This window comes from Peromyscus maniculatus, chromosome 1, assembly GCF_049852395.1.
Source record: "Peromyscus maniculatus bairdii isolate BWxNUB_F1_BW_parent chromosome 1, HU_Pman_BW_mat_3.1, whole genome shotgun sequence".
Lineage (NCBI taxonomy): Eukaryota > Metazoa > Chordata > Mammalia > Rodentia > Cricetidae > Peromyscus > Peromyscus maniculatus.
The window spans coordinates 110778605-110849429 of record NC_134852.1 but is presented as its reverse complement, the minus strand read 5'-3'; the positions used below and the strand labels follow the sequence as shown (position 1 = coordinate 110849429).

At 45.1% G+C, this 70825-nt stretch overlaps 1 protein-coding gene, 1 long non-coding RNA gene and 1 pseudogene across 6 annotated transcripts in view; all 3 read left to right on the top strand.

The window, feature by feature from the left end:
• Nucleotides 1-7830, top strand: part of LOC143267872 (uncharacterized) — a 12336-nt gene extending 4506 nt beyond the window's left edge. For 2 of the 4 annotated variants that reach the window (XR_013043521.1, XR_013043522.1), the window contains exons 2-3: nt 274-4051; nt 4942-7830. This is a non-coding gene — a long non-coding RNA (uncharacterized LOC143267872). The remainder of the gene's footprint in view (nt 1-273; nt 4052-4941) is intronic. The other 2 variants (XR_013043523.1, XR_013043525.1) reach the window with 2 other exon arrangements.
• Nucleotides 7831-20599: 12769 nt separating this feature from the next.
• On the top strand, nt 20600-60891 carry Pold3 (DNA polymerase delta 3, accessory subunit). Of its 2 annotated transcripts, none has more exons than XM_006982152.4 (12): nt 20600-20801; nt 22225-22280; nt 29835-29937; nt 33043-33082; nt 34806-34938; nt 39376-39637; nt 41079-41151; nt 44148-44313; nt 47286-47392; nt 52605-52729; nt 53767-53845; nt 58933-60891. In XM_006982152.4, exons 1-12 carry the CDS (start codon nt 20742-20744, stop codon nt 59133-59135), a joined length of 1407 nt encoding a protein of 468 aa, XP_006982214.1. In that variant the 5' UTR covers nt 20600-20741; the 3' UTR covers nt 59136-60891. The 2 variants fall into 2 exon arrangements, with proteins under 2 accessions (XP_006982214.1, XP_042135692.1); XM_042279758.2 differs by lacking the exon at nt 20600-20801 and adding an exon at nt 20863-21275.
• A 930-nt stretch (nt 60892-61821) lies between these two features.
• Nucleotides 61822-61943, top strand: LOC121827061 (U2 spliceosomal RNA; annotated as a pseudogene).
• Nucleotides 61944-70825: the final 8882 nt, after the last annotated feature.

The following is a 70825-nucleotide window of genomic DNA, read 5'->3' as shown; positions in this document are numbered from 1 at the left end:
TACAAATGTAAGTCCTTTGGTTCCTGAGCTTAAGGACTGCCATGCCATAACACCTTCTCACTTTTCTATTTTCTTCATTTGTGTGTGTGGTAAACACGTTTGTGTGGGTAAGAGCATGTGTGTGTGTCCAAGTGTGGGTGCACATTTGTAGGGTCAGAGTTCCCCACCTGGCTTTTACATGGATACTGGGCCACATGCCTGCTTAGCAAGCCTGTGACTAACTGAGCTGTCTCTGCAGTCCTGAATTCTCATCTTAATCTTTCTTCATTCTAGTCCATCCAGGGTGTTATCACCATCTTCACATCACTTCACTATCAAGCTCGATTCTTTACTGCAAGCCACGGAAACGGAAACTGGCTAGTTGAAGACAAGAAGAAGAGGCCTTCTCAGCTCAGCATCTCCTGGAACCATGGGATCAGCTCCTGAATTTACCGTCTAGAACCGGCCCAGCGCCCACATGACAGCCACAGCTCTGGTATATATTACCATATGTACTGTGGCGGTGGTGATACAAGGCCCCAGATTTGGCTGCCAGCCACCCCCACATTAATTCTGCAACCTGACCTGCCCCTCAGTTTCCATTCTGACTCCACCCGGCACAGCTGTGTGTGGTTTGCGGCTCTCAGTACTGTAGCCTGGCACATGTCATGCCTCACTTGCATGGGGGAATGACGTCAACACTTATCCCCAAAGGGGACAAGTGACTATTTTAGAGCCAAATATGAGTGACCATGGCCCAGGAAGACGGATGTAAGTCGCCCCAAATCCCAAGTTTCAAAATAGTAACAGTTTAAGAAACTTTTGTAGCAACGGACCACAGAAAGTTATCAATCCAGACATTTTGAACACATCAGTAGAAATATCAGGAGGGCAGGTTCCCGCAGAGTGGAGAAACCGCTGCTAAGGGCCTCAGACACTGTCTGATGACATTCTTAAGCTGTGGGTGGAAGCCCATGGTCGGCTAAGTTAATACCTTCCGAAAGGTTTCATCTGTCAGTCACAAGGATGTTAGGCCACGCATAGCGGTGGAGCAAGAAATGGCTATTGAGGGGACTGAAGAGAGCCCAGGATACACTGTAATCAAAGCTCTGGACTGGCAACATTCCTACCTCCCCACAGTCCTTAATCCTCTGGCAGAAGGTGTGACTTCTTTCTAAGAACTTCCTTCCCACTTTGCCATATAGTTCTCCCCAACACACTTGACTCTTTCATGCGTAGCAAAACACCAGTCCTGTTTTCAAAGACTCTCTTCAATATCATCTCTGTAAAAAACTTTCTAACCCACCCCCCAAGCAAAGCTGACAGGCCGACCTCTGTGATCTTCCTACTTTTGCCTGGGCCCGCAATGCGGCTTTGACTCCTCAGCCGCCTCTCTGTAAGCGAGGGAGTGTCTGCAGAGAAGGCTTCACAGAGTGGGTTTTGTTTCGGATTCCATGGGGCTTTGCGGTGGGCCTGGAGTTTGTAGGCGCTTAATAAATTCTTACAGCATCTGTAGGCGAACATGGCTGGATGAGCATCTAAATGACAGGTTAAATATTTACATTTGAACTGGAGTTTTATGGATGTGGACTGCAGGGTTTAACAGTCAGTTGTGGTTGTGGCGTGGTTGTTACTTCAAATCCCTTTCTTATATGAAGAAGTCTCTACCATATGATTATTGGAAGGTGCTAGATCTTGTCTGTCTTGGTAGAAGTGAAAAAAGCCAGGTATTTGGTTTCCCCAACCCCCCTCACAGCTATTATTATGCATACACATATGAGCATACGTCTAGACATACGATCTAGGCACAATCAAACAACTGCGTTTTCCCGGAAATTTAAGAAACACGAGCCGCATAAAAGCAAAAGAAAAGCCAGGTCTGGTGATGAAGTTCAGTAATCCCAGCACTCGAGAGGTCAAGGCCGGAGGATCTTAAGTTCAAGGCCATCCTCAGATATACAGTGAGTTCCCGGCCAGCCTGGGAATATGAAAACACCTGTCTCAATAAAAATCAAAATTCAAAAAAAGTCTCCCCAAATTGTCCTTCTTGGACCTGTTACAGTTACAAAGACTAAACTGAAATGAAGTTTTTTCTTTACTGAGCCTTTTTAAAAAAACCCTGTCTGTCAACTGGCCTGGCATTCAGGAAGTACCTTAACCGTCGGCACCCTCCTTATCTAACCTAACCGTTAGCTAGAATCAAGGGCGCACGACCTTTACCTTTTGGAACTTGGCCCCTGATACTAAATAATGGCTTGAATTTTTTGTTGTTTATTTTTTTGAGATTGGGTTTTATGCATTCCAGGCTGGCCTCAAACTCACTCCCTCTGTAGCTAAGGCTGGCCTTGAACTAACTCCTGTAGCTGAGGCTGGTCTTGAACTCCTGGTGTTCCTGCTTCTATCCCCCAAGTGCTGGAATTCCATCTGGCTTTGTTTTTTTTTCTTTTTGAGTCAAGGTCTCCCTGCCTGGCCTGGAACTCAGCACGTAGTTCCAAAGCTTGTGGCAATTCTCCTGCCTCTGCAGGCTTGTGCCCCAATATACACAACCTAATTACTTCGATTCTTATGCGTGATTTGCCAGGAATATTCCAACAGAGTTTCAAAATTGCCATGTGTCATTGTAAAGCCTTAGTTTGTGCATGGTTTTAGCATAACAACATCTTATTGCCTCTGGGATTCGGTAGAGTTTGTATTTTGTTTAATATCTTCTTTTAAGAAGGAAAAATCTGGGTTGGGGATTTAGCTCAGTGGTAGAGCGCTTGCCTAGCAAGCACAAGGCCCTGGGTTCGGTCCTCAGCTCTGAAAAAAAAAAAAAAAAAGAACAAATCTCAAGAAGGAAAAATCTAATGGGCCAGGCAGGGTAGTGCACTTCTTCAATCCCAGCACTTGGGAGGCAGAGGCAGGTGTGAGTTTGAGACCAGCCTGGTCTACAGAGTGAGTTCCAGAACAGCCAGGGCTATATACGGAGACCCTGTCTCAAACAAACAAACAAACAAACAAACAACAACACACACAAAGACGCAGCAGCTGTGGCTTATGTACTTAGATCAATCCTTTAGGTTGAAAACGTGGACTTTCAGGAACAGAGCTATAAGGCTGTGAACATGAGGTCCTGGAAGGAGCTGTGTCTGCAAAGGTTGATGACTGATTAAAGCTTCAGCCACGTGGGGAGGTCCAGAGCCCAATGATAATGTATCTTGGTTCAGCTTCCTAAGGAGCCTTTCCTGCCCACCGCTGTGTTAGACCTAACGTCCTGTGACCTGCAGATCCGATGCACCCACCAGTGTATTTGAAAAGTGTCTTGATTTACGGTTTCTTTGTTCTGTTCCTATAAAAACTTCATGAAACCACTTGCGCATTGGAACACGGAATTCACAGAGACCTAAGTCTGTATTGCCAGGCCATGGCCACTCATATTTGGCTATAGAATGAACTATCTTTTATCCCCCTTGAGGTAAGAGCTGTGTTTTTGCTTCAAAAAAAAAAAAGCATGCTATCTTTTGGAGAAAACAACCTCATTTTTAGCTGCCAGAGTTGTGTTTTTATGTTGCTAATGTTCAATGACTTTTTTCTTTTTCCAAGACAGGGTTTCTCTGTGTGGCTTTGTGCCTTTCCTGGAACTCACTCTGTAGCCCAGGCTGGCCTCAAACTCACAGAGATCCACCTGCCTCTGCCTCCCGAGTGCTGGGATTAAAGGCCTGCGCCACCACCGCCGGGCCAATGACTTCTTTTGAATGAATTTCCCTATTTTCTGATGTGCTCTGCAAGGGCCAAGCTGGTTTCCTCTACCTTCCCCCTATCAGGTTGGCATACTCATGGTCTGGAGGGAAGAAAGCAAGGAACTGGATTCCCAAGCTTGGGAACTAAAAAACCTGACTCCTCATGGAAGAGTTAGGAGGAACCTGACTCCTGGTGGAAGAGTTAGGGGGAACCTGTTAGGGTCTTTCCAAGATCCTGTTGGTCATGGTAATTGCTCATCAAAAGCTCCAAGCTCCTTTCCCAGAAAGTTATTGGGATCAATGCCACCACTGTGGCCGTGGAAGGGCTGGAAGGAATATGATCTTGTAAATAGGTGAGTTGACATTGAAGTGGAGTGGTGGTGGTGGTGGTGGTGGTGGTGGGTGGTGGTGGTGGAGGAGGTGGTGGTGGTGGTGGTGGTGGTGGTGGTGGTGAGTGGTGGTGGTGGTGGTGGTGGTGGTGGTGGGTGGTGGTGGTGGTGGTGGTGGTGGTGGTGGTGGTGGGTGGTGGTGGTGGTGGTGGTGGTGGTGGGTGGTGGTGGTGGTGGTGGTGGTGGGTGGTGGTGGTGGTGGTGGTAGTGGTGGTGGGTGGTAGTGGTAGTGGGTGGTAGTGGTGTGGGGTGGTGGTGGTGGTGGTGGGTGGTGGTGGTGGTAGTGGTGTTGTGGGGTGGTGGTGGTGGTGGGTGGTCGTGGTGGGGGGTGGTGGTGGTGGTGGTGGTGGTGGTGGTGTATATGATGCTAGCCAGTACTGCTTAGTGTGTTTTGAAGATGTGCCTCAGTGGTTCCAGGCTGTGTGTGTTGTTTATCAATAGTGCCGTTCATTAATTATTGTACAACTAAAATGAGAAGGGGGGTAGGTGGTCTGTGAGTAAGCCGGAGGCCGGGGTGTGGCTCAGCGACAGCGAGCTTGTTAACATTTGTGAGGCTCAGGTCCAGAGGTTCAGTCTCCAGCACTAAATCAAAACAAAACGATAACAAGACATGATGAAATTAAAATAAAAACCAAGGTGAAAGAGGAAGAGTGGGGTTCTTTTTATTAGAAGCGGGAGTAATTTCTAGTTTGGGGTACAGTAAGACCAGCAGATTAGAGGTGGCCTCTATGACCGGTATTCTAGACCAGGCTAGGAGTGGCAGTGGTTGCCCTCCTGAGTTGGTTTTTGATGGTCCGGGCTACCTTCGCACCTGCTTTGGCTTCCTTTGTTTGTACTTCTGTTGCTGTTGTTAGGATCTCATTGTGCTGTCTAGACCAGCTGCAAACTTGTGAAGAACCTCCCTCCTCTCACACAGACCGGCTGCAAACTTGTGAAGAACCTCCTGCCTCTCACATAGACCGGCTGCAAACTTGTGAAGAACCTCCTGCCTCTCACACAGACCGACTGCAAACTTGTGAGGAACCTCCTGCCTCTCACATAGACCGGCTGCAAACTTGTGAAGAACCTCCAGCCTCTCTCATAGACCCGGCTGCAAACTTGTGAAGAACCTCCGGCCTCGCAAAGGCTGGGAATACAGGTGTGCACCACCACAGGCTGCCATGTTTGCGTGTGCAATTTTTAGAAAAGTTCCACTGAACCACAATTTTACATGCTGTATAATTTGCCCGTTTAAAGTGTCCATTTCAACAATTTAATTTAGTCACAGGCATTTAAAACACTTGTCATAGTCAGTTTTCAAACATTTTGGTCATTTTAGAAACCCCATCCACACCCTTGAAATAGCGTTTCCCACACCTCCCCACTGTGTCCTCAGCCCTGGGCAGCCATTGAATGTTGAGCTACTTCTGTTTGCATTATTTCCCTATTCCGGATTTTTATTAATGGAATCATGTAGTACAAAGTCATTACAGCTAGCTGATTTCATTTAGCTTGTTTATAAGGTCCATATATATTGTAACGTGTATCTGTATTTCATTTTTCTTCTAGTATATTGAATAATATTTCACTGTGTACCTTATATTGTTCATCTAGCCATTCATCAGGTGATAGCCACTTGGGTGTTCCTACATGTTTCCCTGTGATGAAAAACTGCCACTATAAACACTCATGCACAATTGTTGTGGAATTTAGTTTAAGATGTGCTATATTCATTTATGCTGTGGAATAATTGTTTACTGATGAAAAGATGTGTGCTATGAGATGGTCCTTCTGTACACTGTGAATATGTATTTCTCTCATTGGTTGATAATTAAGTTGTTTTGGCCTATGGCATGACAGGATAAGGTTAGATGGAAGAATCAAACTAGGACTCAGAGGAAGAGGGGTGGGGTCAATACAGATGCAGTGAGCCACCCAAGAAGCAGGATGTTGGAAGACTGGTAAGCCATGGACCACATGGCAATAAATAGATTAATAGGAATGGGTTCATTTAAGTGTAAGAGCTAGTTAGTAATAATCCTGAGCTACCAGCCAAGCATTTATAATTAATACAAGCCTCTGAGTGACTATTTGGAAGAAGAGACAGGGTGGGACAGAGAAAAGCCTCCATTTACAGATGTGTTGTATTCTTTTATGTTACAATTGTTTAACTCTGTAAAGCTGTGTTACTGTGCCTGCCTAAAACACCTGATTGGTCTAATAAAGAACTGAATGGCCAATAACTAGGCAGGAGAGGGATAGGCAGGGCTATGAGGCAGAGAGAAGAAAAAGAGAGGAGGAGAAAAAGGGGGGGGAGGAAGAGGATACCAGGGGCCAGCCACCCAGCTACACAAACAGCCACAGAGTAAGGAGGAAAGAAAGGAATATAGAATAGAGAAAGGTAAAAGCCTAGAGGCAAAAGGTAGATGGGGTAATTTAAGATAGGAAAAGCTGGCTAGAAACAAGCCAAGCCAAGGCCAGGCATTCATAAGTAAGAATAAGTCTCTGTGTATTTAGTTGGGAGCTGGTGGCGGGCCCCCAAAGAGTAAAGAGTAAAAGAACCAGCGACACACAAGTTCCTGTGTAGACATTTTGTATTCTGTCCACTTAGAAATCTTTTTTAAAATGTATTTTCTTTTACTTTAGGTGTAGGGGTTTTCATCTGCATGTATGTATGTTCACCCCTTGTATACCCAGTGCCCATGGAGGACAGTAGAGGGTGTCAGATCCCCTGTGAATGTTCCTACAGATGATTATGAGCCATCATGTTGGCAACTGAACCCTGGTCCTCTGTGAGATCAGCCAGAGCTCTTAACTGAGCCATCTCTCCAATGCCTAAAATACTATTTTAATGTGAAATCCCCTGTTCTTTCAACCGAGGCATTCCATCCAATTAAAGTTTGTTACGCAGCATTTTCTGATTGGCTAATGAAGTCCTTTCTTTCTTGAGAAAGGAGGACAGAACCTTCTCTCTGGAGATTTCAAAAGACAGCTGCCTCTGCCATCCGCTGCTCAGTGTCGTATGTACCTGCCAGCTCTTTATGAGGGACCAGGCTCCACCCTAATAGTCACATCTGCAAGGTCTTGTTGTGAGACATCTACTCAGTACCCTCATTTCATAGTTGGGGTATGTGAAGTACCTAAAGCTCTTACATTCTGACACCCAGAAACCACATGGCCAGTACCTGTGTACAACCCAAGAGCAAAGTCCATGCTCTGCTGAGCATCAGGGGCATGCCTAGCACTGGGCCCAAGAGTGGCTGAGGACGCAGGAGAGGAGAAATCATGCGACAGAAGAGTTCTGAGGCACTACAGGTTGCTAGGAAAGGGACACCAGCTGAGAGAAGCAAATGAAAAGAGGCCCAGCATGGTGAGCAATGACTGGACTCAATACTTGGTGGGGGGCTGGGGGGGTGCTGAGGTAGAAAGATTGCTAGTTCTAGGCCAGCCTGGGCCACACAGTGAGAGTGAGACCTTGTCTCAACACACACACACACACACACACACACACACACACACACACACACACACACACACACACACGGGGGTGGGGGGTGAGTATTAAACTAGGAGAGGAAGAAAACCAGACTCAGATAAAATCTGGGGAATGGGTTGAGACTGCCAGTGCCAGGCAGACTTGTGCTTTGTGCTGCTGATCGCTTGTATAAAAGTTTAGTTTGATCGCTCATTAACTCCAGCCTAAGAAACAAAGATTAAAGAAACCAAAGCCAAAATAACAATAACAAAAATAAATTTTATTTGAAAACCAACTCTGACCTGCTTTGGCTTCCTGGGGAAATCATAACAGAAGACAATCTGTCACTAGATGGAGATTAATTGTTCTTCCCTAACCCCACCAGTCACCCCCCCCACTCCCCACCCCCCACCCCTGCTCTCTATCAGAAATCCTATAACGGTGAAGATCAAGAGGCCTGAGTATGGCTCCCCAGTGCACCACTTTATGGCTGTGTACTTTGGGGAAAGTCACCAAACACTTCAGAATTTAGTTTTCTCATCTGAGTAATGGGCCATGATAACCATGGCTCCTTTGATCCTGAGTGAAGCTCTGTAGAAGCTAACATCAACATCATCTACATCTGGGGGCTGGCGAGATGGCTCAGAGGTTAAGAGCACCGACTGCTCTTCCAGAGGTCCTGAGTTCAATTCCCAGCACCCACATGGTGGCTCACAACCATCTGTAATGAGATCTGGCGCCCTCTTCTGTATAATAAATAAATAAATAAATAAATAAATAAATAAATAAATAAATAAATAAATAAATAAATAAATAAATAAATCTTTAAAAAAAAAAACCCATCATCTACATCTGACTGAGTCCCCACAACCATGGAGAATGGACACTACCATCCTCTCATTGTTTACCTGGGGATACTGACGCTCCAAGAGCTATGGAGCCGCTTGCTGAGGACCTCTTCCTAGAAGGTGCCAGAACTGTAATTCACACCTAGCTAGCTTAGTGCCAAGGTTTTGTCTCCTAAATCTGCATCAGCCTTTGCTGCTAAATGACTTACTGAAACTTAATGACTTAAAGAACATTGTTCTCTCTATAGTCCACAACATGGGAGTATAGATTTACATAGCCTACAATTATGGTCTCGGCTAGCTTGGCTGATCTATGCTGAGCTCCCAAGTGTATCTGTGGTCAGCTGGTGAGTTGGGTGAAGCTGGGTCATCTAGCATGCCCTCATTCACATATCTGGTGATTGGCAGTTGCTGGCACACCTTGCTTTGTCCTCCATGTAGCCTCCCATTCTCCACTAGGCTATCGCAGGCTTGTTGACATGGTGGTTCCAGGATTCTAAGTGTAACAAGAGAAATCAAGCCTCTATAGTCAAGCATTTTCTAGTTATAAAGAAATCACTAAGCCACTGGGCAGTGTGGAGCACACCTTTAATCCCAACACTTGGAAGGCAGAGGCAGGTGGATCTCAGTGAGTTCAAGGCCAGCCTGGTCTACAAAGCAAGTTCTAGGACAGCCAGGAATGTTACACTGAGAAACCCTGTCTCAAAAATCAATCAATCAATCAATCAATGAATCAATCAATCAATCAATCACTAAGCCAAATCAGGAAGTGTGGAAGAGCATTTTCAAAAGGTCTAGCTAGGGCTGGGGATGTAGCTCAGTTGGTAGAGTGCTTGCCTAGGATGTGAAAAGTCCTGGGTTTGTCCATTTAAAAAACTTTTTAAATTTTATTTCCTTTTACTTTCTGTGTATGGATATTTGCCTGCATGTATGTCTGTGCACCATGTGCATGCAGTTCCCTCAGAGGCCAGAAGAGGGCATCAGATCCCTCGGAACTGGAGTTACGGAAGGTTGTGAGCCACCACGTGGGTGCTTGGAACCAAACCCCAGTCCTCTGGAAGGACAGCAAGTGTCTTTAACCCTTGAACCATCTCTCCAGCCTCAGCAACTTCATTCTTTATTGCCTTGTTCTCTAATCAGTTTTTCTCAGCACGCCTTGTTTCCTCAGTTAACTGGAAGTCCTGAAGGACTTAGGACTCCCTGCTCCTTACATGAACATGTTATGGTGTCTATGTGTGTGGCCTCTGAGGACAACGAGCAGTGTTAGGCGTTCAGTGAACACTTACCAAATGACTGAATGATGTGTCCATCCACCTGGATGGATATATTTCTAAGCAAACCTTTACTGAGCACCAGTTCACACAGGTCCTGGGCAGTGACAGTACCCAAGTGGACAGCATACCTTTTCATAAGGAACTTGCCAGGTAGAAGAAACTACTGACATTGTCGTGTGCTGGAGAGAAACTCAAAGGATTATGAGAACACAGAAGAGCCTTGAGCTAGTGGTGGAAGGAGGCACCAGGAAAGGGGGCTCGGAAGAGGGGGAGCCTCTGAACAAGACCCAGCAATGCAAAAACTCATGATAAACAACTCAAAATACAGGTTTGGGAGTGGCTCAGTGATAGAGTCCTCTTACACCATGCACAAGGCACTTGGTTTGATCTCCAACACTGCAGTAAAAAAAATGAGTAAAGTAAATCAACTAATCAGCTAAATGTTCAAGGATTTAACATCAGTTTGTGTTGGTGGAGCCCAGGTCGGACACAAGGGCTTAGAGGTGGGGTAAGAAGATTTCATCTTAAGAACTAGTTCTCAAGATCCACCCAACCGAACTGAAAACAACAGCACACAAACACCGGGATGGAAACTTTCTAGCATCCAAACTGGAAACAACCCAAAAGTCCATTGTCTGTAGAGTAAGTAAACAAAACACGTTACACTCACACAATGGACTACTACATGGCAATAAAGATTAATGAAATACTAATGACATGGTTTGGATGTTAAGTGTGCCCCAAGGCCCATGCGTTGAAGATGAGGTCTCCCCAACACAGCAATGTTCAGAAGTAGGACTTCGGGATATGATTGGATTGTGAAGGTTCTAACCTCATGATTGAATTAATCCATGCATAGATTCATGACTTAATGGGCTGTTGGGAGGTAGTGGGACCTTGAGGGATGAGGTGTTACTGTAGAAGGTAGGTTGCTGGGAGAGTCTCCAGACCCTTCCTCTCTCTGATGCCTGGTCACCATAAGGCGAACAGCTGTGCTCCGTGCATTGGAACTAAGCGACTGGGAAGTGACACTCGGGAAATGATGAGCCAAGTTAGTCTTTCCCCCTGTTCATGCACAGGTGTTTGTCACCGTGATGGGCAGCTGACTACATAACCGTCGAGTTCACCGAAAGGATCTGTACTCACTTGCCTGGGCTGCAGAAATGAAGGCCCACAGATTAGGTGACTTAAACAATAGGGATTTATTTTCTTGAGAGAGATCCAAGATCAAGGATTAGTAGAGTTGATTTCTGAGCCCTTCTTCTTGGAATGTAGACATTACCTCCCTGCCTCCCTGTGGCCTTCCTTTGTGGGTAGAAATGGCCTCTTCTTCCTTCTTGCATCTTATTAGATTACCCCCACCCCAACACACACACACACACCTGTAACCTCGTTTATAACTCAGATGGTCTCCTAATGCAGTCACATTCTGGGGAACTCAGGGTTCAGATTTCAACATATTTGGTAGCATAGGGGTATGTGTGCAGTAAATAATTCAATCCATAACAGCAATCACACACACACACACACACACACACACACACACACACACACACACAGCCTCTACAATGTCTTGTAGTATAGGAAATTTCTAGAAAGGGCAAAATTCTAAGACAGAAAAGAGCTGAGTGGTTGCCTGGGTCTGGGAGTTGGGAGCAGGAATTGACAACATAAGCAGGAAAGGAGGCCACAAGAGAATTGGTGTGTGTGTGTGTGTGTGTGTGTGTGTGTGTGTGTGTGTGTGTGGTGTAATAGAACTCTTCTAAATTGGATTTTGATGATGTTTCTACAACTGTATAAATTTTCTGACACCCATCCAACTCCTACTAAAATGGGTGGGTTTTATACCTGATTCCCCCTCCCAGTTAAAAATAAAGCAGTGAGTGCCCTGAAGCATCTTCATGTGAGGGTGGTCCAGGTCTGCTTGGTCTGAGAACTGTGGCTGTGAATGTGGAGGTGGAACTACAGAGGCTGGATTGGCCATGGAGAGGCTGAGGTAATCCTTGCTCAGGGCCACCTGGTGCCTGCCATTAAGACAGGTGATCTATGGGAAATGTGGCCCCTGTGGACTGGCAGGTGTGAGAAGCCTAGCTTCTCAGAGGAAGAAATGCCTCATCAAAGTGCCGAGAAGATGGATGGTTCCTTTTTCTAGCTTAGCAGGATCCTAAGAAATTGTGGCAGAGGCTGACCGCTATGTCTGGGAATGGATCAGTTCTAAGAACAGTGGAGATGGTAGGCAGTCAGAAGCTTAGCACTCCAGGCTGGGAACATTCCTCCCTGGCCTCCTGTCTCTCACTAGCCACACCACATCTGGTGACTTACTTGTAGCCTAGCCACAGCAATTGTAGGCCCAGACACAGACAGGAGCTCACAGCAAACTCAGGGACAGAAATGTGTAAGGTGTGGATACTTCAATTAGTGAAAAGCAAGAAAGAAAGGAAGAAAGAAAGGAAGGAAGGAAGGAAGGAAGGGAGGGAGGGAGGGAGGGAGGGAGGAAGGAAGGAAGGAAGGAAGGAAGGAAGGAAGGAAGGAAGGAAGGAAGGAAGGAAGGAGAGAAAGAGGGAAGGAGGAAAGGAAGGAAGAGAAAGAAAATCTCCTGAGAAGTGATTAGGACAATCTATGATAATATGATATAGACATAAACAAAGACTATGGCAGTCTTACATTGGGAAGATGGAGAGAGAGCAAGATCTAGAGAATCCGAAACCCTCTCTTCTTTACTAAGAAATTGAAACTTTATCCGGAGAACGACTAGGAACCAGTGAGGGACAAGCAGGGAGCAAGAAGATCACCCTGAAACTGGTGTTAAAGATGAATCAGGACAGGGCAGGACAGATGAGGATAGAGATGAAGATAGAGAAGAGGACAGAGAGCATGGATTGTTTTCTTAAGAAGAAAACAGCTTGAAAGAAAAGACTGGTGATAAAACAGCCATGCGGGGGGCGGGGGGGGGGGGGGCGCGGGCGGGCACAGCGGAAGGGGAAGCCAGGAGGGTTAGTATAGGGAAGGCTTTCATCTGATTTTGCTTCTTTTACTTCAGTCTTAGAAGAAACTATGGAAAGGTAAGACATTATTTTCAATTAGTCAGCCCAAAGTACACGGTGTACTTCTTTAAAAAAAAATTAATTGCATGTTTATGTATGTGCCTATGTGTGGGAATGTGCATGTGAGTGCAGATTTCCATGGAGGCCAGAAGAGGGCATTGGATCCCCTGGAGCCGGAATTCCAGGTGGTTGTGAGCCATCTGATGTGGGTCCTGTGAAACAAACCCAGGTCCTTTGCAAGAGCAGTGTGTGCTGTTAATCTCTGAGCCATCTCCAGCCACCATGTGTGCTTCATAAAGCTGCAGTGTGCAAAGGCTGTGTGTGTAAGGGACTTTGGAAACCATCCTCTGGGGGCTCTAGTGGAACTGCACCTGGTGGCACTCCGGCCAGGTCAGGACCTGAACTTGGTCCCAACTGTTGTTTTCAGCCATCCACCTCTCTGCATTTCTGATCACCAGGCCTTTGAAGGAAGCTGGATTTCCCCGGTTAGCTTATCAAGAATGCTTACTCTGATAACAGACCATAAAAGAATTTCAGTGGTAGAAGGAAAAGGAAACAACGCCTTCCACAAACAATATTCTATAGTTCAACAAAAGGGATTATAGAGGAAAACAATATGCAATTCAATTCCATCCTTCCATCCATTCAGTTATCTGTCAATCAATATTTGCTAAGGGCCTATCCCATACCATCCACGGCCAAGTAGGGGGCTGGGGATTGGAGTGAAAAGGCCTTTTGAGGCTGTCTCATTCTGTGGGAACTGAAGCCCTACTGCATGCCACCCTCTTGCCCATCCAGGTCTTTAGTTCCTGCAGCTAGAGTCTCTGATTGAGACCCCTCCATCAGGCGTCTCACCTGATAGCCCTGAAGGTGGCCCACCACAAAATCATGAACTGACTTAAAAGAGTATGAGGGTTTTTGTTTTTGTTTTGGGGGTGTGTGTTGTAACTAGATAATGCAGGTTCTCAAGCATGGACTTTGTACATGAAAATGCATCACGATGTCAAATAGTTGGGTACCCCAACCTCACATGGAGGTGCCCCAGAGTGCTCACCCTGTTTCTAATACAGACACCTACTGCGTCTCCCCTGGGGGAGGAGCAAATGTTAGCTCTTCATTTCCAGCTTGCTAACTCGACAGAGCTGTCTCCACCCTGTCTTCAGGTCTTCCCACCTCTTTTTACCTTCTCACCTCATTGGGCCCTAGCTGTGGAGGCCCCAGTCCCTGGCTGGTACCCCCAGAGGTCTTCTAATCAGCAAACTCAGGGCCTTCCTTTCAGACCCTCCTGGTGATATGGAGAGGGGCACTGGCACTTTCGGTGACTATTTCAAACTCATTTCTTTTGTCTCCATTCAAGCCTCCGGGGGCTCCTTCTCCCTTCCAGTTCCCTTTTTAGACCTCTTCGCCACTGTCCCTTAGCTGAGGTGTTCCCTGAGGTTCAGTCTTCAGCTCCATTGGTGATCTAACCTTCCTCATTGCCCGTTACCCTGCATAACTGTTAGGTTACTAATCAAGCCTGTATCTAAGGACAAGCATAGTCAGCAGTCTATTAGACATCTTCCAAATGGGGATTCCTGCTCATTTCCGAAGCACTCTCCAATTCCCCCAGTGACAGGAGCAGGGGAAAACAATATTCAAAGCAGATACAAGACAGGGATGGGGGCCACTGGCCTTTTATTTTTTTCTTCATAAGTGTCTCAGTTATTAAAAATAGACATGTGGCCGGGTAGTGGTGGCACATGCCTTTAATCCCAGCACTTGGGAGGGAGAGGCAGTGGATCTCTGTGAGTTCGAGGCCAGCCTGGTCCACAGAGTGAGTTCCAGGACAGGCTCCAAAGCTACACACAGAAACCCTGTCTTGAAAAACAAAACAAAACAAACAAAAAAAGGTATGTGAGGGGTCGGAGAGATGTCTCAGAGGACTGAGTCAGTTCTGAGAACCCATTGTCTGTAACTCATCTTCAGGGGATTCAGTGCCCTCTTTTGGCTTCTGTGGGTACCTGCACACATGTGCATGCACACATATATACATACAATTAAAGATAAGAAAAGGATTGGGTGTAGGGGCACACACCTTTAACCCCTGCCCTTGAGGCAGAGGCAGATGGAGCTCTGTGAGTTCGAGGGCAGCCTGGTCTACATTGGGAGTTCCAGTCTAGCCAAGACTATATAATGAGACACTGTCTCAAAACAGAAAGAAAATAACAAAAAAGGATACAGTAAGATATTTTAAAGAACTGATAGGTGGGCTTATGGAGACTGAACTAAGAAAGAAGCTGAGTGTGTGAGCAAAATCAGAGGCTGGATGGGTGGTGCAGGTGTGACAGAACCAGCGACCATGTGTCCTCTTGGTTCCCACACTTATTTTCATTAACAGAGAGATGTATACATTGATACACTGATGCAGTGTATTAGAACGAGTACCTGGAGCTTACTTCACTGCCTCTTGGGCTCCTGTTCAGAAGTTGATGTGTCCTGGCCTTGGTGGCTTTACATGCCCTAACAGTCCTTATACAAGATGTTACTTTTTAATTTTATGTGTATGGGTGCTTTGCCTGCATGTATGTCTGTGCACCACTTGTATGCAGTGCCCATAGGGACCAGAAGAGGGCATCAGATTACCTGGACATAGACAGTTATGAACCACCATGTGGATGCTGCAAATCCAAACCAGGTCCTCTGGAAGAGCAATCAGTGTTCTTAACTGCTGATACTTCTCTTTAGGCCCTGGAAGAATCTTTTTTTAAAAAAGAAGAAATGTGGGCTTATTATGTGTTGTTAAGACGCATATAAAGACAACATTATGAGTTTATTTCTTACATTTTAAATAATATTTACTTATTTACTATGCATACATTTACTATGTATGCCTGCAGACCAGAAGAGGGCACCTGATCACATTACAGATAGTTTTGTACCACCATGTGGTTGCTGGGAATTGAACTCAGGATCTGTGGAAGAGCAGCCAGTGCTCTTAACCCCTGAGCCATCTCTCCAGTCCCTATTTCTTACATATTTTGTCTTAAGTGAAAAGACATGGTATCTAGCCTCAGATACCCAAGTTCAAAGTTGTCTCCTCCTTTCTCTCTCTCTCTCTCTTTCTCTCTTTCTTTCGTTTGTTTTTTTGTTTGGTTTTATTTTTGTTTTTTTGAGACAGGATTTCTCTGTGCAACAGCCCTAGCTGTCCTGGAACTAGTTCTGTAGACCAGGCTGGCCTCAAACTCACAGAGATCCGCCTGCCTCTGCCTCCTGAGTGTTGGTATGAAAGCTGTGTGCCACTTTCTTGTTTAAGCCTGTACAGTCACTTCTTTGGCTTCCCATGGCACCATGTGATGCTCTGACATCACATCCAGTTGTTACTCCCAACTGTAAGCTCTCTAAGACGAAGACCACATTGTGTCCCTATTAGTTATATAAGGCCTGATATACAAGCAACAGGTGTTTAAAGCATTAATATCTACCTGACACTTTTGTGTCAAGAAGGACTATGTCCTTGGCCCTCTGGAATGCCCCTTGGGTAAACTATGTAGCCTTTGAATCATAGATATTAATCTTGAACTTACTGATTTTGGCTTGTCACCCTGCAATCTCCAGACCTGTGGCAGTTCTGGAGCTCAGGGTGGGGTCCCTGAGTCCTTTCCTCCTGGTTTCTCCTTTCAATCAAAGGCCTGCCTGGTCCCCAAAACTGGGTCTTGGGATCCTGACTGCACGTAGGTAGAGTGCTCTCACCGTGCTGAACTGTCTGTATTCCCACTCAGGGCCCTGACCAGTCACAACACTCACTGCTGCCAATCATTCGGAAAATGAAAAGGAAAGAGAAGGATGGTCAGTCAGCCTTCTATAGTCTATGTCAACTTTAGACTGAGTCTTGAGCCTCTGGCTCCCACTGCTGGTATCACCTGACACTCACATCCTAAGCTTTGGCGTCCTTGGCTCCTAGGCTGACTGCTGGTCCCGGTTTCCAGGAACTGTTGAATTCCCAGCAGGACACACTGACATTAAGCTTTATCCTTAAGACAGAGGGAGTAAGAGTTCTGTTTGTTTTAAAGGTGTAGAAGGTACAGCAGAATGGTAGCTCCATTCCTTTTTGAAGAGTTGCATTTTGTGTCTCAAATACCGAAAAACACTGCAGGTATCTGGAAGAAGACAATGAATTGGTTTTACATTGCTAAGTGTTTCACACACACACACACACACACACACACACACACACACACCCGCCCCCACCCCACCCATTTTCTCTGATCATAAAAATTATATAGGTCTGTAAAAAGTCAAACAGTTACAAGAAAAAAATAAAATAAAAATAACAAGGAATTAATCAAAAGGCAGCTCAATGTTACCACTAAGGCAAGTAGAGTGTGGGAAGGTGGGCGTGAGGCATCCCTGGGATAGAAACACATCTCTGTCACTTACTACCTATATGGTTTGGAGTAAACTACTTAACTGTGAACAATTTCTATGAAATTGAGACAACGATTTCGGTTATACAACATCTGTACAACAAGTATACTGGTACACAGGTAACATTTACATCCCCGATGACTGAAGAGATTTCATGAGAAGATTGAAGTACAAAGTCTATCGTGGCACCTGCCCATCAATGAACGGTAAGTCATAGTGAATGTACCTCAGCTCTCCTTCTTTCTCAACTGTATTTTCCTCTTTGTCTTCATTGGAACGAAACCTAAATCAAAATACAGTTATTGAGAGTCTATCATATGCTAGTGTTGTGCCATTATGAAGACAGTAATTTTAAACTGGTATTTATTAATTATTGTGTGCATGTGTGGGGTCCGGCATGGACCACGGTGTGTGGGGGTCGGAGGGCAACTCTGAGGAGTCAGTTCTCTCCTTCCATGTCTACGTGGCTTCCGGGGATGGAACTCGGGTCCTCAGGCTTGCACTGGGAGCACTGTACCTGCTGAGCCATGTCACCGGTCCCAAGAGCATATTTAAATCGTTTGTGTTGAAGCAAACCCTGTCTCAAAGTCCGTACAGCTTGTTCTGCAGCTACTCTTTCCATTAACAGCATAAAGCTGATTGCAAACAGGACCTCATCTTTTGTATGTGTATATGTGAAGGGATGCTAAAATCTAACAAGGCTACTTGAGGATTGGGGTCACTCCTTGGGACACCCACCACACATAGACACTAAATAAATAATTAGTATCTGAGGAATATACACAAACTAAATGACTTTCTTCATCTTTCATTTGTGGGAGGGAAAATCCCAAGGGATACCCTTCTCTGGTTTATTTTTGACCCTAAAACCTTTCAGTGAATTTGTAAACAAAACACTAATGGCCTTGACATGGCCCTCGGTTTATTTACTGGCATCTGCTGGCTACAGTTCTCTATGAAACCCATGCAGTCCAGTTGCTGGGTTTCTACGAGGCTAAATGCAATACCATTTTAAAAGCATTGCTCGGTATGTTTGTAATGTGATAGCGGAGTTACCGACTATTATTAGTGTGACTGTGGCGGGCACAGTGTGAAGACTCCATTATCTCATTTATAACTCCCGCCAAAGAGAATGATTTGATTTCTCATCTGCTCTTCTCCCAGTCTTTTCACATCTTCCAAGAAACTCCTGGCTGACCTAAAGCTTAGGTCCCCAGTCTCGTCACTCTCCAAGTTTCGCCCCTCCTCTAATTAGCAGCTTTCCCCTGCCCCGCGCCACCCCCCCCCCCTCCTAAAAGGAAACCTAAGTCATGCAGTCTTTTCAGTTTTCACTATTCCTACCATATTTTGTTTCTTTGTTTGTGTTTTGAGAAAGGTTTTACTATGTAGCTCTGGCTAGGTTGGAGCTTGCTAGGTAGACCAGGCTAGTCTCCAGATCACAGAGATCAGCTTGCCCTTGCTGGGATTAAAGGCATGCACCACCGTGCTGATACCACTGTTGAAGTCGCTCCTCCTCCCCATTTACATCTCTCTGGAGAATGTAAGCTTCATGTTGGGGAGGCCCCAACACAGCTTGACCACACAGCTGCCATGACAGACTTAGAGGCCCAGACACTGCTTCTGGCAGGCAACACTTGGACCCAGGAAAAGCCATAAGCTGATCCCATCCAGTGGGGCCTGCATCTAAGAGGAAATACCTGACATTCCAAACATTCCCTATACCCCTAGACAAATGTCAGCCGACCAGGGTCCTGAACCCTGGAAATCTCCTCACCCCATCCTCTGTTATGATAAAAACCCCGCCCCACCTGAGTTCAGAGCTCTCTGCTCTCATGGCTGCATTGGAAGGACCGAGAGACCAAGCCCCAGAGCTTGAAGAATAAAGGCTCTTCGCTTTTACATACAGGATTCGGTCTCCGTGGTGGTCATTTGGGAGTCCCCGAGATCTGGGCGTAACAATGTGTACTCTTGACCACAGCTCTGCTCCACCACTTCAGCACCAAGAACAGTACGTGCCCTTTGTAGGCTTTTGCACATTATGTCTTCTATGAATTCATATTGCAGCTAACCTTTGAAGTTATGATTCCTATCTTACAGATGAAAACGAGATTCCTAGTACTTAAAATAACTTACCTAAGGGCACACAATTAGCAGAACCAGGATTCAAACCCAGTCAGGTTACCTCCACAGCCTGTTTCTTGTCCTCTATGCTATAGGATTGACCTACGGTGGCCGGAGGCGATTATTAAGGATTTTTTGTGTGTGGTGTGTACTGTTGACAAAAGCGTAAGTAGAAATTCTCCAATCTAATGATGTTTTTCCCAGTTTTCCTAGGAATAAGGTTTGTGCCTCATTACACAGCTTGGCGGGCCCAGCAGGACCTGGCTCCTCCCAAGTCCTTTCTCCCTTTGGCCTCTTCTCCCAACGTGTCAGTAGCTAGAACAACCTGAGACAGTCTTCCTCCCCATCCTCCTCCGGGAACCTTCACCATTCTCTTATTTTGGAAGGATTTTAACAGCATGAAAATCCTTAGAACAACCTGAGACAGTCTTCCTCCCCATCCTCCTCTGGGAACCTTCACCTCTCTCTTATTTTGGAAGGATTTTAACAGCATGAAAATTCTTCATCTGCCTCTGCCACTATTGCCCGCTGCTGTGCCCCAGTGCTGGAACAGCACTTAGAAAACCTGCTTATCTTTTGTTGTTGAATAAAGGTGTCCAATGGCAAGGATGGGCACCCCACTTGACCCCATAGTCCATGCAAAAGCCATAGCTCTCATCTTAAAGGGAATGAGAGACACTTTATTCTGGAGCGATTTTGAGTGGCCATAGCCTGGTTACCCCAAACTTCATGTTCCAATGCGGAAGGAGTTCCATGAAGTTCTATAGTTGTACCGCGCAATGAAAGTCACAAATCAAGTTTAAAATATATTCAGAGAGGTGGGTATATCAATGTGGGGGAAGCTTCCCTATAGGATCAAGATGCTATCTGATGGCATTCTTAGCTTTGGGGTTGGTGGAAGCTAGTGGTCTGCTAAATTAATAGATTCCAAAGGTTCCTATCCATTAAGTCACAGGGTGATAATTCCGATACAGAAATGGGTAAGGAAGGCTAGAACTGGCCAAAGATAGGCCCTTAGCCTCTGGACCTGCAACATTTCAATCTCGCCACAGTATTGAAATGCTGATCAGCCAAGCCGTCTCTGCAGACAAGGCTTCTTTTCGAGTTTAGTTCACACCACCACCCTAGGCATTGGGAATGAAACCCTGGCTAGGAAAGTGAGCTACCATTGAGTTCCAGTGCTAAACGGCAAGAGGTATTTTTCTCACTTTACAAGTGGAAAAACTTGCTCAGAGCGGAGAACTATATGGTTCTGAGTCAGTAGACCAGCGACAGAGAGATTGGAAAGCTCCCAGGTGCACACAGTCAACCAAGCTTGCACTCCTCACTTCCGGTCTAAATCAAGTTTCCTCTTATGGCAGCCCCGGCTGGACGCTCAGCGGTTTGGCCCTCCTCCGCCGCCGTAGCGCGTCGCCTCGGTTGCCGTGGGAGACGACCCGCGACCCGGGAGTGAGCGAATCCGTTTCCCGCCGGCGGGAGTTGAGCAAAGGGCTCGGGGGCTGCACTACCATGGCGGAACAGCTCTATCTGGAAAACATAGACGAGTTCGTCACGGACCAGAACAAGATAGTGAGGAGCCGGGGCGGGGGCGCGCGCGGGCCAGGCGAACGTGAGGGGTCCTGGGCCTGCCAGGGCTCGGGGGTCTCGAGCCGGGCGCTTGTGGCTTCGTGGGGGCCGGCCGGGGCGGGGCGGGGGGGCACAGATCACCGCGACGCCCCCTTTGCTGGAGACAGTCCCTGCGGGAGAGCCCCCCGCGTGCTCCGCAGTCCGCGGGCTTTGGGCGTGGGGGGCGCTGGGGCACGGAGCCCGGGAAGCAGGCAGGGTTCCAGAGGCCTCCTCCCCCATGCCCGGTCCAACCATGCCGGGTTGGTGGCCCCTCAAGCCCCGAGTGTGCGGTTGAGGAGCTGGGCTACTGACGGGTGGTTTGTCCTCCGGAGACAGTTTCCTCTTCCTGGAAATTGAAATATTGAAAGCAGCTTGACCCGCCTCTCTGGGCTGGTGTGAAGATCCAGAGAGACCTGGATGTGAAGGAACTTGGCCATTGTGAGCCCATGGGCACAGTTTGGTTACCGTGACTTCCGTCTCCCACTCCCTCAGGCAGGCTGCTGGAGTTATCTCTGGAAGTGGAATTTGAAGCCAAGGGCCGAATAGCTTGTTTATGGGCCATTAGTAAGCGAGGGGTAATTCTTGAGTCTAAGGTCTGGCTCTACCTCTCAAGCCACCCTGCCTCTACCCAGCCGCTCTCAGTCTCCTTATTGGGAATGCAACGTTTAGAATGGGAAGAAACAGAAGAGACATGACGACTAGGTCACGGAAGGGTGGAGGCTTGATGCCTCTATTTCCCCAAATAACCTGTCATACCACATTTAACCATTAACTCATTTTCTGGTCCCCACACCGCCTGTTCGCCTTAACGTCTGTATAGCTGCAAGTTTGCTGAGAAGTTCCTGGGTTATATACTTTCAGATAATCTAGCTTTTAGATCATTTTAGGACAGTTGTAGGTGGCGGCTTCTCAAAGACAGAAAACATAAGTAAAACAAGGAGTGTGAGTGAAATGAGTCCTTGCTTATATTTGGCTTGACTTTGTAGATTCTTAAAACATTTGTTACATTTTGTGTGTTAGTATGTGAGAGCATGCTTGCTATGGCACACATGTGGATATCAAGGACCAGTCCTCCCATTCCACTGTGTGAATTCAGGGGATCAAACTCAGGTTCTAAAGGGTATGGTAGCAAGTCCCCTTACCCACTGACCCATCTCTCTGACCCACCTTCGTAGATTCTTTTGCATTGGTCAATCTGTGAACCATCTTAGTATTTGTAAGATAAGTATCTTGGTCTTGTCGCGTAGATGGTTTTTCTAACGGACATCTATTGTAGTTTACAGGACATAATCATCCAAGAGTAAGAGTGTTTAGGAGCAGGCTCTTGGCATTTATCTGTACTCTGGGATCATCTAATAAAACCTTAAAAATTGTTTTTTTCTTTCAGGTAACTTACAAGTGGCTCAGTTATACACTAGGAGTTCATGTTAACCAGGCAAAACAGTAAGTCCAGTTTACTGCTAATTTTAATGATGTTGGAATTTTCTTTTTTTTTTTTTTTTTTTTTTTTTGGTTTTTCGAGACAGGGTTTCTCTGTGTAGCTTTGCGCCTTTCCTGGAGCTCACTTGGTAGCCCAGACTGGCCTCGAACTCACAGAGATCCGCCTGGCTCTGCCTCCCGAGTGCTGGGATTAAAGGCGTGCGCCACCACTGCCCGGCTAATGTTGGAATTTTCTTAAACTTTGTTTTTAATGCTCATAGAACTCTTAGGTTAGAACCAGACCCCACCCCACCCCCGAGTTAATAGGAAAGATTATTATTTTCACTACTTTTGTCTTTCTTTAGAAGTGTGTGTGCGTGTGTGTGTGTGCGCGTGTGCGCGCGCGCCCACGCGCGTACGGGCCACAGAGCACATGGGACGATCAGGATGATCTTGGGCTCCATTCATTCCTCCCTTTTCAGCTGGTTTGAGATGGGAGCTCTTGTGATGCTCTGTTGTGTATGTTGTGTGTGTATGTTGTGTATGTGCTGGTTGGCCTGCCAGCTTCTGAGGCTTCTGTCTGCCCCCCCTCTCACCGCAGAGCTGGAATTACAGAAATATGCTACTTTATCCTGCTTTGCTTGGGTTTGGGGATCTGAACTTGGGTCCCCATGCAAGTACCTGACTCCCTTCACCGTTTCGTTTCCCCAGCCCTGTTCTTTCCTTTAGTGGACTTGAATATAAATGTGATAATATTGTTGTTGTTGTGTTTTCGAGACAGGGTTTCTCTGTGTAGCTTTGGAGCCTGTCCTGGAACTCACTCTGTAGACCAGGCTAGCCTGCCTCTGCCTCCGAAGTGCTGGGATTAAAGGCGTGCACCCCCACTGCCTGGCTAAATGTGATAATTTTGCTGGATTTTTTTTTCCCCCAGCCTTGGCCTATGGTTAACATCACTTTGTGTAGTGGTGTGAATGAGAATGATCCCCATAGGCTCATATATTTGAACTTTCAGTCCCCAGCTGGTGGCACTGTTTGGGGAGGTTTAGGTACAGCCTTGCTGGAGTAAGTACATCACCGGAGGCAGCTTTGAGTGTTTACAGTCTCGCCCCACTCCGTGTTCACACTCTGTTTTGTGCTATGCTCACAGTTGAAGATAGGAGCTCTTGCTTCCTGCTCAGACTCCCTTGCCTATCACACCTCCTTCCACGATGGACTCTTGTCCCTCTGTAACTGCTCGTTCCAATGAGCTCTATTCCGTCAGTCTTTTTTGTCACGGTCTGTAGTCACAGCAACAGAAAGGTAACTAATACACTTTGTTATTTCAGCTTTATTAAATGGGTTAACCAGTCCTGTTTATAGCTCAGATCTTCGTGTTTATTGTCTTAGATCTTTATGTTTTCACATGTGTTTGTTAGGCCCAACTTTGGCCCATATTTTCATAATGGTTTCTGTTGCTGTGATAAGCACTGACTAAAACCAGCGTGGGGAGGAAGGGTTTGACTTACAAGGCGGGAACTGAAACAAACATGGAGGAGCACAGCTCCTGGCTTGCTCCGTTTGGCTTGTTCAGCGGCCTTATACAATTTAGGACCATCTGCGCACTGTGGGCTGGGCCCTCCTCCATCAATTAACAATTAAGAAATTGCCCCACAGACATGCCCACAGGCCCATCCAAAGGAGGCAGTTTCTCAGTTCAGGTTGCCTGTTCCTGAGTGTGTCAAGTTGACAACTGAAGCTATGACAGAGGACAACATGTGTTTGACATTAACTGTCTGTTAGACTAGAATGTGAGAACCAGAGCTGTCTGATAGACTAGAGTGTGAGAACCAGAGCTGTGTGATAGACTAGAGTGTGAGAACCAGAGCTGTGTGATAGAGTGTGAGAACTAGAGCTGTGTGATAGAGTGTGAGAACTAGAGCTGTGTGATAGACTAGAGTGTGAGAACCAGAGCTGTGTGATAGAGTGTGAGAACCAGAGCTGTGTGATAGAGTGTGAGAACCAGAGCTGTCTGATAGAGTGTGAGAACCAGAGCTGTGTGATAGACTAGAGTGTGAGAACCAGAGCTGTGTGATAGACTAGAGTGTGAGAACCAGAGCTGTCTATAGACTAGAGTGTGAGGACTAGAGCTGTGTGAGAGTGTGAGAACCAGAGCTGTCTGATAGACTAGAGTGTGAGAACCAGAGCTGTCTATAGACTAGAGTGTGAGAACCAGAGCTGTCTATAGACTAGAGTGTGAGAACCAGAGCTGTCTGATAGAGTGTGAGAACCAGAGCTGTGTGATAGACTAGAGTGTGAGAACCAGAGCTGTGTGATAGAGTGTGAGAACCAGAGCTGTGTGATAGAGTGTGAGAACCAGAGCTGTCTATAGACTAGAGTGTGAGAACCAGAGCTGTCTGATAGAGTGTGAGAACCAGAGCTGTCTGATAGACTAGAGTGTGAGAACCAGAGCTGTGTGATAGAGTGTGAGAACCAGAGCTGTCTGATAGAGTGTGAGAACCAGAGCTGTCTGATAGACTAGAGTGTGAGAACCAGAGCTGTCTGATAGAGTGTGAGAACCAGAGCTGTCTGATAGAGTGTGAGGACTAGAGCTGTCTATAGACTAGAGTGTGAGAACTAGAGCTGTCTGATAGACTAGAGTGTGAGAACCAGAGCTGTCTATAGACTAGAGTGTGAGAACTAGAGCTGTCTGATAGACTAGAGTGTGAGAACCAGAGCTGTCTGATAGAGTGTGAGGACTAGAGCTGTCTGATAGACTAGAGTGTGCTCAAGTGGGCAAAAGTGCTTGCTGTTGAGCCTGATGACCTGAGTTCAATTGTAGGAACTTAGTGGAAAGAAGAACAGACTGCCCGTGAGCTGTTGCACACACACACACACACACACACACACACACACACACACATACACGGACACATGGACACATTAAGTATAATTTAAAGATATGGGAGTATTTAAGTGAAAGAGAGTGCTTAGGATGGCCAGAGCACTGCTCTTTATTCTGCCACATCTTTTTGTTGTTGTCCTTATTGCTAAGGCAGATCTGACTTGAGGCTAAAAGAGAAAAGACAACTTTTTTTTTTTTTTTTTTTTTTTTTTTTTCGAGATAGGGTTTCTCTGTGTAGCTTTGCGCCTTTTCCTGGAACTCACTTGGTAGTCCAGGCTGGCCTCGAACTCACAGAGATCCGCCTGCCTCTGCCTCCCGAGTGCTGGGATTAAAGGCGTGCGCCACCACCGTCCGGCGAGAAAAGACAACTTTTAATCAGTGTTAGAATGTTTGGTCTGCAAAGGTACAGTGTTTCTCAATCCCAAGAGGAAGACTTGGTTAACCATTTGAGAAATCATGTATGAGTTAAATGCCTGGTCTAGTTTGTCCTGCTCCTGGGTGGTCTGATTTTTATTTGTTCCTTTAGTGGTACGTGCATGTCTTAGAAAGCCCCTATTCTGTAGAATTGGCCAATTGGGCTTTGAGTTAACATTAGATGGGTGTAGGATACTGATTTTACCTTTGAAGTTTAAGCTTTCAAGACCTGAAACTGTTAGTCCAGAGGTAACTTTAGACCTGTTTTTACCAAGATTGCCCAAGATCAGCTTTGACCTAAACCTAAGAGCTGCAATAACTTTGGGAATGAACACATAAAAGAGCTTTACTCATTGTCTGTGCATAAACAGGGCCACACTGTAGCCCTGCTTGGCCTGGAACTGTGTATGTAGGCCAGGTTGGCAAGGTAGACCAGGGTGGCCTTGAACTCAGAGATCTGGTGCTAGGATTAAAGGCGTTGAGCACCACAACTGGTTGTGCTTTATTTTCAGTGCTAAGTGTTTGAATATGAAATGAAGCAACTGCTACTGTACTCACCTAGTAGACTTGAAAGTAAAGATGCATTGTTCTAGCTGCCATCGGGCTCCTACCATCGGGCTCCTGCCTGTGTGCCCAGCCTCAGCTCATCTGCTCCATACCTCCTTACTGTAGTCTGGGTCCACTTGCTTTTCCACAGATGATGCTAAACTCATTCTCAGTCCAGGTCCCTTGGACTGTTTCCTCGGCCTGGAATGTTCCTTTCCAGTTTTTGCCTTATCCTTCAGGTTTCAGTTCTGTTAATTCTTTTATAAAATAGATTTGAACTGTTCACTCGCTAAGCAGTTTACCCATTGAAATTATACACTTTAATGTTTTCAGTGTTTCCACAGTTGTACAGCCGTCACCAGGATCAGTGTTTGTTCATTTGTTTGTTTGTTTTTTTAAAGCAGGAAAGACATTTCATGCCAATTCAGACATCATCCCACCTAGTAAAATGGAAGCAATCCAACAGATACATGATCAAAAATTTTGAACCATTTAAAAAATAACCAGAGGGTGTTAGAGAGTTGGTTCATCAGTTAAGAGCACTGGCTACTCTTCCAGAGAACCCAGTTTCAGTTCTTTTTTAAGTATTATAATTATTTACTTATTTATTTATTTACTTATTTATTTATTTATTTATTTATTTATTTATTTATTTATTTATTTATTTATTTTTGAGATAGGGTTTCTCTGTGTAACAGTCCTGGCTTTCCTGGAACTCACTCTGTAGACCAGGCTGGCCTTGAACTCACTGAGATCCTCCTGCTTCTGCCTCCCAAATGCTGGGATTAAAGGCATGTGACACCAACACCCAGCTTTTTTTTTTAGTATTATTTTAGTCTATATCTCTGACAGACAAGATCCTCTCTCATTGAATTAAACATGATAATTTCAGATTGTGAAAATATTATGGAGGACTAAAGTTGAGTTAGTCCTGGGGGAAATTATGATTAGAACTGATAAGAAGAGAAAAAATAATGGTCTCAGAGGGGAGGCTGTAATTCATCCTATGTGAAGGAAATATATTCTGTAGGAAGTCCTGTTTTGTCACTCATTTTTAAGATTATTTCATGGGGGCTGGAGAGATTGCTTGGTGGGCGGTTGGGAGCAGAGGCTGCTCTTCCAGAGGACTGTAGTTCAATTCCCAGCACCCACCTGGCAGCTCACAACTGTCTGTAACTCCTGTTCCAGGGATCCAACACCCTCACATGGACATACATGCAGGCAAAACACCAATGTACATAAAAATACAAATAAATTATAAAACAAGATTATTTCACATATTTTGTCAGAAATAGAATACTTGGCTTTATTAAATGAGGTAAAAGTATTAAAGTATGTGTAAATTCCTTTTTTAAGGGCTTATTTTGACTTCAGTAGAAAAGAAAATAGATTAAATAGAAAACACAAAACAAAAACAAGTGAGAAGAGAAACTCATAGGAAAACTGGGAAACCTGTGCAGAACATAAGATCAAGAGCTGTGGAGGAAAGACTGCGTTTGACTGACGTGCTCAAGAGCACCTGGGACGTGTTTCTTGCCTGTTCGGTCTCCTACTAGAATGGTCCTAATTAGCATCAGTAGTCGAGTCCACCTCCCATCTGCCCTTCTAACATCATCACTGCAGTGGGGGAAACAGGAGAGAACAAGGTGGAAGAATCCACAAAACTGGCAGATGGGACACACTTTGTACTGGGACTGATGGTCTAGGGAAAGGCAGCCATGTAAACAAGTAGTTAGAGGTGTCCTAATACTTGCCATGGGATAATCTCTGGTAGTCTAGGGAAAGGCAGCCATGTAAACAAGTAGTTAGAGGTGTCCTAATACTTGCCATGGGATAATCTCTGGTAGCACTCAGAAGGCAGAGGTGCTCTGCTGGGCTGGCTGTGTTAGAGAAGGCGTGGAGTAGGAGGTAGTCCTGAGCTTTTGTCTTGATGAAGAATTAAGTGATGAGACCTATATAGCCCTAGCTGGCCTGGAATTCTCTGTAAGCCAGGCTGGTCTCGAACTCAGCTTGCTTCAGGATTAAAAGGCAGGCAAGCAGATCTCTGATTCAAATTCCTACCCATTTCAAGCTTACACTCTATGAAAGAGATGGCTGGTCCTAATGGGTAGGAGCTTGGATGCCTTTGTTCACTCCTTAGAACATAAGTGGCCACTCAGTAAAGTTTTGATTTTTTTTTAAACTTTAAATCTGCTGGCTTTTGTTATTGACTTGCATTTTAAAACTTCACTGTGACAGCCTCACAGATAATGGTGGTGAGAAGAGAGTGCAGTTGACAGTTGGGATTGAAAGAGTCCAGTCAAGAGGCATGGAGGGCGTAGAGGCAAGAACTAGTTGGGAGGGAGAGCTAATGAGACTTGGCAGCTCGCTTCGGAAGGAGAAGTAAAGGGTATTGACTCCAGATTTCTGGCTAAGGTGGTTTGAACAAATGATGATGTCATCAGGGGAAAATGAAGCCATGGAGTTGAATAAAATAGACCACGGAGAGTGCATGAGATGGCCAGCCATATTCCATGTCAGGAAAGCTAACTGGGGTGACTGGTCACACTAAAACAGTAAGAAGATGGCTAAGACAGCTGTTTCCTGCAGTAAGGAAAGGAAGGCAGAGAACTGCAGGAAACAGCTGGCGCAGTTGCAGCAGGAGACTCTGGGCAGGGTGTCGTGGAAGCTGGGGGGCATCTGGAGAAGAGAGTGATCAACAGTCAAGGGGAGGTTTTCTTTGGCTGTTTTGAGATAATGTCTTACTATGTAACTCTGGGTGACCTGGAGTTCGCTATGTAGACCAGGCTGGTCTTGAACTCACAGAGCTCCCCCTGCCTTTCTCTGTAGGGTTAAAAGCATGTGCCACTAGACCTAGCTCTCAGAATTTCTGACTTTCTGGCTATTCTCAACTGAAGTGTGATATGTTGTAGAAGCTTGCTAAATATTTATTGAAATAAAGACAAATGATGAGCATTTTTTTATTGTTAAATTCTAGATTATTGAGGGGAGTCGACTTTTAGTATTTTGGGTGGTTGGGATAAAAGTGAGTAAAAATTTTACTGTAAGCAACATTTCTGCATTTAATGTGTGGCTCTGTCACTCACCTAAATGAACATTTTGGATGCTGCCTGGTGTAAGCACCTGCTATATTCTAGTCATGAAACATCTGATTCTAAGTAATTCAGTAGTGTCAGAGGTGGATATATATTTGTCTTCATGTATATGATAGCTTGAAATGTTCAATATGATAGAATTATTGAAAACCCCAAATCTTCTCTGCCCCCCAAAAGCACATACAGACTTGCAGCTTCTTTGAGAGTAGAGGCTTGTAGACATTGTATGAATTCAGATTATAAGAATTACTCATGTATTAATGGCCCTTCTTTTTTATGCCTCAAGATATGAAGCCTAGACAACTTTATTCTGGATCCCATAGCTAGATAATGACTCACTGTTGTATCTGCTACTTAACCATTGCCACTGTTTGGCTGTGGGTTCTGTCCCTCTTGGCATATTTCTAGATTGATCTCAGTTACTTCCTGGGTAATTGAGCTAGTTCAAACAAGTTGGCTCCAGTTCCATGCTCCATCTAAATCTGTCTGTTGTTTTTTCAGAAATCTGCCTGTTCAGTATGTAAAAAATTGTGCTATTTAGCAAGCTGTCAGATTTCTTATCTGTGTCTTTGAAGTCTTGAATTAAGAGTTGATGAGGCAAAGATGCATGCTAACAAATCATTTCTGTCTTGTTTGGAACAGGATGCTCTATGAATATGTCGAAAGGAAGCGGAAGGAAAACTCGGGCGCTCAGTTGCATGTTACCTACCTGGTGTCTGGCAGCCTTATACAGAATGGACATTCTGTGAGTTCTCTCGTAATGAGCCTTTGTGTATGTGAGATACAAACAGTATTAGAGCTAGCAGGAGAAAGAAGCAAGGTTGAGTAGTGTGGGAGTTTTAAAGTACCCAACCTTATTTTGAGATTCTAAACTAAATCTGACACTCAGGAAAGTTTAGGTGATATCTTGGCTGTGATAAGAGACTGTCATTAGTAGATGGTTACCTAGGAAATGAGACATTAGAGAGTGGTGGTCCTTGAACCTCCTTTTCCTCTTGAATACGTATCGAGGACACTGGTATTTAATTTTCATCCTGTTCAAATATTAAGCCACAAACTCAAGTGTTAAAAAAAGGAGAAAAGAAAAATGAACTGACTTTATTTTTAATTTGAGCACTCATTTTGATAGGTCACTTAGGGTGGCCCATTGGTGAGGGGTAGGCCTGAAGGCTTAGCTGCTGCTGCAGCACAGAGGCCCCGGGCTGGGAGTCTGTATAGGTGTGCATAGCCTCTTGTCTTTCGTCCCACTGGTACCTTGTCCACCAGCATGGGTACTGTTGCCTTTTCATCTCAGCCACAGAGCAGGTCTCAGGTCTGCTGATCTCTTACTAAGTCCATGGCCTCCTCAGGGCGGGCACATGCTTTTTAAACTCTCAAGTATTTGGGGCAGTGGCTCTCAACCTTCCTAATGCTACAACCCTTTAATATAGTTCCTCATGTTGTGATGACCCCAGCCATAAAATTATTTTCATTGCTACTTCATAATTATAATTTTCCTACTGCTATGAATTGATATGCAGGATATCGGTGTGAATTAATTACTGTCCCTAAGGCTGCACTACAAATCTGCAGTGTTTTAATGGTTAGCTCCTAATGCTTTTCTTCATAAGCCCTGTCGTTTTTAGTGTGCAGCTTTGCAGAATGTGATGTTTTGAAGAACATCTAGTTTGTATATATGATCATGCAGGTGTTTGTAGGTACGTGTATGTGTGTGTGTATGCAAGCATGCATACATATGTGTGTAGGTAAGCATGCACACGTGTGCATGGCTATGTGAAGGTCAGAGCTGTCTGCTCTGTTTTTTGAGACAAGGTCTCGCTGGAACCTGAAAGCTTGCTGATTTGGCAGACTGGCTGGCCAGTGGCTCTGGGGTCCCCTGTCTTGGTCTCCCAGCACTAGAATTGTAAGTGGTGCCACTGTGCCCATCTTTTCAGCTGGGACTTGAACTCAGATCCTCATGCCTGCCTGGCAAGCAGGTTACCACCTAAGCTATTGCCCGGCTTCATTTTCTTAAAAGAAAAAACACAATTTTCTAAATTCAAATCTATGACTTCATTTTTGAAAAGCTTTTTTTAAAGTATTGGGGAGATATCTCAGTGGTGGAATGCTTGCCTAGAATGTGCAAGGTTTGGCCCTCATTATTAAAACAAACAAAAATGTACTTTGATTCTAAATATGATGGCTCATGCCTGTGACCCGCAGCACTTGGGAGCTGAGGCAGTAGGATTACTAAGTTAGAGGCCAGCCTGAGCAGAGTGTGAGTTTCTGCCTCCTAAAAACCAATCAAACAAAAATGCTTGCTTGACCTTTATTGCTCTTCTATATTATGAACTTTGGTGGTTCCTAACATTGGCATAGTGTATGTTGCTTTAGCCAAATACCAGTTTTAGAGGAATAGGAATATGAAAAATGAATATTTTTACTAACAATTACTGAAAATTGTTAGGTTTTTTTCCCCCCCGCAGGTTTTCCTATAGGATATATCCTGCTTAAATGACCCAATCCCTCATTGTGGCAATTTACCAATCAAAGTTCTATTGAAACTCAGTTGTTTTCACTTTTGCTTTCAGTTTGTTGGTTCCCTGGTGTCTCACGTAGGTGGCTTTTGGATTGGGTTTGCCTTTCCCTTCTGGTTTTGTTATATATAGTTCTTATATATGCTTTTAATAGAAACAATTATGTTTCTATGACCTTTTTCTTAGATAAAGGTTCTCAGATTTTACAGCCCATTTTGAGCTCAGCTTTTTAAACTGTCCACCCTAATCATTTAGTGAGAGAAGTGTTCCTCCTGCAGACACATAAGGGCTGCATTGCTACGCGAGTTGGTTCATGGGTTCCTTATTGGGTTATTGACCATCTTGGCCGTTACATTGTGCCATAGTGAGCAGCTGTGTGTATATGGCCTCTGTGGCTTTGCTAGTTTGGGGGGCCACATTCCCGGAGGTCGTGCTGCTGGGCCGAGGACTAAATGGCTCAGCAGATAGCTCTGCTCTCCCTCTCACCAAGCTAGCGCAGCCCTAGCCCCGTGCAGGACCACTGCTGACTTTTGGGTGTGAACTGTCTCTCACACTTCCTGTTTGTTTTTCTGAAAGCTCTTCATTTTCCTCACTTGGTCTTTGTGTTATGTTTTGAAGCTGTATGACCTTTGTGATACAAGTTTTAGTTTAGTTTAGTTTTTTCTTCATTTGTCTTTGTACTTTGCTTAAAGTTTTTTATTTTCATTAAAAGGCTTCTTTTCAGCTTTCTTTTGTTTTAGGTTAATTGCAGATGCTTTACTTGCTAGTCAATATTCTTGATTTCTAAAAACAGCTAGTATCTGGCAGGAAAAACAGGCATGCATTTCCAATGTAACATGATTAAGTCCTGGGGTACTCTTGAGAATTTAATGAAAAAAACTTGTTTACTGTATTATTTAAAAGTTGCAATAAGGAAAAAAAAAAGGCTTTCTTTTAAGGTTATTTCAGTTATTCCTGGATGTTGAGTTAATCTAGGGTAGTGCCTAGAATTTATATTGAATATTGTGTGAGACAGATCTAACTTTTATCTAGTTCTATATATTATATAGTATTTGTCATTAAATCATTTACTAAAAATTGTTCTTATAGTGATTTGAGATATAGTTCTGTTTCATGAAAGTATTGAGGCTGGCGTTTCATTTTTCTTTCTTTTTTTTTTGAGAGGCTGTAAAATATGCAAATTAAAAGAAAATCAGACCACCCTCTACTGTAGTGTATTTTCAGGGTACCCAGTGTTTTCTAATTTTGTAGCTAAGCATAACTGAGTTACTGTCAAGGAAACTGAAATCCCAAGCTCTGTGACTTCACCACTGATGAAGTGTTGTTCCTCGCAGTGCCACAAGGTTGCAGTAGTGAGAGAAGATAAATTGGAAGGTAAGAGTGAGTCGCTAAGTAGGCCTTTCGCTTTTCCACTTATGGCATTGATTGGGTACACTCTGCAAGAGAGTGTATTTGGCTATTTAATCAAAAGAGTTTTATATTCCTTTTATTAATGGTTTCTGAAAGCTAAAATCTTCTTACATCTGCCTAACTTCCATTTTTAAGGCTAATAGCAGCTGACATAAAGTACATCTATGACAGGATTTCAAGATTCATGACAGGCATACAAAAATTGTCATTATTCCAGATGACATGGTTCCATAAACTGTGGGTCATGACCCCACGTGGGGTTGAATAACTGAATCGAGGGCTTGTCAAAAGATTACCAAACTGAGTTCATGACAACCAAGACTTCATTCAGAATCAAACGTGATGCCTCTGAGGGTTTTGTGGCAGTGCCACTCATGTTGCATCATGGGACTTGACTGTAGCCTTGGTTCTGAACACACAGTGAGTGCCCTTCGCATTGTGCGACATCCTGTCATGCACACCAGTGAGCATGGCCTGCGATACTGTGGCCCGGACTGGAGCTGGGTGTGATGCATGCTGTGTTGGGTGTTCTCAGCTGCAGTCTTTTTACTGAATGTGCAGACTTCTGTGCCTGTGTAGAAACACACCGTTTTTATTATGGGAGACAGCATTTCCCCACCCCTCTTCCTTACTGTGTGTCACATGAATGTGTTGGGGGATCGTATTTATGTTAGATTACTTGATTCTAAAAACTGCTATTTGAGTTGCTAGTTGTTTTATTTATTTATTTTTAAATCAGTAAATTTCAGCTTGGATAAGAACGGGGTTTCCAGCAATCTGAAGTGGCCTAAATATGCTTCTTCTATTTTGTATTATGTCTTGCTGTAGAGTGGTGGCATTGTCAGCACTGATGATTGTAAAAGCAAAATATTGATTAGCTAAAAAACATTGATGTGTTCTGCGTTCTGCAGTATCAAATATTCAGCCAAGATATCAATTCTTTGTGTAAAAATAGACACGCACACTTGTTTCATTAGTATGTTAAATTTGTTTTCATTTTTAATAAGTAATAAAATTATATTTATGTCCAAGGGTTGCTTTAAAATAAAATTCTTTATGACTTACCATCAGTAAAATTTGAATTATGTACCTATTTTTTATATATAAAATTGTATAAAAATTTCTCTGTCGATAAAGGAAATGTTAAGAAACTGCCATTTGTGATGATTACTATGTCCCAAGCTCTATGCTAGGTACTGGGGACAGGGAACAATTTAGGCACAGTGTCTTCCCTTGTAGAACCCACAGTTTGTTCCTGTGATAGTCTTTTGATTTTGCTCTGTAGACTCAGCTCATTAGTAATAATATTAGGTAGTTGCTTTCTCTAAATTGTAATTGGAGCATGTAACTTAAGTCTTCTCAGGTAGAGATTACTTCATTATCTTTAACTGGTTGAAAACAAAGCATCATCATCATCATCATCATCATCATCAATAACTAACTACTTGCCGAATGTCTCTGGATGAACGATAGCCTCACAGGTGCTGTACTTAGAAACCACTCAACACCATCATGTCCCATTACAGACAGAGGCTTATGTTACACTGTATATGTAGCTGTTTGGCCTTTTAGAGCTTTTGGACCACCATAGAGAGCAAATGGTTTTAGTGCAGAAGAGTTTCTTGTTAAAGTCCCCACAAGCTATGAAGTTGTGTATTAACAGACTGCTTTTCCTGTTGACTTGTAGCAGTGAAGTCCAAGCTAGCTGTGACTGCCAGCATCCATGTGTACAGCATCCAGAAAGCTATGCTAAAGGACAGTGGGCCTCTGTTCAATACCGACTATGACATCCTTAAAAGCAATTTGCAGAACTGCAGCAAGTAAGCTCCTTAATGTTCTTGTGGGCTTCTTTACGAATTGATTTTGTAAGGTGTTTACACAGTGGCTGCCTCTTAAGAGTGAATGCCAAGTCTAGTAAAACCCCATTTATCTTGCAGTAAGACACATGCCTGGTTTTATTAGTACATCACAAGGTGAAAAATAGCAGCCACAGCCCATATTGAGAACCCCAGTGGACTCCGCATAAATCTGTCTCTCATATATTTATCCTGTCATCACCACTAGAAATGCTTGTTGTGTCCCCTTAGTCCCCCTTTGCCCCAGTCTCTGCTTGTCTAAGCCGTACCCGTCCTTTAGGAGTTGGTTCAAATGTTGCCCTTCAAAAACTGTTCCTAAATTTGATGTCCCTATCCCTTCCAGCCAAAAGTAACTTGGCTCCAAAGCTCCATAGCCAAGATTAGATCTTGTAAATCTTTTGTGTTCTTCAGGGCACTGGATAGTAACAGACTATAATGTGTGTGCATTTTAGAAACTGATGATCATAAGTTTTAGTTGTGGTTTGCTACTTAATGGCTCGGTGGCTTTGGACAAATTACCTAATACTCTCTAGATTTGGTTTCTTCATCTTTAAATCAGTTGTGATAATTCCTACTTTGTAAGATTATACTAAGGGCTCAAGTTAGTTCTCTAAAAATATACTTGGGTATCTACCACCTTGATTTAATAATAATTTAAGTTTGGGGGCTGGAGAGGTGGCTCAGTGGTTTATAGTACTTATTCCTGATGCAGAGGACCTAAGTTCGATTCCCAGTACCCACATGGTGGCTTACGACTCCCATCCATAACCCCACCTCCAGGGGATCTAACACCCTTTGATCTCCTCGGGCACTAGGTGTGCTTATGGCGCACAGACATACATGCTGGCAAAACACTCTTACATATAAAATCAGATACATTTTTAAAAAGATAATTTGAATTTGTTTGGCATATATCTGATGAATATCATTGAGTTGCCATTCTACATACTTTTGAGAATGTGATCCAGTACCTGATCCTAAGGTCAGTGGCCTACAGGGGATAGCAGTTACAGTAAGGTGTTATCATGAGAGGAATGATGTGAGAAGATTTTGGAGACAGGCCTTTATTACCAACTTCTGGATGGGTGGACAAACAAGCGGCTTTTCACAGGGTTAAGGCGTCTAGGTTGAGACTCAGGTCCAATAGAAACTGCAGCAGATAAAGGAGGTTGAGAGTAAGATGGAGCTGAGAGAGAAACCGACATTGCATAATCATCATTATCTGTGGCCAGCACATAGGGGGAAGCTGGGAAGTCATTAGAAGACTGGAATCAGGTTCTTCTTTGAGTATTTCCATAGAGCTTGGACTTTATTCTGAGGAGAGCTGCTGGGTTTTGGACATGGGGAATTACTGGGGAATCTCAAGTAAGGTTATCCATTGCAATAGATAAGCCTTGAGGTAAACAGAATGATTATGGATTCAGAACATAGGTAAGCTGCTGGGCCAGGGCAGCAGATAGAGCCACGTAGAGAGAATGTGTAGAATGAAAGAAGGCCAGAAAATAAAACTCAGGGATATATACAATTTTTACCAGCTGTATGACTTTGGACAAATGATTAGTCACTTTGTGATTCAACTTTCTTAGGTAAGTAGAGCCTACAATAGTACCAACCTCACATGTAGTAGGGGACTAAGTGAGTAAGGTATGTGGAGTGCTCTGGGGTCCCCTTTTTCCTGAATTCTGTTGGCCACTAGTCCACAAGGACAAAGGGGCAGAAGCAGTGACAGAGAGCTTTGTCTGGACGATGAACACGGTGGAAGTAGCCTCTGGGAGACAGCTTCAGTGAGACAGATCAACTTTATCCAGAGTGAGGGGAGATACATAGGATGGGGACAGAGGCTGGGGCATCACCTAATTTGCATTAAACAGCACGATCCTATCATACATTTCCTAGTCCAAGTCTTAGTTATCATATGTGAAAGCACAGTCCTATTGCAAAGCTCCTAGCACAATGTTTACTTACCATATGGGTGGCAGAGGGAAAGTTTTTGCAGGGAACTGTGTGTCAGGAGTCACACTAGAGATAAGCCAGGCCTCGGCGCCTAGAGACATTCTTCAATAAGGTCAGATGGAGAGCAGGAAGCTCTCTGCTCGGATGGAGTCCTCCATGTTGCCCTGCTCGGAGAGAGCTGCCAGGCCAGGGTAGACTGCAGCCTCTGACCAGCAGGGCCTCCCAGCGGAGGGAGCTCTTAGAGCGGCATTTGGCATATAGTATTCATGGTGGCTCTTTATTTTAATGGATAGAGAAAGAAGGGTCTAAGAGGAAGCTTGTAGTGAAGTGGAAAATTATGCAACTATTTGGGGTTCCAGAAGCTGAGGGTAGAGTTTCAGAAAAGAGGGACTGGTGCAATGGTCTAAATGCTGTGGAGAAGCAAGTCAGATCTAGTGGAAGGTGTCATCCTCAGTTATGTAGGAATCTGAGGCTAGCCTGCACTACATGAGACCCTGAATCATGGTTTCTCTTCCTGTTGCTCAAAAGCAACTTAAAGGACCAAGGGTTTATTCTGGTTTGCAGTTCAGTTGCACAGTCCATCATGGTGAGGAAGTCAAGGCTGCAGGAGCTTGAAGTAGTTGGTCACATCACAGTCCCAATCAAAGAGCAGGGAGCAATTGAAAGCTTGTTCTGCTCACTTTCTCCTTTTTATGTAGTCCAGGATCCCATTTCAGGGAATGTTGCCACCCATAGTGGGCAGGTCTTCCTACCTTAATTAACCAAATCAAGGTACAAGGTATTCCTTCATAGGTGTGCACAGAGGCCAGACCCCCAGGTAATGCTAGATCTCATCAAATTGGCCATTGAGATTAACCATCTCATTTTATCTGGAGGTAGGAGTGGGAGATAAAGTAGGAGGAGAGGAGGAAAAGATGGGAGTTTTCTCCAAAGAAGAAATTTATGCTTGTTGCTTAGAATTGTGAGCCTCCTGAGATCTGATGTTGTGTTTTAGGAGATGTTAGGAAAGCGAGGAAGGTGAGATTTTGGGCGTGAGCAGTCTTCTGACTTGGCCTCATCCTGGTTGCCAGTTGCTGGTCTTGATCTCGAGGTGTGGAATGCAGACCAAATAAAGAGCTGTCTTAGGGCCAACCTTAGGTGCTGACAGTGACGTGAAACATTGCCTTTGCCGCTGGCCCTGAAGCACTGCGAGGCCAGAGAGGAAGGCCAGTGGGTAAAGGAAATGGTTTCCGTCTGTTCTCAGCTTCATCAGCCGAAGGTGTTCTGCAGAACCGTGACTCAGTGCAAGATGTGTGTTGCCCTGGAGCCACTTGGAGTCATCTCTGGAATGACATACTGTCAGGGACCACTGCGTAGGCAGTTCTTCTAGTTGGTTTTGAATAGCGTCTGTCTCCACACAGTTTCTGTCTTCCATCTCCCATTCCACATTGAGGGGATACAGTGAAGAAGAAAGGGGACCAGAAGCCTCCTCTTCAGCCAGTCCTTCTTATCAATCCTTGCTGTGTACCACGGCTTATGCTAAGGGCCTGTAATACAGAGAATGAAGAGGGTCTCTAGGGGTCTTCACCTACCCCAGTAAGCAAAACACTGGGAAGTAAAATGTTTTCTCTGTTAGGAAAAGCTGGGGAACTCTGCTTTATGTCTAACCCTGAGAAGGGTGAACAGGTTCCCGTGCATGTCGTGGACTATCGCATTACAGTATGTGAAAGAGACCCATTGGCAGTGACCGGAGAGTAAGAGGTGAATGTCCCAGTAATAGGCTTTGCAGACTGTTAACCAGAGTTCCTGAGCCTTGAGTGTGCAGCCTCCTGGTGCAAGTTGGTGTTTTTAGAAATGAGGAACAAATGGATGAAAGGAACATGAGTTATGGGAACCAGGGGCACTATCCCTATTTCATGTTTTAAAGCATGCCACACTCTGGCTAGGAGAGTTGCCAAGAAACTGGTTAATAATGTATAGCTTTTAGTTCTAATTTGGTTGATAGTTACTGCCCTTTGAACTTGGTCAGAGGACCATCTTGTCTCCCAAGCCAGAACTATGTAGAGAGACCCTGTCTAAAAACAAAACAAGGGGTTGGGGATTTAGCTCAGTGGTAGAGCGCTTGCCTAGCAAGCGCAAGGCACTGGGTTCGGTCCTCACCCCTGAAAAAAAGAAAAAAAAAAAAATGACAAAAACCCAAACAAAGAAGCAAGTGTGTTCAGTATGATGTGGTAGAAAATGATTGATTCAGTCCCAGCTTCTTAATTAGGTAAGTGTGAATTTTAGGCAGAGTTACTTCTCCCCACTGCCTATGTCTTTACCCAACTGAGAGTTTATATGAAATTTTTTCTGTGATACTCTAGTTTTAAATTTCCTAGTTCTATATTAATGTGAAAAGGTACATAGAAAGCACAGAGTGTAAGAATGAGGTTGGTAGTGACATAATCTTACACACACTTCTCTACTTAGGTTTAGTGCCATCCAGTGTGCAGCTGCGGTCCCCAGAGCTCCTTCAGAATCCTCATCTTCCAGAAAGTTTGAGCAGCCAAACCTTCAGGCAACAAATGAGACACAAGCCAGTGACCTGACCACCAATGGCCATGGTCCACCTGCCTCCAAACAGGCTCCCCAGCAGCCCAAAGGAATTATGGGAATGCTGCTCTCTAAAGCTGGTACTAAAACCCAAGACACCAACAAGGAAACAAAAACAGAGGCTAAAGAAGTAACCAGTGTAAGTCTGCCTGACCTTTTATACCAGTGGGTCCTTCAGAGAAGGGCCCGCAGTTGGTGCCGAGTTCTCTACTTCAGTTTGCACATTCCTGATCGTTGTTTGAGGTCTTGCTCTCAGGTCCAGGCTGACCACAAGCTTGGGCTCCTCTTCCCTTTCTGCCTCTCCAGTCTGAGAAGAGGCATGAGCTACTGTGCCTGGCTTAGTGTGATCCATATTTAAGTAATGCTTGATGTTCTCCTCTGATACTACTTCTCACCAAGACTGGGTTCTCTTACTGTGAAATGGTGATGCCCAGCTTGTACACTAAATAAGATTGATGTGACGGCCATTGCGTGAAAATCGTTCTGAAAAACTGCAAGTTTGAGGATTGTATTGGTGTGACATTTGAGAGCATCTAGCTGGGGTTTTGCTGTATGTGTTCCTTTTTGGCATATTTAGCATTCATATTCTGTTTTATGGGGTTTTTTTCTTGTCCTCATTCTTCATTTGTTTCTCTCTTTTTTATTGTTTAGCAGTCTGAGCTAGCTTTAAGGGCATTAAGGAAATAACTATTTCTTAGTGTGGTGGTATGTACTGTAATCCCAGCGTTCAGGAAGTTGAGGCTACAGGATGAGATCGTCTCAAAAGAAAATGATAAAGATACTATTTAAAAAACCCAGAAAAGTGCAGTTACTGTTGTTACTACTAACTTTCTATTGTTGTCCTTTCACGTTTCTGCTTTTAGAAAGAGGAAGGCAGGAAAGAATCAAACGTTGAGTCCTTCTGTGCACCAGCAGTCCGACCTCTGTGTAAAGCCTCTTACCAGTTCTCTGTGAATCTTACTGTTTCATTTTTATTTTGTATGTGGTTAAACTGGAGCCCAGACTTGTAATTTTCCTGCAGGTCACACTGCTATTAAATGGTAGGCCCAGGATTCAGATCTACCTCTGATAATTTAAAAGTATTTTACCTTCTTTCCCATTGTTTGCCATACATACCACATCTGATTTAATTCTTTTAAAATGTGCTCAAGAAGAGCTTAGATGTATTCATAAATAATTTGTAAAAACAGAAAACAAGCTTTGGGAATTAGCATCAGATACTGTCTGGTGGTCTGGGTTCCTGTTCTAGGTTCTTAAAGCTAACATCTGTACATTTTGCCATGATAAATAGAGTCTGTGCTGTAATACAGAGCTGGTACTGCTGAGGTGGAAAGTTTTGTTTTCTTGACAGTTCCTCACCTAGCCCACTCTGGCTTTGATTTTACTATGTAGCTGAGGATGGCTTTGAACTCTTGATCCTCTAAATTCCACTTCCCTTGTTCTGGAATCACAGTCTTGTCCCCCATGCATGGCTGATAGTGTGCTGTATTGTTAGAGATGATTGAGGCCATGGTACTTGAAGAACAGCCTAAATGTTAGACAAAATTAGAAATGGTGTGTTTTCTGTTTTGTGCTTTTAGGTATCTTCAGCTGGGGGCAAAGCACCGGGAAAAGGGAATGTGATGAGCAACTTTTTTGGAAAAGCTGCTATGAGTAAGCATGTTCATAATTTCTTGAACTCACAGATGAATGTTCTGTAGTAACCTCTGCCTGAGTGGAGGCCGTTGGTCTAGTTTTTGCCCACCTGGATGTTCCCGTGTCCTCACATATTCGCAGTGTGCTGACAAATGTGTTGATGGCAGTAACTGACCGCTCGACTTTCAGGGGATGCCTGAGGGCTGCTGGAGGGTATTTCTGCTTTTACTTCTTGCCTTAGGAAAAGAAAATCTGACTGCATGAAGCTCTTGGAGACGGGTAATTAAAGCGAGAGAGTGGCTGCCTGTGTAGAGTTGCATTTAATATCGTGGATGCTGGCATCAGTTTGGTTGGTGGGACCCTGACTACTAATGCCTTTCCAGGGATCACAAAAACAAACACTTTGCCTTTCTTAAGTCATTTTTTAAGATTACCCACAGCACTGAATTAAATGTCAATGTGAATATAGGCAGTAATGGCCAGGCCATTTAAATGCATCTATTTTTTTTTTTTTTTTAGGAAGGAAAGGCCTCCTTTATTTAAATAAGAATTCTTTCTTAATGGAAAGAGCCAATAGTTACATATTTTTATACTTCTCATATCAAGTACACATCCCCTGGGGTTATGTGGCAGAATACCAAGAAGAATGTAGGAACCACAGGGTACTTACCACACACTTTCTTGGAGCTTCAGTTTTATAGAGATCTGTGGCTTCGTTGCATGCCTGGCCAAGCAGAATTAGTCTGGATTCTGCTTTGCCATGATGGTCAGGTTGATACTCCGTGGGGACTGGAATGATAGTGTTTTCTTTGCTGTGGAAGCTCTCAGAAAAAAATGTTTTGTGTTGTGAAAGTATAAAAAATGTGGTTCTTGGAAGTGATCCAGAAACATGCTTTGGTGGCGGTGCTGGCACGGGCGCAGGAGGTCCCTGTTTCTGTGAGCGCACATCACCACGCCTCGACTCTGCGGGCCGGGCCTGGTGCACATCACCACGCCTCTACTCTGCGGGCCGGTCCTGGTGCGCCGCACTCTGTCCGATGCCATTGCGTGACAGTTTTGACGCTCTTGCTGTCGTTTGTAACCTTCAGATCCAGTGAGATTTAAAACTTCTTTTGATTATTTGTATTTGTGTATATCTGTGGGGACATGTTCACATGAGTGCAGTTTCCCATGGAAGCCAGAAGAAGGTGTGGTATCCCCTGGAACTGGAGTTACAGGCTGTTGTGAGCTGCCTCCTGTGGGTGCTGGGAAGAATAGATAGAACATGCTCATAACTGCGGAGCCACTCTGGTCCCCAGTGAAGAACCTTTTGTATATCATTTAAAAAATACGTAAAATACGTAAATAGTTGTTAATAGTAGAAAATGCCAAATTATACAAGTGTTGATTATATACCTGCTACATGCTTGGCTCTATTGCACATTGATGATAAAATGGAAAATAAGACAAAACCCTTTGCCTGTGGATAGATGCAGACAATGAAAGGTGACTTAGCCTTAAAAAGAACAAAATGTTTGCTTTCCTAGTCCATTTGGGATATTTTAGTGGGAAAGTTTGAAAAGCACAGATAAGAACAACAGAATTTAAAAATGAAGCAATGGTACCCCCATTGGGCTAATGAAGCCCACCATTTAGGTTTCTCACATAAACGCTCAAAAAAGTGAATTTTATATTCTGATCCATCTACACTATCAAAGAACATACATGCTTTTAAAAACTATTGTACTAACCTGTACATATCAGCCAAGACTAAGATAGGTGGTTTTCCTTTCTTAGTAGGTAGATGATTAAGCTGTTACAGAACAGATAATGCAAACAGCCTTTTGAAGAATTCCCACTGTGTATAGCTTTCTCATTGTATAGTGATGCATACCTATCACTGGGTATGCATAAGGCTTGATTATTCACTTCTGTATTTCTCAGATGGCTGGGCCCTTCCTGTCCTGCATGGCCGCTTATGTGGTGTCTCATCTTAATATAGGGACCCATGTCAGGAGTTGAGCTAACTGAGGCCCATATCCAGTGACACCTTTGGTAACTCACTTAATGTTTATACCTGATAGTAGTCTTATAAATGTTATCCCAGTTCTCACAAAGAAAAATGACTTTTAGACTTGCCCAGTGGGAAGCAGGTTTTGAATTAATTTTGTTTTATCATTTAAGGTAGTAGTGAGATAGGACTATTCAGGCATTAAAAGGTAGGATACAGGGCTTGGAGAGATGGCTCAATGATTAAAAGCACTGGCTGCTCTTCTAAAGACTTAGGATCAATTCCCAGCACTCATGTGGTGCCTCATAACTATGTGTAATTGTAGTCCCCGGGGATCCAGTGCCTCTTCTGGCCTCCACAGGCATCAGGCATGCATGTGATATACAGACGTGCATGCAGACAAAATACCCATACAAGCAAAATAAATGACTTTTTAAAAGTAGAATAGAAAAGATGTTGCTGCGAACTTAGCTGTCAGCCCATTTTCAAGCTTTACTCTTGAACATCATGACTACCTGGAGCTCTCTTTTCCTCATTTGAAAATAAGACGATACTTCACAAAGTTGAATTTAGAGGCTGTCAAGCCTGAGGACCTGAGTTTGATCCCTGGAATCTGCATGGTAGAAGGAGAAAACCTAGTCCTCTAACCTTCACACTTGTGCCATGGCATACGCATACCCAATGTACACACAATAAATAAACAGATATAATTAAAAACAGTTCTTAACCCAAACGTTGAATTTGGTATTTTGAAGCCGTGTTTGCTGTCTTTAGGGCTGTGGTGTATGAGACATTAGTGGGGGTCAGAAATGAAGATCATTGATGTTTTCTCAATCAACTGTGCTCTTTTTTAGGACAGGGACTGCTTTTCTTCCCTTGCTCCTAACATGTTACCTGGAACATAGTAGACTGTCACAGTAATGATAGATTAATATTACATGATGGACCATATATATATATATATATATATATATATATATATATATATATATATATATATCTCATCTCCTATACCTTTTTGTAGATAAACTTAAAGTCAGTTTGGATTCAGAACAAGGAGCGAAAGAAGGAAAAACAGTGGAGCAGCCTCCAGTGTCTGTCACTGAACCAAAGCCGGCAGCTCCCACAGCTCTGAAGAAATCGAGCAGGAAAGCAGAGCCTGCGAAGATCCAGCAGAGGGGGAAGAAATGGTAGGAAAATTTGTCACTGGGGAGGGGTGTTTTGTGGAGGGAGAAGGTCCCTTTGGGCTTTCCACAGCAGGTAGGTTAGTTCAGTGCTAACTCCTACTTAATATTGCTAGAGTGAAGAGAGAAAGAAGCCAGCAGCTCATCTCGTGAAGCAGGACCCCAGGGCAGCCAGTTTGGGAGATCCAGGACCCAGGGCCACATTTTGTTCCCACTGCTGCAAATTGATCGTCTTTTCCCCTAGACTTCAGTTTAAGTGTGTAGACACCGTGAAAGTGTGTGTGTGTGTGTGTGTGTGTGTGTGTGTGTGTGTGTGTGTGTGTGTGTGTGTGTTTCACATCAAATTACCCAGAGAGAAGTTACTGTTGCTAGTCCAGTTTAAGAGAAGAAGTTCTTTGTTTTCTTTTTATATCAATGAGTTTATTTTTCAAGTGGTAAAATGTAATTAGAAAAGAAAATAAAAAGCACACAAGCTGTTAAAAATGGATCCAGGAGTTTGAGACACTACCTCATAGCTGGTAGGAATTAGTCTGTTGAAAGAAATTCTAAAGGACACTGTCAGCACTGATAGGCCCACAAAGAACCAACTTTTGTGGTAAAGTTGGAGCAACAAAATAGTGACATTTCAGAGGGGTAAGGCTCTGTCCAGTGGGGCTTACCTCCCAGGAGCACAAAATATACGTGGATTAAAATGTCCCCAGCCATGATCACAGCCTTACTCACTGGTGGAGGCCGTTACCAGGCATGTACTCAGTGTCTCCTTTACCAGGTTAAAAAGTCTTTTTTCTACTCCAAGTTTTCTTAGAGACTTTAACTCATCGGTTTTAAATTTTAACATGATTTTTCTGCTTTTATTGAGGTGGCTCATAAGAGTTTTTCTGCTAATCTGGTGGGTTATACTGATTGACATGAAAATGTTAAACCAGCCTTGCATTCTTAGGATTAGCTCCCTGATCATATTTATTGTTTTTACACACTGCTGGATTTGTTAACATTGCCCTAAGGGGGTTTTGTTTATATGTTTTTGAGGACTACAGCTCAGCCATTTTCTTTCCTGGTAATTGGCTAGTTTTAGTATCAAACTTGTGTTAACTTCATACATATAGAGGAGTTTCCTGTTTTCCAAAGGAATTTGTGAATCTTATTTTTTTTTACATTTATTTATTTATTTATTTATTTAGAGTGTGTGTGTGTGTGTGTGTGTGTGTGTGTGTGTGTGATATGTGTGTCTGTACACACCATGGCACAGAGGACATAACTTGTAGGAGTCAGATTTCTACATCCACAGTGTGGGGCCTGGAATAGAACTTGGTTCATTAGGCTTGGCAGCAAGCACCTGGATCTGCTGAGCCATCTCTGGCCTTATGCAGACATACTTGTGATACATTTAAATATTTAATAAAATATATCAGTGAATCTGGGCCTGGGTTTTCTTTATAGTGTGTGTGTGTGTGTGTGCGTGTGCACATGCACGTGTGTGCGCCTGCCTATGAGAGCTTCTTTATATAATGTTACTCAAATTTCCTAGTTCTTTTTGGATTAGTTTTGAGTAAGTTGTGCTTTTAAAAGGATTTATTTCCTCTAAGTGCTTGAGCTTGTTAAAGTTGCTCATAATCTAGCCTTGTTCTTGGAGTATTGGTAGACTGTAGTTCTGACTACAGATTTCTTTATTCTTGTTCTTGGAGTATTGGTAGACTATAGTTATGACTACAGATTTCTTTATCCTTGTTCTTGGAGTATTGGTAGACTGCAGTTATGACTACAGATTTCTTTATCCTTGTTCTTAGAGTATTGGTAGACTGTAGTTCTGACTACAGATTTCTTTATTCTCTAATTCCCACTTGGAAATACATGTTTTCCCTCTGTTGTGAAAGGCTTATTGATCTTTTCTCCTTAACCTAACAGCTTCAAGCTTCACTAGTTTTCTTTCTTTTCGTTGCATTGCTTTCTGCTCCAATGTTGATGCCCTTTGGCTTAGTTGGGTTTACTTTATTCTTTTCCTAGCTAAAGTAGAAAAAAAGTTGATGTTCAAAATTAAATAAGACATAGGTACTCAATGATAGGAAGACTATGGTTTACATGTATTTGTCTCTAACAGATTATTTATTGATGAATGCTGTAATGGAGAAAGCAGACAGAGAAGCTAAATACTGTCAAGAGAGTCTGGGTTTTTATGACATCATTGGATGACTTTACGGTCTTGTCTGTGCCTCTGCTCACACTGTCCTTTCACTGTAGAATATTGCCTTCCCTTCCTACCTGTTGAATATCTACTTAGCTTTTAACAGTTATGTCCCACAATGTTATTTGTCCATTAAATTTTATCATGTTGTGTAATAGCTAGTGCACTTGGCCAAGGTGTGTTCGTCTTGGAGGCAAGGTTTCACTGTGTGGCCCAGACTGGCCTCAGTCTTAGAATCCTCCCACTTCTCTGCAGAAATCAGAGGCGTGTGCCACTCTGTCTGGCCTGCCAGGGCTTCTTGAGAAGAGCCTTTCTTTCCTGGTCTTTGCATTCTGGTTGTTTAGCTGCTTATTTACGTATGCTAAATGACTGAAAGGCCAATAGAGGGGAAGAGGCATTGACAGGACTCTAAACCGGCCTGTCCAGAACTGGTGGAACCTTTTATTCTGGCTACCCTATCAAGTGATAGAGTTGTGGGTGGCTAACAGTTTATATCTCCAAAGGATCAATCTTCCTGCTGGGCACGGTGGTGCACCACTTGAGAGGCAGAGGTGGGAGGATCTCTGAGTTGGAGGCTAGCTTGGTCTACATAGTGAGTTCCAGTACAGCCAGGGCTACCAAAAAACGTGTCTCAAGCAAGCGAATTAGTCTTTCCTTACCTGTTTCGTTGTTTTCTACCCTCCGCAATTATGACTGTGAGCTCTAAAAGAAGTTGCATAGAAACGTATTCATACTTAAACATACATATACTTTTTGTTCTGTGTAACATGCTTAATTTATTCCCTGATGGCAACAGGGGGAAGCGAGTAGACCTCTCTGATGAGGAAGCAAAGGAAACCGGAAACCTGAAGAAAAAGAGGAGAAGAATCAAGCTTCCTCAGTCCGATAGCAGTGAAGATGAAGGTAGACATTGCATTAATTCTTGTTAGGGATCATTTCTTGGTTCATGCTCAAGGATCTAAAATTTTCCCTTACTGTGAGCTACAATGAGAGCAGTGGTCCTAGCATGAGAGAATAGTTCGCTTTGAAATCTACTGCTGCCTTTTGATCAGAATAGTGATCATCTGGTAACTTGTGAAAATACAGAAAACAGAGAAAGAGTGACCACTTTTACACGTACTATCTAAGCCCTTTCTTTTCTCTTTAAGGCTAGTGTTCCTCTGGCTACCTTCATGCACATATTCTAGACACACCAATCAATGAAACTGGTAAACTGGAAGACCATACATAGTGTCTCTGCTGAAAGGGGGTGGCACTGTGGCCCGTTCCAGGGTCAGGGTATGGATAGTGTTGTAAGACAAGCAAGCAGAATAAGCAAGGATTTTCTTTACAGGAAAATTAATATGCTTTTAAAACAAATATCAAGTACTCTTAATTTTTTTTAAAGTATGTATATAGGTGTTTTGTTTATATGTTTGTATGTGTACCATATGCATACAGTGCTCAGAAGAGGGCATTAGATTTCCTGGGACTAGAGTTACAGAAGGTAGTGAACTGCCTGCCATGTGGGTGCTGGGAATTGAACTCAGGTCCTCTGGAAGAGCAGCCAGTGCTCTTAACCCCTGTACCATCTCCCCAGCCCCAATAACAAATATTCTTAAGATCTTACCCCAAACCAGGTAAAGTATGTAGAAAGAACTATAGAGAAAGGTTCATGGGCTACATTGTGCTATCCAGGACACCTGGAGCTATCACAGACAGTTTTCCAAGAATTAAGGTGTAATGTATCTGGTCATTTCACCTCATTGGAAGAGATCCAACATCATAGAAACACACATGAACAATGTAAATAAACCAGTGAAAGAGATTAGAGAAGAATGATTAATGCAGAAAGGAAGGTGAGCTGTCAAGGACAACACTGAAGATGGAATAGTTGCTGGAAACTGAGAACGTGATAGAGGCTCTGCCCAAAGGGCGCTAACTGTGCAAGTGAGCGGAAAAACACTAGAAATGCAGATGGATGAGCAGACCTGGGAACTAGAACCGAGAGCTTGGACCTGTCTGTGCTAGAACCATTTGTTCTGGGTTGAGAGAATGCTAGTCACGGGTGGGTTAAGGATCACAGCCTCTGATGTTCTGTGAGGGAACTAGGACCTTTCAGAAGTGTGGATTTTAATGGCTTTTGAAACAAGCAGGGGCAAGGCTTACCCAGAGGGGTAGTTAATGTTTTTTCATTTCATACCTTTATGAAAATGAGTGAGATTACTTAAAAGAAGATTCTAGAGTTTCTGAGTGAAGTCAAGTTCACCAGAGAACACCTGGCCAGTTAAGAATTGAAAGACATGAAACTCTGTGGGCACATGGGAAAAGAACGAGGAAGTAAACTTAGGAAACTGGTAACTGGAGTAGTCTTCCCTGTTACCAATCAGGAAAGCAAACTGGGGGAGGATTCCGGACAGACGTTCAGCCAAAAGCTTGATGTACCTTGAGAAGATGAATAGGGGCTGGGGATGGCTTCATCAGTAAGTCTCTGCCTGGCAAGCATGTAGGTCTCTCCTGTCGCCTATGACAAAAGCACGCACTTACAGTCCCGGCGCTGGGGAGATGAGACAGGAGAATACCCAGAGCTGGCTGGGCAGTTAGCCTAGCCTAATGAGCAAGTTCCAGATCCAAAAACCACGGGCAGCTCCTGAGGAACAGCATCTGTGATTGAGCTTTGGCTTCCACAAACATGTACAAACATGTACACCCCCATACACGTAAACATGCACATACTCTTTCCACTCACAAAGCTAAAACTGAATAGTATTCTTGAAAGTACTAGCTCTGAATTGAGTCCTGGGTTGATTGAGCACCAGTGCATACTTCTGAAATGTTCTGTTGTTCTGTAGCCCACACAATAATACTGCCCATGGGCTAGTAGAAATGTGATTGCGGTTGCTTAGTTGGGAAAGGAGTGCAAAATATGTGATGGAGGTAAGCGGCACATGACAGCAGGACAGAGAGCAGGAGCCCTCGGGTTCTTTTCTCTGGCAGAGAGAGTTTTTGGCGTCTGACTGAACTTATAAAAGTCTACAATTTTATTCTCTAATTTCTGTGTCTGAAAGCCAGCAGGATTTGATTTTGAACCTTTACACAGTCTCTTTTTATTTGTGTTCCACTGATTATAATAGCTTGATCTGCCGTCTCAGGCTAGTCGTTAGCAGATGCACGGCAGGCGTGCAGACAAGGCCGCCAGAGTCAAACCGACCCAGGTTAAATCTTCCTGAGCGCTTACCAGCTGATGTTAGGCAGGTGCCTTAACTTGAGCCCTTGTTTACTTCCAGAGCTGCCGTGGCACTACAGACTAGCTTTTTGTGGCCATTAAACAGCACATCAGAAATGCCAAGACAGGGCTCGACATTTCCCACTCTGCCCCTCCTCCCACCCATTGTATGTTGAGTGTGTTCAGCGTGACAGAGATCCTGTGTGTGAATCTCCTCGGCCAGTTCCTTCTCTTCCCTACTGGGAAGGCTCTCCTTCACCCTGGAAGGGCCAGAGCATCTTCAGTAGTTCTACATATTCAAAACAAAACAAAACATGCCAGCCCCAGAAAGAAATAACATTCATATCTGTGTCGCTAGGAAGAAGTAGTTTTTATGGCTGTGTTTTCAGTCCTTGCAGGTTGTTTGTGGAGAGTATTAATAAGCACATCACACACACACACACACCCTTTTTTAGTTAAGGATAGGTATAAAAATATATATTGAGTCCTAGGAAAGGGAGATTGCTTTCCAGGAATTGAAATTACTAGTCTCTGCCAGAGGACTCTTGACAAATAAGTGGTTACATTGCTGGTTGCTGAAATTAGTTTTCCCACAGTTCTTTTTCTGCCCCAGTAAAAGCTACTCTCTGGAGAGGATGCTTCCCCTCTTGACTGTTTCTCGTCATTGAGTACATAATACACAAAGCCTCCGTTATATTTACGTCAGTAAGAATGTGTTGGGTCAGAGTGCTTGGCTTAATAGTCAAGACTGAGTATGGGCAAGTTCTTACACAATTCCTTTGAATCTCAGTCAAATAATGATTTGTGGGGTTATTATGAAAATGAATGATTAATGTTTATAAAGTAGAAAATGTTGGTTGCTTATCCTTCCTTAAAATATTTAAGTTTAAACACAGTACTACATCCACTCAGTTTTTAAAGTCAGATACAACAAAATTTCTAATGATAATCCCTACCATCTGAATCACTGAACTGACTTATTGTCAGCATTCTCCAGCTGCCTTCCATCTCTCAGGATGTGTTGAAATCTCTTTATTCCTCAGTTCTCTTCTCTTCCAGGGGGATTATGACATTTTATTACTGTATGATTCTTTGGGAGGTGGGCAACTGGGAAGTGGGAGGTTGGAACTCTCTGCCCTTGACCTGGTATTCCTCACCCCACATTTTATTCAGGAAGTACTTATTCTCCTTGGCTTACAACAGAGTGCCTGTTGCTGTGTGTTCAGGGCCAGGACAACTGTGGTGTCCTGCCTCGTTGGACTGTGAGTCTGGGGGTGCGTAGGTGAACAGTTGCGTGCAGTGCTAGGAGGGTCTGAGAGGACCATGGCGTTGTTGGCCTTGGCTCAGTCACCCCCTGAAGGACTGAAAGTAGAACAGAGTGCCTAGGTTTATCACCAGGTCTTCACAACGCCTCTCCTTTGGCTTCCTTGCTGTCTAGACTTCCCTCAGACCACTGTGGCCCCACTTCCTAATGAGCCATGACTTCAGAACATTGAGTTCCTGGTTGTGTGGTGTGACACTGCGTAGACTCCCATCATGCACTGGCTTCCTGGAGCTGGGCTAACAGCTCGACCGAAGCTGCTCTGCTTTCTTTTCTTTCTCTTGTTTCACTGAGCTGTAAAGTTAGGGCCTGGTTCATACCTGAAGTGTCTAATGGATTGCCTTGTTCTGGCTCTCCTTCTGCTTCACCTCTTTAGGTCATTTGGCCATGAACCCTCCACTGTCATCATTTTTAACACTGACCTAATCAGTTGGAAGAAATTCAGATTCAAGATTTGTGCAAAGAATTTGAATGTAGCCAGGAGATTCAGGGAGCAGGTGAGGCTAAGCAGCTCAAGTCCCACGGCCAGCTGTGTCTTTGTGGTGATTAAGCAGCAGGTCGGGGCTTAGGGAGGTTAGCTCAGTGGTAGAGTGCTCACCTAGTAAGGATAAGGCCCTGGGTTCAGACCTCGGCCCAGCTTCTAGGGGGTGGGGGAAGATAAAATCACAAAAAAGACGACCCCCCCCCCAAAAAAAGAGGCAGTAAGTCTGCTGAGGATCCTCGCTTCCTCTCTGTGGCCTTTTCTCGACTTGTTTCTTTACTGAGAAACTGGGACCCTCCTACAGTGCGCCATTGTCAGATACTATTTCCACAACGTTCTTTCTCTCCTCACTTCTTTCCTGCCCATTCTCTGTGTGGCAACGCAAGGCTTATAAGGTGTATCAGTGAGGGAGTCACTAGAAATAATCCCATACAGACTATTACGCAGGTTTGGGTGTTAGATCGTTTGTGGAGATCAGCTTTCAAAAGGTGATTCTTCCCAAAGTCGCGTGTAATGCCAACTGGACAGTCTGGGTCGAACAGTCATGTCAGCCATTTACAAGTCACCCTCAGAGGATGGCCACAAAGATACCACTGAGCAGCATTGAGTATAACATGCTGTCTCTACTGAATGAGAGGGAAGATGGACGGTTGGCTTACAAAGGTGTGGAATCACACTGACCTGGGTTTAAAACCTGTCTGTATGAGTTGTGAGCCTTTGTCAAGTGAAGGAGTCTCTCGAAACCTCTATTTACTCAACTGGATTATGGGAGCAAGATCTGTTTCTTAGGTTGTGATGAGAATAAAGTGAAACTTCTGACACGTGGTAAGTGGTCGGTATATGTCAACCAACTTCATGCTCTGATCTTGCTGTACAGTAAACACTCGGCTAAGAGAATCTAAGGTATTGCCAACTTTAGAAATTCTCGATTCTCCGATTGTAATTCTGAAAAATTATTGTATATTTAAGTCTCTGACTGCAGTCCTTGGTTGTCGTGAGTTACTGCTTACAAAACACCCTTGGTAAGCAGAAGGCAGATGCAGTGCAGAAGGCATTGCGCCTGTTAAAGCTGGTAGCTCTCTTCCTTAAGCTTGTTCCATTTTCCCAGTCTTCCCAGACTCTCCTGAGATGTACGAAGCAGAGTCACCATCTCCACCTCCTCCCGCATCTCCACCTCCTCCTGCATCTCCACCTCCTGATTCTGTGCCAAGACCTGAGCCCCCTCCTGCCAAGGTAAAGCCAGCACAAGGCTCCATTCTGTGTGTCTTCTCTCGCGAGACTTTGCAGTCACCATGGAATCATGTCCTCTTCTCTGTGCTTCTCCAGTGCCGGTAGCCGGCTCATGTTTCATCACGCTTCCCCTCAGATTGGCCAGATGGATACGATTCTCTTCTTAACTGAGGGGAGACATTGCCTTAGGAAGCTTGCAGGGCTATCTCTGGGTGACCATCACCATGAGGGCTGCTGTGCTACCCAGCTCCAGTTGGAAATGTGCAAAAGGAGGCCCTGCCTCCACCAGGGCAAATTGTGAAAGATAAAAGGAAACAAAACTCAAATTTGTTCTTAGGGAAAGGACTAGATGAGAAAAACCACAGCAAACAGCAGCACTCGGTTTTGAACGCTCTTTACTGTGGCTTGTCTGCATCCACTTTATCAGTAGACATAGTGGATGGTGAAGTGTGCAGAGGATGGTGCTGACAAGCCTCCTTTCTTTGTAGCCACCAGTTTTCTTGAACTCAGTCTCAGAAGGTTAGTGTAAGTCTCGTACTGGTGTAGCCAAAGAAATGGGATGAGAGACAGTGGAGATGAGAGCGAACTGATGATAGTCAGGCATGCTTCTGGCTCGACTAGTTAGGTATGGTGTTCAAATGCCAAGGCTGAGCCTGCAAGGATCTCCTGCAAGGGTGCACACTGAGAGCCCCTGGTCTGCTCTGGGGGCATCTACCCCAGCTCTCCTGGAATGTCCTTAGACAGCATATTGCAGTGGTATACTTCCTTGTCTCTCTCTTCCACTAAGGTCCATAATCTGTATGTCTTTTTCACCAAGAACTCAAATCTTTCCTAAGCATATTGCTTCTCTGTGTGTAAACAGGAAGACGCCAGGCCTGTGCATACAGTAAGCATTACGTGCCTCTGCAGTATAGAGTTGCTTGTTCTACCTTTTATCAGAATGGCATGGTAGGAGGTGGGTTTTGTACATTTAACATCTTCTGTTATTTTTTCTAGAGCTTCACTGGTCAACGTAATATTGTTACTCTCTGATCTTCTAGAGTTCAAGTGGAGAAAACAAAAGAAAACGGAAGCGTGTCCTGAAATCTAAAACCTTTGTGGATGAAGAGGGCTGCATGGGTAAGGCAAATGTTTGGTGTCAGGCTTGAGTCCTTTCTTTAGGGAGGCACTCGGGTCCCGGGCAGAGCAGGCTGTCGGGGTGAGCGCACATGGGCTTAGCCCATGTGGTGCTGCTGCTCCTGTGCCATGAAATGAAGCTCTGGGAGTGTGGCCTCCGAGTCACGTCCTCCTGCTTGAGGATTTCCTTGAGCCATGAATTTGAAGAGAGCTATCTAGAGATACCTCTTTTGCCTCCTGGTAGGGTCTTCATGAAGATTCAGATGAGGTGCTTGGAAGCTACTGTCTCCCACATTGAGAAACACTTGTGTTTTAAAGACTGATTGTGTTAACATCTCAGTAGTGGAAAGGAGGCTTCCCACAGATGATTAGACCTGGAGAGAGTTAAGTCTCTGGTGTCCAGTGCCGTTCATCCTTAGAAGAGCGTGACTTGACCTCCCTGCTTCCTGTGTGTTTCCAGTTTGTGCCAGGTCAGGCTCAGGTCCAAAGCCTGTGGAGATGCTCAGATCCAACACCATGCTCTTGTATCTGGAGCAGTTGTGGGTTTAGGCTGGTAAAGCTCTGGCTGGTAGAAGCATGGATTGTGAATGGATGGATCTCTCCCACCCTCTGGTTCCCGAATAAATACTCAGAGACTTTTATTAATTATAAATGTTTGGCCGATGGCTCAGGCATATTACTAGCTAGCTCTTACATTTAAATTAATCCATTTCTATTAATCTGTGTATTGCCACGTGGTCTGTGACTTACCAGTTCTTTCACATCTTGCTTCTTGGGTGGCTCTCAGCATCTCCTGGACTCAGACTTTTTCATCTCTGTCTTTAGTGTGAATGTACCTTCTAACCTCATTCTGCCTGGCTAGTGGCCAAAACACCTTTATTTATCAACCAGTGAGAGCAACACATATTCACAGAAAGACCATCCTCTAGCAATGAATAATTCCTTCTCTTTTCTTATGGCACCTGCCACAAAGTGGCTTTTCTAGAGAAGTTTTTAATGCCTGCCCGCCTGCCCTCCCTTCCTTCCTCCCTTCCTTCCTTTTCTTTCCTGTTTAGCCTTGGCTGTCCTGGAACTCACTCTGTAGACCAGGCTGGCCTTGAACTCAGAGACCCTCCTGCCTCTGCCTCCTGAGTGTTGGGATTAAAGGTGTGGCCACCAATGCCCAGCTGCCCTGCCCTTTTTGATTTCTATTTTCTTGTTCAAATTTTTGTCTTTAAAAGATTGATTGGCTCTGAAGAATCAGCTCCTCCTCAGCAGGTGCTCATAAAGCTCCTGGAGACATTGTATTGGTTGCAGGCCCTCTCTTGTTATCCCCACCTCCTATTCTTCTGACAGGCCTGTTACTTTATCATATAATTGAGGAGTAACATTCTTATTTGTTTGTTTGTTTCTTTCTTTATTCTCTGAGATAGTTTTTCCGAGTAGTTTGGCTGTCCTGGAACTCAGTCTGTAGACCAGGCTGCCCTCAAACTCAGAGATCCGCCTGCCTCTGCCTCCCGAGTTCTGGGATTAAAGGTGTGCGCCACCATTGCTGCCCAGCTAAGGGGAGTGACATTCTATACATATGGCACCCTCTCTTCTTGAGAATCTGTGTGTTCTGGACTTTGGTATGCTTTTATGATATTTTTGTCTCGTTTTATTTTTTGCTTTTAGCATTTAAATATAATCAGAATGCTTTAGCCATTAGAGGTGATGTGTGTGTGTGTGTGTGTGTGTGTGTGTGTGTGTGTGTGTGTGTGTGTGGTATAAATTGAATTTTTTAATTTGGAGACAAAAGCATCAGTGCCAGTTTTTTCTCCCCCCTTTACTCTAAAAGAAGAAAGTAAAGGATATCTTTACTTTACTCTCTAGGAGAGTTCATCAGGACTCTGTGGCTAATTATTTCTTGATTTGTTCAGAACAAAGCCCTGGGGTTTGAGCAGTGTGGGCTTGTGTCCGGCCCTTCTCCACACGGGACTATTAACAGCCTTGGAGGCAGCAGTGAGAGCCGCTCACATAGCACCTTTTTATACGGTTTTTAGTCCAAGTGCAACCTAATGGGTCTTGGCTCTGGTTACCAACCAGGGCTGCGCTTTCCTCACTCCCCTGGCTGTGCCAGTTGTCCTAGCACGGGCTCGCCCCGCCCTGCTAGAGTCTGGTGGTTCCTGTGGGTTTGTAGCAGAACTATGGAGTTGGCCCTAAGCTAGGTTGGGGTGAATTTCTGATCAAGGAATGGGTCTCTAGGATCAGAGAAGCTGAATGGAGTGTTGTCCACACAGACTTTTTGGAATGGCAGCCAAGGAAAGTGGCATGTTCAGCGGACATAAAAGTGCTGTGGTTTGAAGTTCAAATCTCCTCTGTCCTGCAGTTTGAAGCAGCAACAGCTTGGACTATAGAATCGACCTTTTAAATTTTGGTACATCAAGTGTCAGCTTAAGACATTTGGTTGGATGGCCTGGCTGGTTTTTAACTTTCCAAGCAGTGTACCACATGACGTCAGCTCTGAGACAGCCAGTGATTTCACCAGGAAGTAAGGAAATAGCGAGGAATTGATCCTGAAGTATGGTGCTGTCGACATGCTGCCATTGTGTGGGGAATACAGCTCCCGACGTAACAGGAGCGTACTACCAACTGAAGCCATTTCCTTTCTACAGACGGCTCTTCAGAGCTTCTTAACAGAAATAAATAACAGGTCATAATTGTGTTCATGAATTGAGTTGTAGGACACATGTAGCATAGTGCATGTTGGGAGTGGAGGGTGTTCTGGGATTGTGCTTGCTGGACTGTAGGTGTGCCATGCCAATGTTTCAGTGTCTAATCAAAAAACTGACACATTTCTCTAATATTGCTGGCTACGTGAAGTACCCGAAAGTCTTGCTAAAATTGAAATTCTTGTGCATTTTTCTTTTCTTTTCCTTTCTTCCTTTGTAGGCATGGTCTTACTACATAACTAGGCTGATCTCATCAGGGTTCTCTTGCCAGTCTCCAAGGGCACAGATTTCAGGTGTTTGCCCCCACACCTGACTGAGATGCTGAGTTTCTAATTAGATTACAAAGAGAGTCCAAGTCCTCTAGTCTTCGTTTTCTTTCTTTCTTTTATTTCTCTTCCTTCCTTCCTTCCTTCCTTCCTTCCTTCCTTCCTTCCTTCCTTCCTTCCTTCCTTCCTTCCTTCCTTCCTTCCTTCCTTCCATTTTCGAGACAGAGTTTCTCTGTGTAGCCTTGGCAGTCTTGGAACTCTCTTTGTAGACCAGGCTGGCCTTGAACTCACAGAGCTCTACCTTCCTCTGCCTCCCAAGGGCTGGGATTAAAGGTCTGTCAGTGTCCTTGGTCCTCTAAGTGGGAAGGAGTCATCAAAGTGGGTTCTTGGTTCTTGAAAGTAAAGACAAATCATAAAATCTCCTAGAGAAGATCTTAGGTGTTCTGTAGCCCTATTGGGATTAAGTGGCTATGGGTGAAGCAGTAGCCAGACCTCCAACAGAGTACACCATGAAGAAGAAAAAACATTGCTAAGTGTTTGCCAAAGACTGCCAGGTCCATCCATATATACTGAGGGTTAGTGTGCTCCTCATTTTCATGGAGAGGGGAACATTGATTCATCAAGTGTCACCCAGACCAGCAATGTTTGTGTTGTTTGGGAATGTGTTTAAAAACAAGTTCTCAGGTTCCACCACAGACCTGCTGCTGAGCATGGAACTTTGGAGCTAGAACCCAGCAGTGTTCCCATGAGCTAGCTCCCTAGGTGATCCAGTGCATGTCCACAGTGGGACAGCCCAGGCTTTAGACACAGATGGTTGAATCCCCACGCCTGAACCTCTGAAACAGTTTAGCTAGTCTATTTTAATTAGAAGGAATTACCAGTGAATCAGAGTGTGAAACCACCTCTGTTCTTTGATGGGGGAAATATGCCTGTGACTTATGCTTCAAGCACTTTATGTGTATGACGTTACTTTTTCAGTGGGGAGATGTTTCCCTTCACTCTTTCTCCATCACTTGCTGTATCCAGAAAGGCTGAAAAAGGATCCAGATGTTTCTGCTTTAGTTCTCATCCTAGGGAGGTGACACTGTATTTGACCTGTGGCTACTGCATGTGACGCAGTGGGATTAGAGAATGTCTCCATCTGCTTTGGAAAGCATGACTGGAAGCCGCTGCTTCCGAGTGTGCACACTGGGGCTGTTGACTACTCACTGGCATAGTTCTTTCCAGGTTTCCTTCGGGAGGAGTTTGGGGAGTTTTAGTTTTTCATGTGAATAGGGCATGCATGTATGTGCATCATCACATGTATGCCGGGTGCCCAAGGAGATCAGAAGAGAGCAGTTGTGAACTGCCATGTGGGTTCTGGGAACTGAATTTGGGTCTTCTGCAAGAGCAGCAGGTGCCTCTAGCCACTGAACTCTCTCTCCAGCCCGTTTTAATGGTGGAGGAAAAGGCTAAGTATGCCTTTGGCTCATAGGGAGTAAGAAAACCGGTCACTTTGCTTATTTTATCATTGTCTTAAAACTTTCAAATGTATCATCTAGAATGGTTTGTTTGGGAAAGTTTTTTTCATGATGTAGACTCAAATCTTGAGTTCATTAGTAGTCATTCAGTTTCAAGAACTGAGTAGTTGAGTAACAAACCGTGGCTTTAGATGAGAGCAGTGGTTGATACCAGGATGGAGCAAGCTAGAAGCATCCATGGTGGGAGAGTGGCTAGGCGGAGTGAGAGCTCTGGTAGACTAGATGAAGAACTAGGAAAGTGAGTGTTGGAAATGGGCAAGTGTGTGGTCATGGAAATATGACTCAGGAAGCCAGTCAGAGCATGGAGTTAGGATAGGTGTTTGAGATACAGACAGCACATATGTAGAGCTCAGGAAGTTAGCCAGTGTGGACAAGGACCCAAGCAGCAGGTTGGGTCAGTTAGATGGTAGAGTCCTATCGATGACATGGAGACTTAGCTGTGAAGGAGTGGGGTATTCTCCACCCCACCTACAGGCCATGTGACCGCAGGTATTTTCTAGCTGAGGCTAGATGTGTTCTCCCAGGAAGAAAAAACTCAGGACCTGATGCGCGGGACAACTTTCCCTTTGGTAAATGACTCAAGCCATCCTGTCTCTGTTTTTTCCTTACTCCAGTGACTGAGAAAGTCTACGAGAGTGAGTCGTGCACGGACAGTGAAGAGGAGAGTAAGATGAAGACGACCTCAGTACACAGACCCCCTGCCACCGCTGTGAAAAAGGAGCCAAAAGATGAGCGGAAGGGCCCCAGGAAAGGGACAGCTGCTCTGGGCAAAGCCAACAGACAAGTGTCCATTACTGGCTTCTTCCAGAAGAAGTAACTGCTGTCCCTGGTCAGGGGAGAAGCCCGGCAAGTAGAGCCTGTTACTTACTGTGTAAGTTCGTTCGCCTAGCTCCCTGCCTCAAAGCCTGTCTCAAAGCGCTGCTCTGCCGTCACGGGACACGTGAACTAGTTCTGGTTCTTGCAACCAAAAGGGAGTCATCTAGAAGCAGGAGGCAAACGATATTTGAAAAGCTGTTACATTGTAATGAGTTTATAAAGCACAATCTTTGGCCTGCCTAGGAGAATTCATTTGAGAATTACCTGCTGGGCCCCCCTCACCCTGTACCATCCATGTTCCTCTTCTGGTCCTCTGTATTCTGTGAACTTGTGTGACAATGGTTGTATTTTATGGATTCTACTGGATGTGTTCACCACTTCTCCCTTTCCTCTCTACTGCCACACTCTGTCCCCTGACCCCACAAATCTGTTTTTTTGTAAATCTTAGTCAGACAAAAAAGCTGAAGCTGTCTCCGTCATAGAGTAAGTGACACTCAGCTCCAGGCCAGGCCAGTGTGTAGTGTCCATTCCTTCCACAGAAGCTCTCCAGAACTCGGCTCATACTCAGTGGTTAGGACAGAGCACAAATAAAAATGTACTGATGTACCCAGCCTCACCAGAAATGACCAAGAGTCAGCATGGCAGGCACTGGGAGAGCTGCCATGTTGCCAACAGAGGGCATCCAGTCTACTCCCATGTTCATGGTTTCTTTCTCTCAAATGTTCCATTCTCGTACCTAGAGAATAGAACCAATGCAGTGAGATAAACCCGAAGAGAAATGGTAGTTGCCTATTCCTGGAAGGGATGGGGATCTGAAGGTACACATTTCTACACAGATGTTGCTCCTCTGTATTTTCCAAGCCCTCCATTTGCCCAGCAGTACAGGCTCCCCAGGAAGAGATGGGGGGCGGGGCTGACTGGTTATAGATCTAGACAGTAATTAAAACATTTGCTTTTGTACTTTTGTCTGTTCTGACAATAACTGTCAAGCACCCTCCATTATGGCTGGGCAGGAGGTGAGAGCCATCTAGGTTGTGTGGCAGTGGCTTTGCACACTGACTGGGGGAAGGGAGCACAGACGTGATGCGCCCTGATTCACTCTCGGAGGATGAGGGGTGTCTGACCCGACCCCTCCACTGAGGCCTGGCTTGTGTCATGAGAGATGGAAGCAGCTGCCTACTGTTGAAGGTCAGGCTTGGGGCTGACCTTGGCATTGACACAGCTGTTTTAGCAACCAATCACAGGCTTGATTAAGACCAGCAGCTTGGGAGATGAGTCCTGGCCTTCTGTGGAAGGCTCGGGGCCGAAGCTTTGCACATCAAACTGAGTAAAGGTTGGTGCGCTCCAAACCTTTTTTTTTTGAAAGTGGAAAGAGTGTAATGCCTGGACTTAAGCTTGACAAAACCCTTCTGGAGAAGAATCCCTTATTTTAAGTGGTTATTTTTGTCATTGCCTGTAGCCATTTTTCTAAATGGAAATGGAAAAGTACAAGGCAACAATCCAGTCGTTAAAGAAATGTGATTATGATGGGTTTCCTAATAAATCGGAATGTGGACTGGGGCTGTGCTGCAGGTCGCGGTTGCACTCCGAAGGGAGAACGCGAGTCTCTGACCCCTGGACCCAACACCACCTGAGCTCTGAGCTCCTGCAAAGCTGGGCAAGCATCGACTGGTTGCACTTTCTCCCCATTCTATATCGTACTCAACCCCGAGTTAAATAAATCTGAGGTGCTGTTTTGAAACCGTCCTTCAAACTGAGTGTCTGCTGAGTCTGTTCCTGGGCAGCCTGGTGGCTGGGTGTGTGTCACCTGAACGCTGGCCAGGACCCGGCTGGGTTGGGGTTTGTGTTGCTAAACGTGCTGCACCCCCAGTCTGAACTGCACAGGTAGCTGCTGTCGTCACCTCCTTTTCAGTCCTCTGGGAACTAACTCTTGCCTCAGCCAGCCTTGTTTTTCAGTTTATTAAGAGGAGAATCGTCCCGATCTTGCATTCTGTATTGCTCTGGCTTCATCCCTTGCTGGCTGGGTGACGCTGGGCAAATTTCTGAGCCTCGGGTTCCTTAACGAAGTTGAACTAAAATGAGCCACTCGGCGTGCTAAGCTGAACTGATAACTGTAGCCTGAATGTGGTCCACAGCGGCAGGCACTGGGTGCTGCTTCTCCCCATGGCGGATTCAGGCAGCAACCAGCTTCTTCAACTGTTACCCAGTGCACGACCCAAATGCGTCCTCTCAGAGGCCTCCTGGCAGAACATCTGATCAACAGGTGAAGATGGTTATCCTGTTTTATGACAGCTTTTAAAGAGCAGAATTCTCTTTTTTATGAAAAGAAAGGTTTATGGATGGCAGCATTCACTATTCATTAAAACATTTATTATGTCTAACATATGCCAGGTCTGGCCGGAACACGAGAGGACACAAGGGGAACTAGAATGTGTCTTGTCTTCAGGAGCTGGTGGAGACGAGACAATAAAGTGGAGTTGCAGGACTGTGAGTACAGTGAGAGATAAGTGGGGTCTCCCAGCGCTCTCACCAAGGTGGGTCTCAAAGTTAGCCTCTGGAGGAAGAGGCCACACAGGTCTTTGAAGGACATGGATGAGCTTACCAAGAAAGGAGAGTGTGAAGGGTCTCCCAGGCGGAAGAGCATGGCTTTGGGGGTTAAGGAGTCGATTGTAGAATTATATATTTTAATCGCTTCTCAGTCTTTTGGCTAAGATCAAGTGTAGAATTATATTTTTTTTCTTATGTGTATTAGTGTTTTGCCTGCATGTATGAGTGTATATGCATCATGTATGCTCCTGGTGCCCCTGGAGGCCAGAAGAAGGCGTCCCTGAGCTGTCATTTGGGTATTGGAAATGAAACCTGTGTCTTCTGCAAGAACAGCAAGTGCTCTTAACCACTGAGCCATGTCTCCAGCCCCAGACTGTAAACTTTTTAAAACGGGGAAAGACATTGAGATGTGAAGTTGGGGTACCAGTAAGTAGTTTGGATTTTACTCATAGATAATGGAGACCAACTGAAAAATGTTGAGAGGGGTTTTTTAAATCTCATTAGAAGCCAGTTCTCTGTGAGGAGTGACAGTCTGTGTGTCCTGTGTTCTGTATGCCGTGAGAGTGCATCTGTCTGTAAGTGCACGCTGTGTCTGAGGTCTAGTGGGAGAGAGCTGATGGGATTTCAGAAACTCAGAGCTCCAACTGCTTCATTCTGGCAGCTGCCATAGACAGTGGCCTTGTTCCCCAGACCTTCCTCTGCAGCCTGGCTTTCTGTAGCAGGATCGGTTTTTAAGAAGTGGTTTCAAAAGCTGGTAGTTCCTTGACACCCTCAATGATCGAGGCCTCAGCTACTTACAACACACAGAGAGGGATGGGGGCGTGACAGGTCCTCTCTCCTAGCTTTGTTCCTTTAAGAAGACAGTTCTTGTTATACAGGGAGCCGAAGAGGAGCCTTATAAGGAAACAAATTGTTTCTTGAGGACAGGGTAGGGTGGAAGGAGCGCCTAATAACGGATCTGCCAGGAACGCACTCAGTGTCAGACTCGCTTTGGTAAACCTGTCTCTCCTTTCATTGGTTCCGGGATCTCAGTATGCTGTATACTGCAGCGTCTACCACCCTGAAGCCTGCAGGGGCTGCCTGGTTCTGTGGTGAGAAGGCAGCCTCGCTCCCTGAGTTAGTACCCTGGCAGCTCTGTACAGCAGCCCATGCTGTCACCGTGCCCTCTCTGAAGGGCACATTGTACCCAATAACTGCAGTTGGGACCGGCTCTCGCCACTCCCCTGCATGACACTTCTCCCCTCTTGTGTCTCTGTCCAGTTTTTGTGTGTGTGTCCTGAAGTGTGGCCACCCACAGATGACCACCCAGGCTCCTTAGCGAGAAGCTTGGTAGGGCTTCTGGTTTAATTTTCCATTGGATCAGAACCCACCGTGTCTCCAGAATTGCCCTTCCATTTCAAGCCTAAGTGGCCACACTCCCCTCCTCCTCTTATTTTTCTCTCCATCTTGCCAGGCTCCTCGTTTCCTTGGCTCCTGCCACCTCCTTTTTTAAGGCTCAGCGTTCTCTGTGGCTAGCCGGTCTTCAGCTTTTCCTCTGGTCTCTCGGGCCTTCTCAGAGTTCTTCTTCCATGTGGCATGTCTTTTCCTGGACTGCGTTTAAAGGATGGAAAAACTGCTTTGTCTGGTGTCTGCTTCGGATCCTTCGCATGCAAAGCCCCAAGCGTTTGAATGGTAGTCACCCTGGTCCTGGACAAGAGGCTCTGGCGTTTGTAAGAGCCTGGAAGCTGTCGTTTTGGAGAGCAGTTGTATACGCACTCACTGTGTGCATTACAGTGACAGACAGTCCTCAGATGAGTGGTAGGCAAGAACTTAGCTGAGCAGAGCCTGAGTGAGCACAGTGGGCAGTTTCCTAGTTCCCTGCAAAGAGCATCAAAGGATTTGGGAAACCACCAGGGAAGGGTTACCAACTGAGTGGGTTCTCTCAGCTGCCGGAACTTCATTCGACAACACACTGTATAGTCTGTGTAAGGGGAGCATGAGTGGCGGTGTTGAACACACTTCCTGCCCACCCCGAGACTGGAGACTTATGGACAAGTTTTGAGCAGTTTGTACAGTGGTTCTCTGTAGGTTCAACTTGATTATGTAGGCCCAACAGTTTTGGCGTCCTGGATTAGCAGGGTGCTCCGATGGAGACACAGCCTTAAAGCTGAAGGGCCTTGGTTCAGCATTGACCGTAGGCCAGGTTCTGCCCCGGCTTCAGCTTCTTTATTGAAAATGCACAACCTTGCTGCAAACCGTCAGGGAGATAGTTCCTCATATTTTGACACACGAAATTAGGAGAAGAGCTCATTTTTGAGCACCTACTGTGTACCAAACACCGTTGCATGCATTATATATATTAACTAACAACCTCGAGATGGGCACTTTAAAAAAAAGTACTTATTTTTTAGATTTGGAGGCACTGTCTCCTGTGTCCCAGGCTGGCCTCAAATTCACTGTTTAGCCAATGATGACATTAAACTGATCCGCTCCACCTCCTGAGTGATGGGACTGTGGACATAAAACCATTGCAGCCAGTCTATGTGGTACTGGGATGGAACCCAGAGTTTTGTGCGTACTAGGCAAGCATTCTACTAGCTGAGCTTTGTCTCTAGTCCATAGGCACTTTTATTCCCATTTTTGCAGGAGGAAACTGAAGCAGTTTGCTCAAGATCACAGAATTCAGAAATAGCAGAGACAGGATATGTACATCATGACAGTTGGACTCCATTGCCTAGTCTTAACCTCATGCAGTATCACGTGTTGGCTATATGTTAGTTTATCAATCCATACTGTCCAATGATGGCTGATGCTCGTGTGTGTGTGTGTGTGTGTGTGTGTGTGTGTGTGTGTGTGTGTGTGTGTGTGTGTGTGTTATTGCATGTACATCTGACCATGTGTGTGCCTGGTGTCTATAGAGATCAGAAGAGGGTGTCAGGTCCTCAGAACTGGAGTTACATGTGGTTGTGAGCCACCATGTAGATGCTGGGAATGGAATCCAAATCCTCAGGAAGAGCAGCCAGTGCGCTTAATCACTGAGCCGTCTCACCAGCCCAACTGAGATGCTCATTTTAATAAGTGAGAGGACTTGGATCCTGTATGCTCGTCTGAAGCCCGTCTCAGTGTTTCCCAGCCCCTCATCCGAGACCCCAGTCCTCTGCAGCCTCCCTGCCAGGTGCTCTTGAACCTATAAACAAACAGCCAGGTTTTTTTTTTTTTTTTTTTTATACCATACTTACTAACTTGCAAAGTTAGATAAGTAGACCAATAAATGTTAAGAAGAATTTAGAAGAGGTTTAGACAAAAATAAAGTTTTCCAGTCATTTAGGTCACCAAGAAACTCCTGTAAATTCAGCTTTCTAAGGAATCCATGCTTGGTTTCAGTTGAAGTTGAGAATACTGTTTGCCTCGAAAAGTTCATTCAGTTTTTGGCCTTGTTTTTTTTTTTTTTTTTTTCTTTGAGACAGGGTTTCTCTATGTAGCTTTGTGCCTTTCCTGGAACTCACTTTGGAGACCAGGCTGGCCTCGAACTCATAAAGATCCGCCTGGCTCTGCCTCCCGAGTGCTGGGATTAAAGGCATGCTGCGCCACCACCGCCTGGCCCTGGCCTTGCTTTTGACACAACCTTTTATAAGAGTAGCAAGCCGGGTGGCAGTAGCGCTCACCTTTAATCCCAGCACTTGGGAGGCAGAGCCAGGTGGATCTCTTGTGAGTTTGAGGCCAGCCTGGTCTACAGAGGGAGTTCCAGGACAGGCACAAAAACTACACAGAGAAACCCTGTTTCAAAAAAAAAAAAAAGAGTAACAGAGGCAATCGGGTGTTTTTGCCCCATGTAACCCATGCCACGGCCTCATAGGTGGAAAGTGACTCAGGGATAGCTGTTGCTCATGACCGCAAGTGGCTGAGTCTATAGTGACAGTCTCCATTTAAAGGATCAGAGCCTTGGGCTGGGGCTCAGTGGGTAAAGCACTTGCCATCCATGTTTGAGGACTGGTTCAGATCCCCACACCCAAGTACAGGCCAGGCGGGCATACTGGCCTGCCTGTAATCCCAGCAGTTGGGAGGCAGAGTCAGGGTTCCCTAGGGCTGGTTGGCTAGCTGGAGACCCACCTCAGTAAATAAAGTAGAAGATAAAGAAAATTACAGTGACTACAGCCTCAGGCTTCCACACACAAGCACCTGCATGTCTACACACGCAAAACAACAAAGTCCATGACTTGCGGGGCACCTCCTTGAAGGTGTGTGAAGATGCTCCAAATAGCATGACACCAATAGAGTGCTGTTTTAGTCTGTCTGGGGTGGGATGCTCAGAAAGCAAATAAACTCTCAGACCATAATGCCTGCTTGTAATGCTTCCTCTGTCCCTCGTAGGTAGAGTCTGCACTCACTCATAGGACCTTACCTTATTCTGTCTCCACCTAACAAGAGGCAGAGACAGGATACCAGTCAATCAGTGACCTCTGGGTTCAGTCAAAAGACCCTGATTCAGTAAGTTAACGTGGAGTATGATCAAAACACCTGGCATCTCCTGAGGGCCTCCACATGTGTGCTCTCACATGTTTACTTGTACCGATACACACAGACATGCCGACACATGCACACCCAACACACACTCCAGGTTTAAAGTATTTGCAAATAAGTAGAAGTGAGGCTCTTATTTTTAATAATGGATTTTAAGTGAACAGCTAGACAAACCCAGTGTCTTTGCATGTCTACACTTAGCAAACCTGTGTGGACGCCGACTCCACACAAGCAACAAAAGAAATGACTCCTTTGAAATTGCTGGTCGAGGTGGAGAGGACACCCCCAGCCTTTTGGCTGTAATCCCCGGGATCTATCCCCTACCTGGAAAACCGCACCGTGGGCTGGAGGAAGAGGCCTTTTCCTTTGGCTGATATTCTGGCTGGCCTGGAAGAAGGGCCAAAGGTGAACCCTGGGCTTCCGACTTGAAGCCTGAACTGTTTCTAATGTGCCTGCCTGAGGGATTAGGGGAGAGATCCGGGATGCAGTGCTGAAGCTGACATCTTGAGCAGACTGGAGCTTGCCAGGCAGGAAAGAGCACATGGCGGGAGGAGCAGGGGTGTGGCGGGAGGAGCAGGGGTGTGGTGGGAAGTGCAGGGATGTGGCGGGAGGAGCAGGGATGTGACAGCAGGATGTGGCGGGAGGAGCAGGGATGTGACAGCAGGGATGTGGCGGGAGGAGCAGGGATGTGGCAGCAGGATGTGGGAGGAGCAGGGATGTGGCAGCAGGATGTGGGAGGAGCAGGGATGTGGCAGAAGGTTCAGGGATGTGGCGGGAGGTGCAGGGATGTGGTAGGAGGAGCAGGGATGTGAGAGCACAGTGCTGCTCTTTCCGAGTGACTTGGAGAGGCAGAGCAGTGGGTTATGACGCCACATAATCGGGGTCTTCACTAAATCGTTTAGACTTTGCACTATGCGAAGAATTTTAATGTGTCAGATCCGTACATTAGAAAAATCACCTTTAATGGCCTGAAGAGAGCTGTGAGCTAGAGTAAGAAGCCAGAGCCAAGCTGCAACTGCAGCTTGAGAGAGCAAGCCGAGGGAAAGAATTTGAAGTTGGATTTTGTTCTGTTTTCAACAGATGACTCTCTTGATCCCACTGGAAACACGGGACAGGAGAGCATTTGGAGTGACTTCAGTGTGGGTGATTGGCCTCTGTCGGGTCACCTCCTGCTTGGAAATCCTTTGGCTCCTGCCTGAGCCATGGTCCTGGTTAAAGCATGGAGATGGGATTGGTTCCACAGTTCCTCTCTGGACTCACAGAGGCCCTTCTCTGACGCACATGCACACACTCTGAGTTCAACCTGCAATGACAGCAGCATTCTGGAATTCTTGGGGCCAGAGTGACCCATACTCACAGACTGGTCAACTAGGCCCAGCCCGAGTCATGTTTGCCATAACCTGCTGGATGGCTAGGTGCTTCTGTAAACTTGATAGCAGTTTTATGAAGTATGGCCAGCCCAGTTTCATGAATTAAGAAGTCCAGAGGCTGCCCAGCTAGGATATGGCAGGGCTGGGAGCGCGGGGCCTGGAGCTGAGAGGCAGGCTGAGTGTCCTCGTGTTGTGCATTCTTGGTGCCGGTTCTCCCTAGCACGTCGGACTTGGGTGCTCATGTCAGCCATCCACCGAACAGTCACCCGACTTGGGACAGTACCATGAGAGAGTGTTTCTCAAGCAATAAGGGCTGTCTTTGCCATGAATCCCAAAGTTCACCCCTAAAACTTGGGAACTGCATATTACTTCCACATCCTAACTTGGCACATAGCCAAGTTCATATTATTAGGTGGGTTCCCAGGCCCCACACTTTAGAAGCAGTAGAGCACCTAGAGATGGACACTTTGTGGTTTTACAGAGATTTGGCCTTCAAGAGCTCCACTGATTGGATGAAGCTCGGTGCCCATTTACCACCACTGTGAATTACTTCCAAACAGGGTCTCCTGTATCCCAGGCTATTCACTAGGTAGTCAAGGGTGACTTTGAACTTAGAACCTCCTGCCTCTACCTTCCAGGTGCTATGATGTGCCCACCACTGCCAATGTATGTGGTGCTAGGGATTGAACCCAGGGCTTCGCGCATGCCACGGAAGCGTGCTACAACCAGAGCTGCATTCCTAGCCTCAGTGTGACTGCAGAGACCTTTGTGAGTCTTCAGTGCTCACCAACTATGCTAAGCTAATAGCTACCTAAAGGTGACTGTGGACTGGAGAGAAATGTTCCCAGTGGTTGGTCAACAAGTGCTGTTAGTATTTTTAGAGCAATGCGTGGGCCATTAATCTTACCACTGTAAGAAAAATGAGTTGTCATACCTCATTAATTTTTTCCCAATTCAGTTTTATTCAGATGTCTACTTTATATTACAAAATAACATTCAGCCTCAACACTGATGTCATAACAAAATGCGAGTGCTAGTGGGCCCAGTGTCTGAGTGGGTGTCCTCGGGATAGTTTCCAGTTGTGATCCATGGCTCCCTCTAATCCATCAGCTCTCCTGCCTTCTAGGTGTGTGCCGTTCTGTGTGTATAGAAAACACTTGCTCTACCTGGACAGTGCAGAGGGAAGCTCACGGTCTCAGTGCCCAGTCCGTTTCTGCCAGCACAGACATCAGAGGATGCCATGATTGACCAGAACTAAACAGATCCCCCGCAGTGGTGCGGCCTCCCCGGGGATGCATGGGGTGCTCAGGCAATAGTCACGCCTGCAGTTCAAGCCCCTTTGCCTCCCCTGCTTGTTCCCGAGTCCTGTCTCCTTGTGGTTCCCGTCACTCTCCCAATCAGCCAGCTCCAGCTCTCCCTACGCCCCTGGTTCAATGGCTGTCTTACTCCAACACACTCCTCTCTCTGGGCACCAGATGTAAAGCTTCAAGGCAGCAGAGGCCAGGCTGGCCAGTGCTGGACACCTGCTCTGTAGGCAAGCCCGTCAGCTGCTGCTTCTGATGATGTTGGCCCTCTTTCAGGACAGCATGGGGTGTCAACTCCACCAAGTGCACACATGGGCAGCCGAGGGAGCCTCATAAATTATGGCTTTGTTTGTTTACTTCAGGTGGATGTCGCGGAGTAGTGAAAAGAGGCTTGCTCTCGGAAGCCAAGAGCCAGGGTTTGAGTGCTCACTGGTTATGGGATTTTTTTGTGGGGATGGGGGTGGGGGGTCTGGGAAGTACTACTTTCTTGGTAGCACTTGTCTCTAGCCTGGCCGTTAGCGTCTGTTGGGTTGTCTGCTTATGGGCTGTTGTTACCCCAGTACCCAGGAAGTCAGAGACGGTCTTGTCCATCATTCTGTCTCCGAAGCTGGGACAGTGCCTGGAACATAGCAGACACTTAGAAAATAATGAAGGAAGGAACAAATGAAGGAGTGAATGAATGAATGAATGAGTTCCAAAACTCTTCCTTGATTCATTGGCTCTGATTCTAGGAAAGCTGTTTATCTTCTCTGGGTTTAGTTTTGTCAACTCTTAACTCGAAGGCTTCTTTCTCGGGTACACTAAGGTTTAAGAGTTTATTCAGAAGGGGCTGGCGATGTGTCTCAGTTGGTAGAGTACTTGGCTAGTATGCACAAAGCCCCAGATTTGGTCTTCAGAACCACATCAAACGGCATTCTGGCATATTCCTGTAATCCTGAGACTTGCAAGATAGAGGCAGGATGATCAGAAGTTCAAGGTTATCAGCTACATAGCAAGTTCAAGGAACTATCTCAAAAAAAAAAAAAAAATCAAGAAGTTCCCTCGTGTCTCTATGCTGAGCATTTGGCAAGCCTTAAAAACGGTTACCGACAAAGTCAGAAACAGGACTTGTCCACATGAAGTTTTGAGAGAAGCAACCAAATCCGTACATTCATAAAGAAATATTAAGTGGCCATTGGGGAGATGGCTCAGTTAACACAGTGCTTGCTTGTGCAGAGACTCAAGTCTGATCCCCTTCCCATCTTCCAGATGGTGAAATATTGGACCTAAATGCCTTCTACTGGGCAGACTCAACGTCTCCTAAGCACACCAGATCTGCAGACTCTTCCCGAGTACAGCATTCTCTTTGGGAGACCTACAACCAAATCCTGGAAACGTTTTAGGCAGCTCTTTTTTTTTTAATGTGTAGTCATTCTTTTCTATTGACTGGGTGTTTTGCTGCATGTATGTGTGTGCAGCATGTGCGTGCAGTACCTGCAGAATTCAGAAGAGGGCATCAGATCCCTTGGAACAGGAGTTACAGACGGCTGTGAGCAGCTGTGGGTGCTGGGGTGCGAACCCAGGTCCTCTGGAAGAGCAGCCAGTGCTCTGACCTTAACCTCTGAGCCATTTCTTCAGCCCCCAAAGGGTAGACACTTGAGGAAATTCTTAAGATATCTTTCCAAAAGATTGTATCATTCGTATGCTCATTATGGGGACACAAGAATGGTTTTCCTCACTGCCTCAAATCGCAGAGGCCAAATCTAAATAAGCCAGTGGAACCCAGCTCCTAATCAGACTGATTTTGTTCACTTGGAACCTTTGACATTTTAAATGAAGAAAGAAGGCTGAGCTTTAGGACAGTGTCCATTGGAAGCAGGAGGCTAGTGGAGGGGGAGGAGGAAGTGGAAAGGCCCAGTCCTCTCGGTGGGGTGGTGTGTGTGTGTGTGTGTGTGTGTGTGTGTGTGTGTGTGTGTGTGTGTGTGTGCGCA

Coding starts and splice junctions, on each gene's coding strand:
- Pold3 (XM_006982152.4), top strand. CDS start 20,742: ATGGCGGAACAGCTCTATCTGGAAAACATAGACGAGTTCGTCACGGAC. Junction 29,938..33,042: donor TTATACAGAATGGACATTCT/GTGAGTTCTCTC, acceptor TGTTCCTCGCAG/TGCCACAAGGTTGCAGTAGT. Junction 39,638..41,078: donor AGGCTAAAGAAGTAACCAGT/GTAAGTCTGCCT, acceptor TTGTGCTTTTAG/GTATCTTCAGCTGGGGGCAA.